General features: G+C 38.4%; 2 pseudogenes; both read left to right on the forward strand.

Moving 5' to 3' along the window:
* Window positions 1-27035: 27035 nt before the first annotated feature.
* LOC149215186 (E3 ubiquitin-protein ligase SINAT2 pseudogene) lies at window positions 27036-52720 on the forward strand (annotated as a pseudogene).
* Window positions 52721-57623: 4903 nt separating this feature from the next.
* Window positions 57624-58480, forward strand: LOC149215187 (E3 ubiquitin-protein ligase SINAT2 pseudogene; annotated as a pseudogene).
* The last annotated feature ends 13609 nt before the right edge of the window (window positions 58481-72089 follow it).

A 72089-nucleotide genomic window follows, 5' to 3' on the forward strand; every position in this document is an offset into this window, starting at 1 on the left:
AATCACATTTACTCATGAAATACCAAAGGAAAAGATCTCTTATTAACATATACAAATCCAACCAAGTCAGCGACTTCCACGTACCATCTGAACATAGATTGGTCTAAACCAAATCTCTATTTCAGCCTATCACCACCACTCCATATTCCAAGAATGAATGTGGGATCTCATGGAATAAACCAAGAAAACCAAACTAGGGCTTCTAAAGGCCAAACCACCTCAACCCTCAACCAGTGATTCCACCTCACGGTCGGACATCACTAACCATCACTAGATCGGTCTCTATCAAAGGTATCCATGGCTACAAAGCATTTGTTCCAACCAAGGATTCCATGACTAATAACACAACCCACAAATGTTGTCGGGCTCTAGAGAGTTTGTCCATTCAGGGCCTCCAAGACTAGTAACTCAAGCCACCAAGGGTTTCAGAGCGTTTGTCCAACCAAGTCTTCTTGAGATAATAACTCAACCACGACAATAAGGAACATGAGAACCAACCAGAAAACAAAAGGAAAAACCCACAAAACCATGGCTATCTAGGAAATGGAAAGGCTAGGAAAATTATATTGTTAATCCAGCAAATCCTTCATGCCAATGGCAGATCATAACCAAGAAACCACATGCATATTCCATGCATGCCAAAACTAGTAAGGAAATCATACATGCAACTTGGTACTTGCAAAAAAAACCCGTCGTAGCTACTAATCCCATTGTCCCCTGTGCTTTCTTTCTCTTCCTTTTCCTTCTTTCTCCAAATCCCAAGTATGCCACACTCCTCCAAGAATGCTCCAAGAAAAATATAAGTGTCCAAGAGTATGTGACGGAGAGAATAAAGAGAGAGCTCCAAGCTAAAACCGACAAAAGGTTTCACACACTGACAAAGTTTTGAACTAATCCTCATAATCCTTTTTAGAAAATGATGCCTCTATTTTATTTATTTACCTTCAATTTACTCCTCACATGCAACTGTGACCTTTCACCTTCCTTTTCTCTTATTTTTCCATTTTTCATAAATAAAATGCCAATAAATGCCACTTTTCCTTTGGCATCACCTTTGCCAATTTCCATAGCCATTTATTAATCACCAGTGATCACCATCGCTATGTTATTTCCCAACATTTATCTTGGGATATGTGTCCCATGGCCTTGGTTATTATTTTTGCTTTATTAAGTTTATTATATGATTTTTGACCAGGGATGTTATTTTCTATGTCATTTTTAATATCCATGATGCACTTACTAATGAAATTATATATATATTTTACTATTAATTATTGTATATCTCAATATATAAAGTTGATGTAATTTTGGTATTTACTATGGAGATTGAAGTGTTTTTATTTATGGTCTAACTTGAAATATATATGTATGTGCAATATTGAAATAATTTTTGTTATTTACATTTTTTAATTTTTTAATGTAGTTATTATTTTATTTCCTTTAATGTAACATTACATGACAACATTTTTCCCATATTGGATTGTATAGTAACTCTTGATACAATTAAACTAGCTTAGATCCATCTTAACTCTGGATCTACCAAGGGCCTAGAGGCATCAAATATCTTGAGGTGCAAACTTCTTTTAGAGTGAAAAGAGTTTTGATGTCTCTTGGCGCTTAGTAGATCTAGAGTTGAGATGGATCTAGGTTGATTTAATTATTATAATTATCAATTTATGAGTTTAATTTCTCCTTTAAATAAACTTTTATTTATATTATTTTAATTTAAAGTTATTTTTATTTTAAAGTGGCTTTTATTTTTACAAGGTATTGCAAAATCTCTATTACATCATCTCTACCATATTGTGTTGGAGAGCGTCTCTCTAGGTAATGACACAAATCAATTCCATCTCGGATAATGAAAGAATTACATATCTCTATCATATTAGTTTATCGAAAGTGTTTTTCATGACAATGAAAATCTCATCTTTTAAAGGAGGACAAATGTTATGAATCAATTTGTCCAAATTTTCAAAGTGTGGGATTGGTGCTATAATAATAATATTAATAAGATTACTATTAATCTAGATATCAAATTGGTGTATGAGACCCATTTGTTTTTAGGACAAAGGACCACATTTTGTGTAGTGATTTGATTATTAAAATATATAGAGATGTCTGCAAACTTGAATGGTTTACGATAGTCAGGGACATGTGCTTCCTTCTTGGAGGCCACAAGTTGATAACCAATGCAATAAGGTTTGCACACATTGATTGATTAACATTGGCCAATTGCGATGAGGTTGAGGGATAGTTGTCCCAAAATTATCATTAATGGGAGTGCCTTAAATGTCCTAGCCCTTGCCAAGTCACAAGTTCCTACTAGTATTGGCTTGGAGACTCTTGGTACACTCCACACAATTTTGTCTTGGGTTTTAGTTTGAGTGGTTGGAAGCACAGAATTTTTTTTCACTCTGTTGATGGGAGAGTTTGAAAGCTTCAGCTACAACATTTTTAAATCTTAGAGGGCTGGTGAGATAATGGTACTAAAGCCTCATTTCTTATAACCATACCTATTTACATCATGATATGTTCAAACTAAAATTATATACAATAAGAAAAATTAATGCTACAAAAAAAATCTATACAAAAACAACACTTTGTAAGATAAAAATTGAAAAGAGTTTTTGTATACACATTGAAATTAATAGAATTGATCAAAGCTTTAAAAATGTACACAATAGGCCATAATACTTCTCATCTAAAATGATGACATGGGATAGCCAACTAGCATACTGTAAGTGTCATAATCTGCTCTATATTGCAAGAAATTTTGCGTGAAAGATAAAGAGACATATGTTGAATTGTAAAGTGGCCAAAGAGACTGATTTTTATTAAAAATTGAGAGTGTATAACTGACTGTTTCTCAAATTTCTACTAAAATTTAGACCAAAAACAACTTTAGAAGTAAACATGTTATGTGTCCAGGAAAGGGAAACTGAATGCCATGAAAGAAGCAAACTAAAAATAAAGATGTGTAGCTTTTACCCCTATGTTAAGATTGTTGTAGCCAACACCCTCCAAAATATGCACTAATTAGCATTGGAAAACTAACCATAACTTCTAGTAGTACAACAATGTAACACTCTCCTCCTAAATTTACCCAAGATAATTGGCCAACTGGGGTGAACATGTGATGAAGAGTTACTATGATATGGTTCAACTCCCTATGTACAGTTAAGGCAGTGGAACTGACAAGACAAGACCAATCTGACCTTCCTCAGTTGCTATAAAACCTATAGGAGACAACCAACCCCTACAGGTGCCAACCCCCTGAGATAACTTGATGTTTTTGTAAACTAGACCCCTAGTAGATCCCATTAAAATCCCTCCAAGCTACTAAAACCCTCCAATCAATCCAACAGCAAGGCATTCATGCAACTGCAACCTTTTTGAAGCAGTTTTGTTTGAGAAACCCCAGATTATGAGCCATGTTTTAAGGGCTAGGACTCATGCCCCTGCCCAGAACTTCATGAGACTTCCTAAAATGATAAATAACATTGAAACAAGGCTACTAGTGTACAAAATTGAATAAGGACTTGACCAAACCCCTACCAGGCATGATAGGAATTCCATCAAACAGATCACAAACATGTAATCTACACGTCATAACAACATATATGAACATAGGGATCTTATACTTATATGAGAATCACCAATGTGGACTAATGTCTCCTCCCAATAGCTGAATTGTTATCTATTAGGTCATACATTCATTAAAATTTCATCTACTAACTTAAATATGATGAGAGACATACATCAAGACTGTCATAAAACATGCTTATAACCAACAAATAATCAAAGATACATCAATGATGAAACAATCATTAAGGCCACATAATGACAAGCACATTTACTCATGAAATACCAAAGGAAAAGAGCTCTTATTAACATATACAAATCCAACCAAGTCAGCGACCTCCACGTACCATCTAAAAATAGATTGGGCTGAACCAAATCTCTCTTTCAGCAAATCACCCTCGCGCCATTGTCTAAGAATGAATGTGGGATCTCATTGAATAATCCAAGAAAATAAAACTAGGGCTTCCAAAGGCCAAACCACTGCAACCCTCGACCAGTAATTCCAACTCACAGTCGGACATCACTAACCATCACCAGATTGGTCTCTACCCAAGCTATCCATGGCTTTAGAGCATTTGTTCTGGACAACCAAGGCTTTCGGGACTAATAGTTCAACCCACAAATGTTTTCAGGATCCAGAGAGTTTGTCCAACTAGGGCCTCCAGGACTAGTAACTCAGCCCACCAAGGGTTTCAAAGCGTTTTTCCAGCTAAGGCTTCCAGGGCTAGTAACTCAACCCAAGCTATTATTGGGCCTCGAGATCGTTTGTCCAACCAAGGCTTCATGAAATAATAACTCAACCACAACCAGAAGGAACATGAGAACCAACCATAAAAGAAAAGGAAAAACCCACAACACCATGGCTATCTAAGAAATGAAAAGTCTAGGAAAAAACCATTGTTAATTTAGGAAATCCTCCATGCCAATGACAAATCATAACCAAGAAACCACATGCATATGCCATGCATTCTAAAACTAGTAAGGAAATCATACATGCAACTCGGTAACTGTAAGAAAAAACCATTGTAGTTGTTGATTCCATTATCCCCTTGCGCTTTCTTTCTCTTCCTTTTCCTTATTTCTCCAAATCCAAAGTATGCCACACTCCTCCAAGAGATATCCAAGAAAACTCTGTCCAAAAGTATGATATAGAGAGAATAAAGAGAGAGCTCCAAGCTAAAACTGACAAAAGGTTTCATAGATTGACAAAAGTTTTGAATTGATCCTCATAAGCCTTTTTATCAAATGTTGCCTCTATTTTCTTCTTTTTCCATTATTTTCCTTCAATTTACTCCTCGCATGCAACCTATGACCTTTCACCTTACTTTTCTCTTATTTTCCATTTTTCATAAATAAAATGCCAATAAATGCCACTTTGCCTTTGTCATCACCTTTGGCAATTTCCATAACCATTTATTAATCATGAGTGATCGCCATCACTATGCCATTGTCAAACATTTAACTTGGGATATGTGTCCCATGACGTTGGTTACTATTTTTCCTTTATTAACTTTATTACATGTATTTTTGACTAGGGATGTTACAGAACCCTCCCCGTTGGGGGAACACCTTCCTCGACGTTCAATGACACCTACAACCAACAAGACTACTAAAAAAGCACAACATACTAACTATGGAGCTTTATAACATCACTCGCTATAGTATTTACAATGATCAACCTGCTAAAACAAAACCAACATAACAAACATGGTAACCATATCACTTATTAGAGATTTATAACATAGCGCATGGTGATATTTACATCCATATACATACATACATATACCAAAACACCACACCAAAACATATACCAAAAGTCATCCACTCAACCAGTGAATAAAGAAGGATACATAACTCGCATCTAATCAACCATCTCCCATGTAGCTGCATCGGGCCCAAAATGCTTCCATTGCACTTTAACTTGATCAATTTCTCGATTTTGGAACATAAGCATCTTTCGCTGCGAAATGCACTGAGGTTTTGGCTGGAATTATCCTTCTAGATCCACCTACAATACAGACCAGTCAATCAGATGATCAATATATTTAACATTCTTCTTAAGCAATGACACATGGAAACCATCATGGACTTTCACTATCGGAGGCAGTGCAAGTTGATAGGCTACTGGTCCAATCCCCTCAAGAATCATGAAAGGCCCACAAAACTGAGGTGTGATATTGGCACATGATCCAATACTTAAGGAGCTCATCTTGGGTTTGATGCACAAGTACATTTCTTCCCCAACCTGAAACTCCTTAAACACCCTATGTTGATCTGCATATCTCTTCTGCATGTCCTGTGCTACCTATAAATTCTTCTTGATTACGTACATTTCCTATTCCATCTCTGCCAACATGTCTGGTCCTATCCATACCCTGTTAAGTGGATCACTCCAACTGATGGGAGTATTAAAAATTCACCCATAAAGTGCCTCAAATGGACTCATCCTCAGAGACTCATGCTACCCATTGTTGTAAGCAAAATAAACCTTGGAAGATACTCTTCCCACTTTTGTTGCTTATGAATCACATACATCCTTAACATATCCTCCAGAATCGTATTGACCCTCTCTGTCTTTCGATCTATCTAAGGATGATAAGTTGTACTAAAGGCCAACTCTATACCCAAACCTACAAATAACTCTTTCCAGAACCTAGAAGTGAACTTAGCATCCCTGTTTGACACAATCTTCTTCGAAAAACCATGTAACCTCACTACATCTATGATGAAGACCTATGCGACATCATTATTTGAATAAGTAGAATTCACAGGAATGAAGTGAGCTAAATTTTTCAATCGGTAAACCACAACCATGATGGAATCATGTTGTCTAAATTTTCTTGGCAAACCTGTAATGAAATCCATTGAAAGAACCTCCCATCCCACTTTGGAATCGGAATCAATTGTAGTAATCCACCTGGATGCTTACACTTTGCTTTTACCTATTAATAGTCCAAGCATATAACCAAAAACTCTGCCAGTTATTTCTTCAGATTCAACCGGTAGTAAAACTTCTTCACTACTGTCAATGCCTTCTGATATTTCAAGATGAGATTTTTAATCTCACTGTTGTCTGACACATATATCAGGTCCCTAAATTTGACAAAATCATCCATTGTGAGATGGTGGTCCACATCTTGATCACTTGTACCTTTTTGTAACTTGTACCCTTTTTCTAAGAGTACTTGCAACCATATTCTCTTTACCTTTAATGTACTTGATCTCGAAGTCGAATTCACTGATCGTGTCCAACCATCTAGCTTGTCTAACATTCAGGTATAGTTGGTCAAATAGACACCTCAATCCACTTTGATTGCTCATCAATACAAACCTCCTGCCAAGAAGATAGTGTCTCCACATCTTCAATTCATGTATGATCACTACCAACTTAAGATCATGTGTCAAATAATTTTGCTCATGCTCAATCAGTTTCCTTGATTCATAGCACACCACCTGTCCTTCCTGCATAAGGACTCCATCAAGTCTTCTCTTGAAAGCATTTGTACATATCATAAACTCTTTGTCTGGATTTGCAATCTTTAAAATAGGAGCATTTATCAAAAATTGCTTTAAATGCTCAAAATTGACTACACTGATCCGTATTTAAATAGGAATGCAATAAAATATAGAGATAACCATAAAGATAGATATGCAACGGAAATAATACTTCATTTCATTAATGGAAAATACTGAAATATGCTTACAAATAGAAATAGAAATAACCCAGCTAGGGCGATGGTAGCTTATCTCTGAGAAGAGATGTGTCGGCTACATGCCTCTGAACTGTTCCAAACTGTGTTTACAATGAGGCTCGAAGGCCTATTTATTATTGAGAAACAATGGAAAACCCTTCACATTCCAAAACCTAACCCTAGAAGATGAAACGCCAAATTGTGGGCCCCGTTTTGGGGTGAGTTGGACAGCCAACTTCCTGGGGTCGCGAATTGGTCGTATTGTCTCCGTTTGACGCGCATGATAGCCCGTTGGAAAGATCTCTCCGAGGACTACAATGGAAAAGACGATTTTTATCAAAAAAATCGCTGGCGGTAGATTTCCCAAAAAACGCCGTTTAGGGCCTCAAAACAGCTCCGGAAGTTCAGGACCCGAAAAACTGCTAAAAATAGTAAGTTGTGCTACAATTAAGGAAACTGAAAATGCTGAGAGAAACAATGGTGGGGGTCTAGGTGGACTTGGTAGGTGGCCACCAAGATCCACCTGGATCATTCCTCCCCCCTTAGGAAGCAATGGTCCCCATTGCGTTGAGTTTCTCCATGAGATGAGGAAACTTTTGCTGACTTTGGTCCCTGGTGAACCACTTGCCCTGGTGAAGGAGTTGGCCTGCTTTGACAACTAGATACAGTTGGATATTCTGTTGGCAAGTGTTCTTGACTTGGGTGTCCATGATCCGATCAGTTGCAGCTTGTTCCATGCAATCTGCATTTAGTTTTGTGGGTGTGAGCTATTCTGCAATGTCGGATGTGTCTAGCAATGGTGGAAAGTATGGCTGAAGGCGGTCCACATTGAACACTGGGTGTAGGCCAAGGAATGGGGGAATGCTGAGCTCAAATGCATTGTCTCCCACAGCCTTAATAATGGTGTATGGACCATATCGGAGTGGTCTTAGTTTCCGATAGGCTCCATTAAGGCGTTCCTTTTGCACATGCAACCAGACTTTCTCGCCCACTTGAAACTTGTGTCGCACCCCATGTTGATCATGTCGCTGCTTGTACTTGGCATTTGATTTTTCCAGAATGTCATGGACCTACTGGCAAATATGTTGGATGTGCTCAATGAAGCTGGTTGCCTTATCTGTTTCGAACTGGACATGAGCTGAATCTGGGTGAGTAACTGCAAGTGGCATGGCCACATCAATGGGGCATAGTGGCTGGAATCCCAGGCCCACCTGAAAAGGGTTGTGGCCCGTCGAGCTATGAAGACCTCGGTTGTAACTGTGCTAAACATAGGGGAGGCTCTCGTCCCATGTGTGTGGATGCTTTGAGTTGTACATGCACAGAATGTGTACAATCTTCTGATTGACAACCTCTGTCTGGCCATCAGTTTGAGGATGGAAGGCTGTGGACTTAGTGAGTTTGGTGTCCAGCATTGACCAGAGACTGGACCAAAATGTACTGAGGAACCGACTGTCTCGATCTGAGATGATAGACTGTGGGATCCCAAAGTGCACCCAAACTCGTTCAAAGAAGAGTTTAGCAGTGGCTTCTACTGTGATATTCTTCTTGCAGGCTGCCATAATGGTCATCTTCGAGAACCTGTCGACGACCACAAAAACACAATCATTTCCATGCTCAGTGGAAGGAAGGCCTGACATGTAATCCATGGAGATGGATTCCCAAGGTCGACTAGGGGTAGGCAGCGGGGTATAGAGGCCTTGCTTCTTGATGGTTGGTTTGGCAATGGCACACACAGTACATGATCTAATGTATTTCTTGACATCTTGTCGAAGATTTGGCCAATAGAAATACTTTTGCAGTACTGCCACCGTTTTCTCGACCCCGAAATGCCCAGCAGCCCGACTGTAGTGTGCTTCCAAAATCATCTTGGCACGCTCGCTTGAAGGAACACAAAGGTGACCCAGGTGGCATAACAGGGCATCTTGGAGATGAAAATCTGGAACATGCCGACCCCCAAGAGTGTCTGGTATGTGTGGCCAAATTTTGGGTCGCTTTTGTAGAGAAGTGGCCAATTAGAAGTCTCGTGCCCACAAGAGTTGAGCATGGTGGTTAACGCCATGATTGGTGGTCGACTGAGGCAATCTGCAAAATTATTGGTGCTGCCCTTCTTATACTTGATATTCAAATGGAACTGTTGCAGATATGTAGACCACTTCTGATGGCGATCATTCTGCAATTTCCCTTGGGTCTGTATGAACTGCAGGGGTCGGTGGTCTGTGTGGATGACCGTTTCCTTCCCCAAAATGTAATGCTTCCATTGTCGGCAAGCCTGCACAATGGAATACATGTCTTTATCATAAGTGGGATACTTCCGGACTGTGTCTGAAAGTGTTTCACTGTGATATGCCACTAGATGCCTGTGTTGGGTAAGGACTGCCCCAATAGCATAGTCAGAGGCATCTGTCTCGACCTCAAATGGTTGTTGTAAATCTGGTAACGTGAGCACCGGTGCCGTGCAGAGGCGATCTTTCAACTCTCTGAATGCCTTCTGTTGAGATGCAGACCAGAAGAATTTCGCTTTCGCTCCTCCCTTGGTGACTTGACTCAAGGGCCAAGTGATATGAGAAAACCCCAACACGAACCTGCGGTAGAAGTTGGCAAGACCTAGAAAGCTGCGGAGCTCCGTCAGAGTGGTTGGAGATGGCCAATCCCGAATGACTTGGATCTTGGCTAGATCTACATGCACCCCCTGTTCATCAATAACGTATCCCAGATACTGAACCTGGGTCATGCCAAAAGTGCATTTCTCCAAATTGGCACATAGCTTGTGTTGCCGCAGTGTTTGAAGAACCTGTCGGATGTGGTGGAGGTCCTCTTCCCAACTATAGCTGAAGATCAGAATGTCATCCAAGTATAACACTACAAATGAGTTGGTGAATGGCCGCAAGATGTCATCCATTAGCCTCATGAAGGTTGCAGGAGCATTCGTCAATCTGAAAGGCATAACCAACCATTCGAAGAGGCCCTCCTTGGCTTTGAAGGCAGTCTTCCACACATCAGAGGGTTCGATTGGTACCTGGTGATATCCTGACTTTAGATCGATCTTGCTGAAATATTTTGCCCCCTTTAGTTGGTCCAAGAGGTCATCAATCCGCGGGATCGGGTACCTATTACGGACAATGATCTTGTTCAGCGCCCGATAGTCAATACAGAGTCTCCAAGTCCCATCCTTCTTCTGTACCAACACGATCGGGCTCCCACAAGGTGATGAACTCGGACGGATGTGACCTTTCTGCAACAGCTCCTGAATCTGCCTCTTGATTTCATCATTCTCCAGAACGGAGCACCGATAAATTGGTCCATTGGGTAGCGACTTACCTGGGGTTAGATCGATGGAGTGCTTGACTTGACAGTGCAAAGGAACCCCTGCGGGGGAGGTGAAGATGTCCTCGTACTCCTTCATGACCTTATCCATCTATAGTTGTCGTGCGGAGGGGTCTTGTCTGGAGGCCATGGCTACTGTCTTATTCTTTCCTTGCGGGCGTATCATCAGGAAAACAAATTTCCCAGTCTTGGAAATGAGCTTACTGCATTGTTTTGCAGTAATCAAAGAGATGGCGGTAGGTGGTGCTACCTCTGGTATCCTGTACAACTTATTTCCCAATGTAACAATAACAACACGGGGCCTTGATTCATACATAGCATGTCGCTTCCACAAGTATGGTTGTCCTAATAATACATCACAAACTTCAAGGGGAGCAATGTCACACAATACCTCATCTGTGAAGGGCTTGATGTTGTACGGAAGGCGACACTGCTGGCTCACGCGAAGATCCCGTCCTTGGTGAAGCCACCCGATGGTGTATGGTTGTGGATGTGCTGTGGTCGGCAAGCCCAACCGCTTCACGACCTCTGCCGAAATGAGGTTCTTTTGGCTCCCGCTATCGACAATGAACTGTAGCGGGGAGCCCTTTACCCACATCTGGGAGTGGAAGAGACGCTCCTCCTCTTCTGGATCTTCGGGTTCATTTTTCTGGATCTTTGCGGTAGCAACAGTGGCATTGGGATCCGCATCAATGATCTGCTTCCCTTTGTCATCCCCCTTGTCGGGTTCTGACTCAGAGTCAGAACATGCATCTGATTCTGGAACCTTTAGTTCAGCCACCAGTGACTGCTTGGCTCGACACTCACTGGTGTTGTGAGTGGAGCTCTTATGGAACTCACACCATTTTCCCGTGTCCTTTTTCATCTTCGCGGCGCTGTTCTTTGCCTGCAGCTTTGGCGGGTTGTCTTGGGCTGCCCCGCCTTGGCTTTGTCCTTTGTTCTGTGTTTTAGGGGCACCTTTCCCTTGCTTCATATTCGCAGATCCAAAGTCTCGCTTCTTTTGTTTAAACTTCTGCTCGACCTTGACGGCATATTGATACGCTGTGCCGAGCGAGGAGATGTTCAGGAATTGTATTTCTTCCTGGATGTACTTGTGCAGGCAGCTGCGGTATTTGAGTATCAAATGCTGCTCCGTATCCTTGATACCCAGCTTTGTGCGAAGGGTATGGAAAATATTGGTGAACTCCGGCACATCTTGGTCCCTTCCCTGCCGCAACGTGGTCCATTTTATGTATTCATCCTCATAGCTTCCGATAGGGTAGTACTGCTCCTTGATGGCCTCCCGAAATGAATTCCAGGTGGGTGCAGCTGAAAATAGTGAGCCATTATTTTCATCCTTCTGCTCGCAGTAGGTTTCCCACCAGTCCTTGACATGGGGGGCTGCTTTGAGAAGAGCGAAAACAATCTTTTCCCGAATTGAAAATTCATGAACAGAAAAATAACCCTCTAGCAGATTTAACCATTTATCTACAGCATCTGCGTCTATTTGACCCTCAAATATGGGGATTTCAAAATTAACTTGTACCTTAAAGGGCGTGGCATTTCCAGAGTAGCTGCTGGAAGCCGATGCGTCGCTTCTGGGTAGCCGCTGAAGGATTTGGGCAAAACTGTCCATCATCGCGTTCCGTCGTCGCTCGAGGGCTTCTTCGAGCAAGATTTTGATAGGATCTCCTACCCCCTCATCTTTCTTCTCATCCGCCATAGGAGGCCGTCGGGATCTGCGAGGTTGGTCTCACAAAGGTTCGACCAGTTCAAGCCCTAACTCCTTATATCCTGACCTCGTTGGGGACATGCAAAGAAAAACAGAGAAAAAGTAGAACGCTCTGATACCACTGATCCGGATTTAAATAGGAACGCAATAAAATATAGAGATAACCATAAAGACAGATATGCAACGGAAATAATACTTCATTTCATTAATGGAAAATACTGAAATATGCTTACAAATAGAAATAGAAATAACCCAGCTAGGGCGATGGTAGCTTATCTCTGAGAAGAGATGTGTCGGCTACATGCCTCTGAACTATTCCAAACTGTGTTTACAATGAGGCTCGAAGGCCTATTTATTATTGAGAAACAATGGAAAACCCTTCACATTCCAAAACCTAACCCTAGAAGATGAAACGCCAAATTGTGGGCCCTGTTTTGGGGTGAGTTGGACAACCAACTTCCCGGGGTCGCGAATTGGTCGTATTATCTCCGTTTGACGCGCATGATAGCCCGTTGGAAAGATCTCTCCAAGGAATACGACGGAAAAGACGATTTTTATCAGAAAAATTGCTGGCGGTAGATTTCCAAAAAAACGTCGTTTAGGGCCTTAAAACGGCTCCGGAAGTTCAGGACCCGAAAAACTGCTAAAAATAGTAAGTTGTGCTACAATTAAGGAAACTGAAAATGCTGAGAGAAACAGTGGTGGGGGTCCAGGTGGACTTGGTAGGTGGCCACCAAGATCCACCTGGATCACCACCTGTCCTTCCTACATAAGGACTCCATCAAGTCTTCTCTTGAAAGCATTTGTACATATCATAAACTCTTTGTTTGGATTTGCAATCTTTAAAATAGGAGCATTTATCAAAAACTGCTTTAAATGCTCAAAATTGACTACACATTCTCCTATCCATTCAAATTTCTTACGTTTCCTTTGAAATGATGTAATAGGATTATAAATCTTAGAGAAGTTCTTGATGAAACGCATATAATAACTTTCTAACCCCATGAATGATCTTACCTCATCTACATTTCTACGAATTACCCATTCCATGATATCTCTTATCTTTTACGTATCCACTACTATGCCTTCCTTGGCAACCACATGCCCTATGTAATGTACCTCTATTTGGAAGAAACTTCATTTATTGAGTTTAGCATACAACTTATGCTCTCTTAGCAATCTCAACATTGTTGCTAAATGTTCAGGATGTTCTTCCTCATTCTTGGAATATATCAATATAACATCAATAAATATAATATCAAACCTGTCCAGATAACTAGGCAATACACTATTCATCAAGCACATAAAAGTAGCTGGAACATTAGTCAAGCCAAATGGAACTACAACAAAATCATAATTCCCATACTTGGTCCGGAAAGCAGTCTTGTAGATGTCTTCTTCTTTAATGCATACCTGATGATATCTGACTCTCAATTCAATCTTTGAGAATATTGCTACTCCTTTTAGTTGATCAAACAATTCATCGATTCTTGGCAACATATACCTATTCTTGATAGTAACCTGGTTCAATTGCTTGTAATCGATACATAACCTGAGAGTACCATCCTTCTTCTTCTTCAAAAACAACACTGGTGCACCCCACGGTGATACACTTGGACTAATGTACCCCTTGTCTAACATTTCCTTCAACTACATATTCAATTCCACTAACTCTGGTGTGACCATCTTGTATGGTGCCTTCGATGATGGTGATTACCTTGGTACCAACTCAATAGAAAATTCTACTTCCCTATGAGGCGACAACTCTAAAATGGGAACACATCCTAAAACTTCTGCAAACCTGGGTACTTGTTTAATACCTCCACATCCTCAACATCCTTACTTTTGTCACTAGAAATATGCACTATGAATAACACACACTTTCCTACAGCTACGCTTTGCGTACATAGATGTAACCATTCTAACTGATGTAGCTTTCTCCTTACCATGTGTTATCTATGATAACCCTATATAATACAAAAAAATTAGTTTGATTTGGTCATTATATATAGGGTTTCTTTGTTTAGGTTCATGTGATACATGTTAGAGGGTCCACTATGTGTTTAAAAAGGTCATCATAACAAAAAAGGGTCACCACTCCTTCCAATTTTTGAAGTCATCATTTCATATTTTTGAGGTCTGACGTAGAAAACACAGCTACGCAAATCCATAATTTGCTATGAAAGTTCCTCACACTTCCGTAGAAAAACGGTCTTCTTTGACACTTGTCTCACTACGAGAGTTTGTGTCTTTGTAACAATTTTGTTGAAAATCATTATTCGTCATGCCAAAGGTACTGAGTTGTTATGATTTTTGATCCCCATGTCCTCCACTCCATTTTAAATCACTTTTACCTCTCCCTTTCCCTTTATACCATTTGCTCATATCAAAAAGTGAACAAGTGTTGTCAAATATTAGGGTTTGAGCTGTCCAAACAGGTTTAGTCATGGTCTAGATGAGGTCTAGGTTTTCTAAGCTTGGTTGCAGGTGAAAAGGAAGCAACATACAAGCAGCTCTCAATGTGTTAGCAAGAATGGCCACCAAGAAACACTACAAATGAGGGGGTTTGGTATTTTATGAACCCACAAACATGAAGCTACTTGAGGAAGACCCCTCTTTCATACAATCATTTGCCAGTGTTGGGTGCCTTCGATTCTGTCAAAATTTGTATGGTTTTCATGCGTAGATCACAAAGGATTTCTCCCTCAATGTCACAGGAGTTGGCACAAAGGTGGGCATTCTGAGCTTAAATGTATCTCCAGAAAACGTTGCTCATGTTACTCAAATCCCAAGGTTAGGGGAAACATGGTTCAAAGTTCAGAAGTTCTAGTTGCAGAATTGTGATGAATTCTTGAAGGATGAACATCAAGGGATTGATATAACAGTGGGAATTCCTAGAACCTGTCTCAAAGAACATTATTCCAAGATGTTGATGGTTATTCAGAATTATTTTACATGTGAGGGAAGGTTTCGTATGTTCTACCAATATCACTTCAGGTTGCTGCTTCACTTCACAGGTAAACAACCCTTAGACGTTCCTTTTTACTTCTTCAGAAGTTAAGGGAAGATGGATGATAAGGTACAAGCTAAACCAGAGGCAAGTAGTACCTATGTTTTCCATCATGGTCTTATAAAATTGTTAGTAGTTGAAGAGCTGAATAAATTGAATAGGGATTGGCTTACATTTTTAGTCCTAAGTGGATATGAACTAGATGCTGCTACCCCCTCTAGAAAAACTCCAAAATCAAAATATGCAACACCTAGAGTAGAGAAACAGTCAGTGGCAGAGAAACAACCTATAATTGAGGCTTCTACAAGTGATAGGAGGAGAATGACCAGAAGATAGAAGAAAGATCAGGAACATAGTGCAAAGAAGGGTAGATTTGCTGATATTCTAGAAGCCATAGACATTGAAGAAAGTCGAGATGATCAACCTGTAGAAGTTATCCCAACTGGAGCAAAGAAGAAAAGAAAGAGAGCAAATAATTTGGATTTTACTGAAGAAGAGTAGGGTTTCATTTTCAGACGAAGGAAACCTGTCAAAAGATTAATGCAACAAGTGGAGAAGGTACCTCAAACACCATTGAGAAAAATAGAGTTATCCAAGAAACCATCAAAGTAAAAGAAGGGCAAGGAGACTGTTTAAGAAAAGAGTGAAATAGAAATCCTACAAGAATAGTTAAGGGAGGCAAAACAAGAAGTAATCAAGACCAAGTTGGAGTTTGATGCATACCAAGATGAAGTGTTGAAGCAAATAAACTTTTATGATTAAAATGCAGACAAGTCTAAGAAGATGATTAAAAGAACTCTGCCTCTACATAGAATGCTAGAACACATGTATAGGAGAAACAATTGGTTGCAAGCAGATAGAAAAATCCAACAAGGACAAGTTACAACACTAGAAACTCGGATTGAGATGATTCAAGTTGAACTCAAGAAGAAAAAGCTCAAGATTGTTTTTGAAGTAGATGGTACTCTATGATATGGAAAACTCTCCAATTTTTGTCTTTACTATACTTATTTCAGTTAACTCAACTATATGTACAATCAACATGGTGTTAGAAGTCATAAGGAGGCATTAAAATCATGGAGACATGAAAAAATCAAATTTTTGCAACTTTCGTAGCAACTGCCCATAGTGAAGCCTAGTTTTTGCTACGAAACTCCTGTAGCATTCCAAAAGGGTTAATAATGGTCTAGAGTTTAGCAAAGAAAGTTATGAAGGCTTATGTTTAGCTCATGAACATCAAAAAAGACCTCAGAACTAGAAGATGGAAGAAATTTGTAGCCTAAGTGTGTTTTTCAAAGTTGCTACGAAAGTTCTGAAAACGTTGTTTTGCTACGAAATAATGAAAAAAATCTATTTTCTACCTTTTTGAAAATTTTTGATATCAAACATTCGAGCTCCAATTGGATTCCAGATGTTGAAGGGTGTCCATGCCATTATGATAAGGTCCCTTTTTTTATCTTGCCATGTCAGCAAATAGCCACATCTATCATCTAGCTAATCAAGATAGTTATCATAAAGGAAATTAAATTGATATCTATCAACAGTTTAAAGATTTAATGGAACTTCAGTAAAGCTACCATGCAGTTGGCTTCAATTATATACATCAACAAGAAGTGGTTATGATTTTAAAGCTAGTAGAGTCCTAGTTGAGTCCAACTATTGTAAAATAGAAAATCCCTAAAAGGACTCTGTTAGTTAGAAGAAAAGTAGGATTAGGTCTCTAGATTGATGAATCGAATTTGGACCAAGTGGTAAGATATGTAAAGAGACCTTTCACTATAAATAGGTAGGTTTTCGACTTTGAGAAGGGTTGATGAAGAATGTGAAGAACTGACCTTTTGTAATATTTTGATCCTTTAATATAAATTTGCAGCTACTCTGTTTATGTACCTGAGATTCATTTCATGGCTTTTATGGTTTTTATCAGGATTGTTTCCAGTTTCATATAGTGTCTTGATTACTTGGAACTCTCATTAAACTGCTCCAATTTCCTTCATATACTATGTATGAATGTAGATGTTCATTTGTGTCAGTTTAAAAGCTATATATGCCTCAACTTCCATAAAACTTTGTTTTTTTCTATATCTGTAGTTTGACTCCATGCCCAATGGTAGTAGTAATCATGTTTTTCTTCACCTACAAAAACACAAAAAGAAATCAAAGTTAGTCATCTGACTGTTTCAATTGTTTCAAGAAGATTTGATAATATTTGAGAGAGCCCTCTCGGATTGGAGGGACTAACTTCCAATTCAAGTGGTTTGAAATAGTTACATTAAGTTAAAGATTGAAGCAACCCAATTCTTTCTAGCTTAGTGATAACATTTTGGTGCGTCTGCTGGGAGTTCGAAAGTTATATCATCCTGGATGTTTTCATTTCAAAAGTTAAGCTCTTGAAGGTAGCAGGAGATCAGATTGTTCGAGGTTGTATTTCTACCTTGGTGACTCCATTGATACTCTCAACTTAAAGGTGGATTCCAAGAAGATTCATACGAGGAGAAATCAAGACCCTAATCCACCTGAAATAGTTGATGATCCAAAAAAAATTCTCATAAAAGATGCTAGCTCATCAAAATTAGGTACTTCTTTTCTCTTAAGATTTGTATCGTTACCCTCTAGAGATATTCAAGATAGTGAAGGTTTTAAATTTGATGAATAGTATAAGCCTATATTGCTCAGATCTAAATCATATAATGATTTGGCAAAACTAGGGTTAGATTCTACTTTTGAGACTCCTAAAGAAGTTAAATATAGGTTTTGGGAAATTGCTGCATAAGAATTGTCACTTGGGCAAGAGTCTTTAGAAAAACTGAAAGAATTTGATCCTTTTGAACTTCTATCAAGACAAGAAATTGGTTTCCCTTTACCCGAAAGAAGTACCTTTACTTCTAAGACAAAAGTCTTTGTCACTCAAGTCCATACAAGCACATCAACTTTCATCACTACCCCAACTAGTCTCATTTTTACCCCTCCTATTTGAATTTCTGCTAGTACTTCTGCTATGGCAGGCCCCGCTAGATTGTTGGAAATAATACTGAGAGGGGGGGTGAATCAGTATTATCAAATTCTTTTCAATATATCTTCCTTATTTATACTTTGAATAATTCTTCAAATATTGATCATTACTTTGTATGTTAGTATCATAAAATAATGAGCAGGAACAAGAAAAGCAAATAGTCACACAAAAGAACACCATATATAAGGTGGAAACCCAATGTGGGTGAAAACCACCTGCTGCAATATGTCTCTATCTTCTTTTAATAAGAAACTCCTTTTACAATGATTTTTTACTGGTGCAGTCCTTTACCAGTATGTAGGCTACAACATGCAAAGAGCTACAACTCTCTCTCTCATTTTCCAGTCTCTCCTGGAAGGGAGCTACAACCCCCTACTTTTCTTTCAAGGACCACTTTTCATTAATTTTCAGACTGGATCCAAGAACATCAAAAACCCATCAACTACACTTGCATCATCAATCTCTGATTTATCCAATACTGAATCAATGCTTTCACCAAAGCCAACCCGCATACAGATCTGGAAATATTTCCTTATAACTTTACAGTTGTTCCATACATCAGACATACCCAGATCATAACATGTGTACAATAAACATGCATCAATAATTCAGATCTATAAATTCATTAGTTAACCCAGATTATTAGATTTATAGATCAAGCGTGTGCCACATATCACATATCAAAATCATATAGAGATACCACTATTCCAGCCTAAAGATTTTGACCCATCAATAGAACTTATCCTTCTCCTTACGCTCAGGTTCCTTCTTCATTCAGATCCAGATCTGCACCATAACCCAATCACCATATTCCAGGTCTAGCACTTTATTAGACATTCAATCATTCAGAAGATGCTTTGCCAAATGATCTCCTTCCTCTTTTATAGCCTTAGTCCTTTCTCAATACAATGGTCCAAAACCATAGGATCAAAAAACTGTTGGACTAATACCATGAACCAACCATGAAAGTGCCTGAGATCAACACTTTTGGATGCAATACCACAGACCAAAACGATAGGATCAAAAACTGTCGGACTAATACCATGAACGAACCATGAAAGTGCGTGAGATCAACACTTTTGGATGCAATACCACGGACCAAAACCATAGGATCAAAAATTATCGGACTAATACCATGAACCAACCATGAAAGTGCGTGAGATCAACACTTTTGGATGCAATACCACGGACCAAAACCATAGGATCAAAAACTGTCAGACTAATACCATGAACCAACCATGAAAGTGTGTGAACTTTTCTCTTGCATGAAGGGAACTTTTTTCTGCATGAAAGTGCGTAAACTTTACTCTACATGAAATAAATGTTTCTCTGCATAAAAGTGCGTGAGCTTTTCTCTACATGAAGGAAACTTTGTTGCACTATAATTTATCATTTGTGTGATTTGCCATCAAGGACAACACTTGTCTCATAATGCCAACAATCTCCCCCTTTGGACTTGTCATACTGAGAATTTACATCTGATATCTCTTCCGTAGATTCATCTAGATATATATAAGTGAGTTGATCTTCTATGAGTTGTTTGCCATCAAGTACAACACATGCATCATAATGCCAACATAGATATGCTCCCCTTGTCTTACCGGCCATACTTCAAGATTTGCCTCAAGGGTACTCCACTAGAATAAAAAAATCTGGAAGTGAAGAGGGGATAACTACAGAACAACATGTTGACCAATTCAATGATTTTATATACCTAGAAGAGGTAGACTATGAAGATGTTAAAATGACACTTTTTGTACATAGTTTCATAGGTGAGGTGAAAAAATGGTTCAAAGCTTTAGTCCCTGGAATTTTACATGATTGGAATGAATTAGAAGATACTTTCCTAAGGAATTGGGGAAGTAAATTTAATCATGTACAAGCCTTGACTGAATATAGTAATATGAAGAAGGCCAACCATGAACCAATACAAGATTTTTCAAAAAGATTCAATAAGTTTTATAATTCCATTCCTGCTTACATCAAACCTCCTCTAGGAGTTGCCTAATTAATCTATGCTAAGGCCTTTGATTATGAGTTTTCCATCCTATTAAGAGAGAGAGAGTATGCTACCTTAGTTGACATGCAGAATGATGCTGTGAAAGTGGAAGTTAATATGGCTATAGAAAAGAGATCTAAAGGGGCTAATGGAAAGTTAAAGGAGGAAGAACAACCTTCCACAGCCTCTGATGTTAAATTTGATACCATGATGAAAACAATGGAAAGGCTCATGGATAGACTAACCCTTAGAAATAATCCTCCTATTGCACAACCTGAGACACAAGTTAGAAATCCAAACTTTAGAAGGGTTCAAATTTAGAAAAGGCAAAGAGGACAAAGAAATAACCATGACCAACAAGTTAGGCCTCCTTTCCATCAAAACCTAGTAGATGATGAGGAAATGCAACCAGAAGTCCGAAAAGGTACCATTCATTGTCTGGATGAAGATGAAAAAGGAATGTTTTTGAAAAAATAAGAACATGATGACTCTTATAATGACCTAGGTGGTGATGAAACTGAACCACAATCAAAATACCTAGAAGGCTATCAACATGCTATTCTAGAGATGCAAAAACAGTATAATATAAGAAACATAAATGTTCCTATAGTTGCAAATAAAAATTGGCCTAAGAAAGATTCTCCAAAGGTTGCAGAATAAAAGAAAGAAACCCCTGCAAAGGAAGTTGAGAAGACACAACTAGTTTTTAACTTAGAAAATAAAATCTCAAAGATAAATATTGATGTACCCTTTGTAGAAATAATAAGGGTTACAGAATACAGAAAGAAAATTGTTAGAATGCTTAACACTGAAGTTGGATCATTTGATATTCTAAATGTGCAAGAAGATCATCCTACTGTGTTCCTTGGACCAAGAGCAGAAGATGAGAAGAATGAAGAGGTAACACCTTTCTATGTGAGTTTAAACATCCATGCCATGACAGTACATAATGCTAGGTTAGATTCAGGGGCATCACACAATTTAATGCTTAAGGTCATCATGGAAAGATTGGGTTTAAACATGATCAGACCATACAAAGACTTGTTTTGATTTGATTCAAAAAGGGTGAAATGTATAGGTCTAATCAAAGATGTGGTTGTTGCTTTAAGTCAAATTCCTACTAAGACTATATTGATGGATATTATTATGGTTGATATTCCACCAAAGTTTGGCATGTTGCTATCATGATCATGGGCTTCCAAAGTCAAAGGAACCATTTGGATGGATATGTCCTATGCTACTATCCTAGTTTTTGGTGAACAAAGGAGATTGTACAGAGAGTCTAAGATGGCATATATGGTTAGCAACAAATACAAACCTCAAAAATTACCACTATATGCAATGGAGACTGAATTTAGCTCATCTACACTCTTCAATGAAATCACCAACAACACAGAAAATCAGCATGCAAAAAAGGGGCAGCAAGTTGAAGAAATTGATTGGAAAGGTTGATGGCACATGAACTTTTATGGTGCCACAGGAAGAGATGGAGATGTTGCAAGCATATGGATAATTATCTCGGGAGATGAAAGTAATTTTTTCTCTTATAAAATCAGTTTTGATTGCACAAATAATATGCCAGAGTATGAAGCATTGGTTTTGGGTTTAGAAGTCTTGAATAGTTTAGGTGCTAAGAAAATCTTTGTTTTTGGTGATTCTGAATTGGTCATCAAACAAGTTAACAACACCTATCAAACCAAGGATGTTAGAATGAGAGCATACAGAAATCTGATTATTGAATTACTAGAAAATTTTGAGGAGTATAATTTCACCATTAAACCAAGAGAACAGAACAATGTTGCAAATTATTTGGTTGTTTCAACAATTTTATTTACAATTCCACTTCATTCCAACAATAAATATGAAGTTGAAATTAGGCATAGACCTACTTTACCTGATAACATAATAAACTAGCAAATGTTTTATAATGATCAACAAGTCAGAAATTTCTTGGAATTGAAAGAAGAAATTGAATCTATTCAAGTTGACCAGCAAAATATTCTTGCTGAAACAAAAGCCAATAATGAAGTTGTCCAGCTCAAAAATAATTGCATTCCAAAGGGACTGATTCCTCTTGAGAAGTTATTTGACCATAATGATGTGGCCAAAAACCATAAGATGAAATCTGATGATGAGGAGGTGGAGACTTATAATCATGGTACTGTAGAAAATCCAAAGAATGTCAAGTTATCCAAATTTCTTTCTCTTGATGAATATATATATATATATATATATATATATATATATATATATCTATATATATATATATATATATATATATATATATATATATATATATATATATATATATATATATATATATATATATATATATTTGATGAAGAAATACATAGATATTTTTGCATGGAGTTATGCTGATTTGAAAAGCTATGATCCAAATGTTATTCAACATACCATACCAATAAAATGAAATGAAAAACCTTTCAAGCAAGAACTGAGAAGGATGAATCCATTGCTTTTTCCATTGATTGAAAAAGAGATCAAAAAGTTGTTTGAAGCAAAGATCATAGTGCCATTAATGTTTTCCAAGTCGCTGGCTAACCTAGTGCCCATGAGAAAGAATAATGGGGAAATTAGGATATGCATTAATTTAAGGAACTTGAATAAGGACTCATTAAAAGATAATTATCCACTTCCCAAAATGGATCATGTATTGTAGAACATTGTAGGATCACAAAGGATGTCAATGCTAGATGGTTTCTCTGGCTATAATTAGATATTGGTACATCATGATGACAAAAAGAAGACAACTTTTACCACACCCTAGGGAACCTTTATATATGCAAAAATGCCTTTTGGACTTATGAATGCAAGGGAAAATTTTCAGAGAGGTGTGGACATTGCATTTGATGATGAGATAAACAAGTTTGTAGTAGTATATTTTGATGTTTTCTAAAAAAGAAGAATAAGATCTCAAACACTTGGAGAGAGTCTTTCAAAAATGCAAAAAATTTGGTATCTCTCTAAATCCTACTAAGAGTAATTTTTCTTTGTTGTTGGGTCATATTATATCAAAGGAGAGAATTAAAATTGATCCAAGTAGGGTTTGTGCCATTCAGAAAATTGGCCTACCCAGAAATAGAAAATGAATCCAATCTTTTTTAGGAAAAGTGAATTTTGTGAGTAGATGTGTTCCTAACTTTGCAGAAATTGTGAAACACGTCACAAATATGCTTAGTAAAGACTGTGATATTAAGTGGATAGTAGAGGCTAAATATTCATTTTAATAAATAAAAAAGGCTCTTACTCAGGCTCCAGTCCTCATAAATCCTGATTTTTCAAAGCAATTTTTGGTTTTTACTTTTGCTTGAGAACACACAGTTGTTGGAGTATTGTTGCAGAAAGGACAACAAGGTAATGAGAAACCTATTTAATTTTTCAGTAGAACACTTGGAAACTATGAATTGAAATATAATGTCATGGAGAAGCAAGCTTATGCTTTGGTGAAATCCCTTAAAGATTTCAGGGTGTATTTCATTCATTCACACATTGTTGCTTATGTACCTAATGTTGTAGTAAAGTACATATTAATTCAAGCTGATCCAGATGGTAAAAGGAGTAAATGGATTGCTACTCTGTTGGAGTATGATTCGGAAATCGGGCCTAAAAAATTCGTAAAGGGACAAGGTTTGGAAAATTTGATGACTCAATCAAATTTTGAATGTCTAGATACCAATTTTGTAGCAGAAATTTCAGATATAATTGAAGATGAAGAGCTGATCCCTATTGAAGAAAGGCTTACAAAGTTAGATTGGTATAAAGATGTTATTTTTGTACTGCAAAATCATAGAGCTCCTCATGAACTAACAAAGTCAAAATCCAGATTTGTCAAGATGAAATCATTAAGATATTTTATCTTGAATAAATGTTTGTAATGGAAAGATTCAAATGGAATGATCCTTAATTGTCTATTGGAAGATGAAGATGAAAAGGTATAAAGGTGATTGTGGAGGACATAATTACAGGAGAGCAACAATGAATAAGATTCTTAGAGCAGGATTTTATTGGCCTTCAATGTTCAGAGATGTATACAAAAAGGTTGCTGCTTGTCATGAATGTCAAATATTTGAAGAAAAAAGGAAGTTACTCTCATTGCCTTTGAAGCCCATTTTTGTAGAAGCCCCTTTCCAGCAGTGGGGGTTAGATATTATTGGCTAAATACATCCTAAATCTTTAGGCCAACATCAGTGGATCCTAACCGCCACTGATTAATTTACAAAGTGGATTCAACTTATTCCCACAAGGCAAGATACACATGCAGTAATTATTCAATTTCTATAAAATAACATCATGTAAAGATTTGGTTGCCCCATGAAGATCATCACTGGTAATGCCCAAGCTTTAAAATAAAAAAGGCTGGTAAGTTTTTGTAACCAGTATAATATCACTCTTGGCCATTCTATAGCTTATTACCCCCAAGGTAATGGCTTAGCTGAATCATCAAATAAAAGCCTAGTTAGAATCATCAAGAAGATTTTGCAGGAAAATAAAAGGTCATGGAATTTAAAGCTTAAATTTTCTCTATGGGCTGACAGAATTTGTACTAAAAGATCTATAGGAGTTTCTCCTTATGAGTTAGTTTATGGAACTGAAGTTGTTTTTCCTAGTTCTCTTGGAGTTCTAGTCATGAAACTGTTGCAGGGACTAGAAGAAGAACCAAATGTTATCCAAAGGAGGATCAACCAACTAATTGCTCTACAGGAAAAAAGAGAAGAAGTTTACAACAATCATCAGCAATCTCAGAGAAAAATTAAAAAGACTTTTGACAAAAAGACCAAAGAAGAAAATTTCAGTCCTCAAGATGTAGTTTTGAAGTGGGAGGCTAAGATTGAAGATAAAGGGAAACATGACAAGTTTGAGAATCTCTAGAAGGGGCCATATAATATTTCAACCTATCATGGAAATAATGCATTTATATTGCAAGAGATGGATGGTCAACTATATGTAGAGGACTTGTCAATGGCAGGTTTCTCAAGCATTCTATCTCCTGATCCAGTTAGAAGAAACACCATTGTATATAATCCATTTTTACTTTCTTATTTCCAAGTGTGGATGATTTATTTAACAGGTTTGAGCCTGAAGTGAAGGCCATAAAAACTTGGATATTGTGTCATCATTTTCAATTTTCAATAAGGCTACTGGTCTACTAGTTCTTTGTTGCACCGCTGGGGTGCAACATCCCCATTGGAGCCAATGTTGTCTATGATAACCCTAAATATCTTTTTTTACTTTTATTTGGTCATTATAGATAGGGGTTGTTTGTTTAGGTTCATGCGATACCTATTAGAGGGTCCATTCAATATTTAAAAAGTTCATCATAACAAAAAAGGGTCACCACTCCTTCCATTTTCGAAGTCATCATTTCATATTTTTGAGGTCTAACACTTTTACAGACTTTCATAGAAAACAGAGTTACACAAACACATAATTTGCTATGAAAGAACCTGACACTTTCATTGCAAAACGGTCTTCTCTAACACTTATCTCACTACGAGAGTTTGTGGTTGTGTAATGATTTTGTTGAAAATCATTATTTGTCATGCCGAAGGTACTGAGTTGTTATGCATTTTGATCCCCGTGTCCTCCACTCCCTTTTAAATCACTTTTACCTCTCCCTTTCACTTTATACCATCTTCTCTCATCAAAATGTGCACAAGTGTTGTCATAGATTAGGGTTTGAGCTGTCAAAATAGGCATAGTCGTGGTCTAGGTGAGGTCTAGGTGTTCTAAGCTTAGTTGCAGGTGAAAAGGAAGAAGCTCTTAATCTAGGTTGTCATTGATGTCAATATGGCACTAGCTAAGATGGAAAATATTGTTGAGATTCCTAGTTCCAAATGGTGATGTCATAACTCTTGTTTCATAAGAATGTCATCAATTAATATTTCAAGTCACTAATGAAGAAGTCTTAAGAAGTGCCAAGTGCCAAGTATTTAGAAGCCCTTGATGACATATGGAGGAATACATTTGATGATGTCATATTCTTGATGAATGACCACAATTGATGATGGCACTTGATGAGGTCTTGATAAAATGGTTGGAAGATTATTTTGGAGTTATCCTAATGATGCTGCACTATGACTGCACTAGTATATCATGACATTGTTCATGCCTCATGCTACATGGATGTTGCACTCCTACATAATGACTCTATGATCCTTTAATAACATTGATAACAATGAAGAAACCAAAGAATGAAGAAGCCACACTGTCCCAAACATTCCTCATGCTGTCCCAAAATTTTTATGCATAAAATTTAAGGACAGTCACAAAGAAAAATTATTTTGGACACCTTGGAGGCATCCTTTGAAAATGGATCCTAGACCATCTTAAAGAGGATTTTTTCCTCTTTCTAACGAGCCTTTATTTGCCCTGAAACTCCCAATAGTTTGTGAGATATTAAATTTTTACGTTAATGAAATTATGCCTAACAGTGAGCCGCCCCACACTCAGTCATATAAGTCAGCCTCACTTCAAATAGATGTGTCCCTTCAATTATAAATGAAATATCCATAAATAGACGTCTAAACACTTCATTTTGATTGGCAATTTAGGCAAGAATTCATAGATACGAAGTACAAGAGAAGACAAAAGGTCGATGAGAACAAGGAGACTATTGTTTAGGACGAAAAAAAGGAATAATTATGTTTGGGCATTAAATCTTGGTCGAAGCTATCATACTTTCCATGGTTGAAGCTTTTGTAGTTGCCGTGGTTGAAGTTGTCGTAGTTGTCGTGTTTGAAAGTGCCGTAATTGCCATGGTCGAAGATGCTGTAGTTGAAGCTGTCGTAATTGCCATGGTCGAAGCTGTCGTAGTTGCCATGGTTGAAGCTTCCATAGTTTTCGTGGTCAAAGCTACCATAGTTGTCATGGTTGAAGCTGCCATAGTTGTCATGGTCAAAGTGTTGATTTATTGGGATTGGACAAATAGAGCTTGTTGAAGACTTCTCTTGAGAATAGAATAGGGAAGAGTTGGAGAACTTTGTGAAGCAACATATTGAAGATTTGTGGAGATCATTGAAGACCATGATGCATTGAAGCTATTATGAGGTGAACTTGAAGAAGTTTTGTTTGGGTAACATGAAGAGAAGTGGTGACGCCTTCATGTGAAGAACGAGGTTTTCATTAATGATGTGACGTGGAGACTAAGTGAAGGCATAGCTAAAGATTAATAGGGTTTGTTGAATAAAATATTAGGAGTTGTGAAGTATAACCAAACATACCTTGACAAAGTGAAGCTATAGGGTTGGAGTGCTTGGGGTTGGTGCCTTGGAAAGTCCAAGTTGGTGCTTGGCAAATATAGGATTGGTGTCCTTGGAGTTGGTGATCCTAAACTCAAGGTTGGTGCCTTGGATAATATAGGGTTGGATCCTTAGAGGATTGGAGTCCTCAAGAAACCAGGTCAGAGTCTGAACCAGATATAGGATTGGAGCCCTTGAGGTTGGTGCCTCAGAATTGACAAGGTTGGAGCCTTGGAAATCCAAGTTGGTGCTTGGAAAATACAAGTTGGAGCTTGGGAGATTGAAGATCGGTTTCTTCACCTAGTGTTGGAGCCCTACATATATTGTACTTGAATTATTGAAGAAATTAATAAAAGAATTTATTCTTATTGTTCATTTTGTGTTATAAATATAAGTGATCAAACTGGTAAAAGTCACAATTGAAAAGAAATACGGATTCACTCCCCTCTCAGTATTTCCAACAATTAGTATTAGAGCCAGTACCTTCACTCAAAGCCTAACAGCTTGAAGGTTGTGTTGTGGCCAGCAACAACCCCCCCCTTTTTTCATTTAAGTGTTGTCCAAAATACTAAATGAATGGGGACCCTTAGTTAAAACTTTAGGAAAAGCTAGAGTTTCCTTTCTTATAAATAAGGTTACCATCGTAAGCATAGGAAGATCTTTTGAAAACTTTAAAACCTAAGTTTGTGATAAGAAAAATCTTTAAAGTCGCATCATAAAATGACAGAAAAACTCCTCCATTTGGGTATAATCCTGGTATGTGCAAGATTCCCGTATTAAGAGATATATCGCATCGCAATAAAGTAGTGCCAATGGGAAAGCCTTCAAGATTTCCGATTTGCGATAACCCCGATCGCAAGATCGCATATCACAGGAATGGGCTAAGAGAAATATGGCAAGCATAAAACTTCTGCGATCTGCGATGTGTGCGATAATGCGATAACGCGATGGTACGATAATGCGAGAGTGCAATGGTGCGATAATGCGATGTCGCGATCTGCGACGATTGCGAACCAAATCAAAAAATCACACCATCGCGAAACTTTTGGGCGCGTTATTCAAGAAAAGCCACTTACCATAATCTGACTTAAGATCATGCGCTTTTAATGATAATAAAGGAATTAGTTGTCATCTATTAAATGTAGATGCGTGCTTTTACAAAGAATTACTTCACGTAAGGTGGCATATTTGATATATCTGCTGCATTTAAGACTCTCCCATCACCTTTCTTGATCAATCATTTTCATTTGTGAGCTGCAGGAAATAAGAACGAAAGACGATACAAAGCCATACGCAGGAAGAAATGGGAAAGAAAAGTAAGGCTCAGGGCTCTGAGGTGAAGGAGATGGCACCTTTATATACAGACACTGCTTGTAACAGAGACGCGGGGATATCAACGTGGGAAAGCATGTACAGACTGCTTGAAGAAGAAAACCCCAGAATAATGAAGGTCACCGCTGTTGCAGATTCACATGGCTCTTCCGAAGCATCCTTAGAAGAACTGGCGTGCTCATTCCTTCATTGGATAGCAGCAAGGCCTAAAATTCTCCCATATATGGATATGATCAAGTGGATACTTGACAATGAAGAAATGAACGACAAACAGTTCAAAATTCAAGGACATGGGCTCATCGGGTCATTCGCTGCACAAGACTTAAAGCTCATGTATCATCTTCCTGAACCGCAGGCGACTTACAATACACAATTCATTAAAAAATTTGTGGCAGAGAACCCGAACCTATCAGAGACCACTAAAGATTGGTCCAGAAAAGATGAACCGCTCAAAAAGGATAAGAACGGTATGTACAACATTGGTTCCCTCACCTCTCCATATTGTTTTGCTGCGGCCATGCTTTGTAGATTATTTGGGATGCCAGATATCAATAATTTTTTGTCTGAATGGTTACCATTGATTGATGCTGCCACAAATGCCGTTATTATAGAATGGGCCAAGATCTTTTCTGATAACCTGTTCACAGCTATTATCAAATACCGGTCTAAGAGATCCATGTCTCAAAGGATCTGTCCTCCCTTTTACCTATCCGCATATGTTATGGATTCTATTTGTTATGTGTCTAAATTTCCCTCAATGGGTTGGAAATGGACAACTCAGGACCCATTACCCATACATGTCTATCATAAGATATTATGGGATTCTCAGTTCATTTCGCATTTCTACCAAATTTTTCATGGGCTTATTTTACCCATGTATAGAATGATGTATGATAAAGAACCCCCGAGGTGCTCACCTGAGGCATAGATAGATATCATCCCCATCGCAAGATGGTTCGGGGAAGAATGGTTCACCTATATTAGAGTATTTGGAAGCACCGTCCCTCCTCATGTCCTACCTTTGTATATTCCTGACAAACTGCTGGCTCGAGAAATTGCATATCAAACCTGTTCAGAAGGCGGCCTAACCAAAGACCTAAAAGACAAAAAGAAGGCCATATGGCCCCAGTTTCCTGTAGCTTGTGGGGCCTTTTCATTGTTCGATGTGGGTCACGCGTTCATCGAAGTGGAGAATATGACGTGTCTACAATTATTTAAATTCCCGGCAAGGCCATTTGACCCAAATAAAGTTGCCCAAGATTTCACAACGAACGTCAAGATAAAGATATTCATTGGAAAGAAGAATCTATTTGATGATTTATTTCAGAATAAAAGCTCACTCCAGGAAATTTTGCGGGAAGCTCAATCGCAACTATCTCCAGATGACCTCCAAAAATTCATGGTATACAGGGAAAGAAGACTCGCCACTGTTCCTCTAGAAAAGCTGCAACTACCTGCCAGAGAACCTACTCCAAGCATTAGCCTTAGTGAGAATTCAAGTTCTGTTGGATCTAAATCTAGGAGTGGACAAGAGATGCCTGAGCATTCTAAGAAATCCGTAAACGACCAAGATAAAGGTGAAGAGTCAGCTAAGGACACCGTTGAGTCAATGGAATTTCCACGGCAACAAGTTATCGCCTCCTCGTCAAGGGATGTTCCCCCTCTCATCGCTGAAGCACCACCCGTCACAACAGAATTAGACAAAGAATGGGAAACCTTCAATGAACTAATCAATCTTGAAGGACAGGCCCCAAAAACACCTGTGAGCAATACACAGGTAACACAAGAAGTGTGCTCAACCATAGTCAGCAATGTCACAGAAACGGAGCATATTCCTATCGCTCTATCTTCTGAACTTCTACTGAATGTAGAAGAAATTCCCCCACTGGACATATTTTACAGTCCCCAACATAAAGCAGTTGTAAGAAGGCAAAGAAAAAAGAGAAAGTTAGAAAACACACTTTCTCAGGATATTGAACACTTAGACGTCCTGTGGAAAGATCCTGTCAATAATCCAACTGAAAATCTCACCAAACTGTCTCAGATCGCAGGGGCGTATGCCTCTACGACAATTGACAAAGCGTCAGAAGTACAACAATTGCTGAAAGAGCAAGAAAATTAGATACAGGTACTGCAACTACAATTGCAACAAGCCAATGCCAATAATGAGGCACGCAAACAGCTTGAAAAGTTGCAGGAAGACTTCCAGCAAATGCAAATAAGCTATCAAAGAAGTTTGGATGAAAAGGGAAAACAATTGCAGGATGTACAGGAGATGCACAGAGACGACCCCAAAATTACAGAGTTCATTTCAGAGTCTATTGCCTTGAACCAACAACTACTGCAGCAACAGGAAGAGTTGGGACAGAAGATATCACAGTGGAGTTATTATTGCGAACTAAGTGATAAAATCACCAATCAAGTGGTAGACTTGCGAAGTGACTATGATCAGATTGACAAACGAGTGATAGAGTACTTGGCTTGGCAGGAAGAAGACGAGGGAAAAAGAGCAGGCGCACCCAAGATAAATGAAAATCATAAAGACTTGCTCTTCAACAAATGGGACGATCAAATCAGGGAAGCAGAACAAGCAGCAGAAGCAACGACTACAACAGTGAGCATTCTTGTCGACTGTGTAAATGAAAATTTGCACAGAGAAAACTTGATCGAAGAGACCACCGCAGGGTATTTGCCAAATAAACTGCGACTAGAATCAGAATGGAAACAGAAGGCACAGGAAAAGGAAAAAGTGGTCCAAGCACTAGACAGGTTAAATTGGGAGTGTTACTGGGCGTACTTAGTGAAGCCGCATAGTCAGCAGATGACTGTGAGATGTATCATAAATGCGGCCGAGAAAGTAGTGCCAACTCTCATAGATTCTGTTTTCTCAGCCCAGCTCAAAGCAGAAGTCAGCCAGCCGACTCTCCTCAAGCCCATGATGAATGCATGCAGTTTTAAGGATCCGATTCAGAAGTAACCTTGTTTAGAATGTTGTTTTTTCTTTAAAATTAGATTAAAAAAAGGGCGGTCGTTTGAAAACCGCATCCTAAATTTTGTAAATTGACTATTATTAGAATTAGGAAGGTGTATTTTAACCCTTCTCATGCATTTGGAGAAGGGTCCAGAAATTTGTCAAAAACTTGTCCTCAGAACATGCACTTCTGCACCCTCAGAGGAGGTTTTGATGAATGGATGGATCGAGGTCTATTAATGTTTGCATTTGATGTCTGCTACTGATGTTGCACTTTTGTACTCTTAGTAGATGTTAGAACAAGTAGAGATAAATCATTTTTGCTTGAAGCTTATGAGTAGGACTAGTCATAAATGGTACTTTTATCTCTTGGCCATTTCTACTTATATTCTTGAAGTGATATACAGTTTTTAGTTGTTTATATGTTATTGCATGAATGTGTGAGTTACCATTTGGCACTTTTGTACGGTGGAGTCATTTATTTATGTTTGATATATGAATAACTTATTATGCTATATGTTTTTCGCAACTGTTTTGCCTAACGTTTTATGCAAAGCGGTTCATCTTAATTGATTTCCATTCTTATGATAACTGAATGATTTTTATTACTAGTTATTGTTTGAAATCTCTTTAGATCGCATAATAGAAGAAATACACCCCGGGTTAGCATAGATTAGATGTGATGTTTTCATTAGATTACAATAGCATAGAATTAGATTAAAGTAGCTTAGATCAGAACTCTTAGATCAACATAATCCAACTCTGCACACACACAACCTTAGATTGGGAAACTGGTCCCATTATCCCCAGTCGGACCCACTATACCAAATAGATAAGGAGCTGCCAACCAAGGTCCGGACCGAGTGGGTATCCCCCTTGTTGTCGACCCGATTTTCGGGGCTTCAACATATTTGGCGCTAGAAGGAGGGCCTGAACATAGTGTCTGTTGGAATGGTTTGAAATCGTAATCATTTGAATTAGGATGGCTGCTCACAAACTTCCCATTTGGAGTTGCATCCATGTTCGTGCCTATTCCAACACTCCACCTGAAGTGGTAAGACTCTTGTCTCAGGTAAAATTCAATGGTAAGAATAATTCTTCTGCTTTTAATCATGCTCTTCAATTTATTCAAAGAGTTTCAAGTTCGAATGTTCAAAGAATTGATGAAGCCGTTTTATGCAGAATTTTTACTCTTAAATTCACGGCGGAAGCTAGAAAATGGTGTAGAACCCTCCCAGTTTCCTCAATTCACAGCTGGGACCAATTTGTCAAAGCTTTCATCTGTAAATTTGATTGCTATGATTATGATCAGGTATATGATGAGATTGAGTATCTACGAAAAGAAGATGAATCTGTTAGGGATTTTAATATGCAATTTCATCTTGATTGTCTAAAATATGATCTTGAAAATGAACTCATGAATGAAGAATCTTCAGATTATTCTGAGCATTACCTACCTCCTATGTCTGATCCATCAGAAATTAGTTCGAGTCTTGTTTTATTTTCTTCTAATAGGAATGAAAATTCCAATTTAAATGTGGGAATCACTCATGATGAAGAAAATTCCCAAAGCTTAAGAAACATGCCTGCTCTAACGCAAGAAGATAAAAGCGAAGATGTTGAAAGAGAGCCTACCTTGGAACCAGAAGACAACTTGGGGACAAGGTTCGATAATATCATTGCAAGTCAAACGCCCAGGTTAGAACATCAAATTAATTCTCTTTCGGAAAATACGAACACGCAAAGGTATGATCTAAAGCCCGATGTCTACGGTGAATGTGATGAACAAGAATTTTTTCACGATGATATTTTCAAATGCATTGTTCCATAATCACATTTTTCTCTTTATCCTGATGTATTTAGTGATGATATTTTTTTTCCCCTCAGTATTAATGATATCTCAAAAAGTACAGAGGATTATTCAAATAAATCACCATTAGGTTTTCAAAATAAAGAGGCAGCTATAGAACATCCTTTGGTCATTAATAAACAAGAACGACTTGACCTTCCTTTTCTGAAAATATTGGATAAAAAGAAAAATCTAGAGAGACCAGTAAAATCATTTATGATATCTATTATGATGATGTTGCTGATGTTGATTTATCTCAAGTAACTCAACAAAGCTCAGATAATGAGAGATATTCTAATTCAAGAATCATATCAGTCGACCCTCATTCCAGAATAACATATCATTTGCATGATTTTACTATTCAAAACAATGTCCCGATCTATGATTTGTATCATGAGCAAACCCCTGTGCCTGTTCCCAATCATAACTTGTTTTCTGATTCACAAGACATAATTCAAAGTTACTCAGTTCCCATAATTCTGGCCAGTTCTTGTGAGGAAGAAGATATTTCATGTTAGTCCCAGTTGTGCTGTAACATTAGTTGTACAGATAATCATTGCATTCTTTTTCGCTTGCACTCATTTTGTACAAAATCGGATTGTGTTTTATATTTTCAGACTTTCGATAGATTACTATGGAATATTGAGCACCTTATCAAAGAACATTCGAAAGATGTATTACCATTTTGGAAAACTAAATTGTGTGAAGGAAATACAGAACTTTTTCAATTCCACGATCAATAAATATCAGCCTTTCAGAAGAAACTTCTGTGTCATCCAAAACATCATCGACAAAAAAAATTATTTTTGGAAACTTGCCAGCAATTCGCGTTAATTGATAAATCTCTTTCCAAAAATTTCCATCTATTTTTCATTAATTTATTTAGTGATTTATATGTGGAAACTTTCCTTTTACAAGAAATTGCTAAAATCTTGACTTTTACGCATAGTAGATTACAGGCCATCAAAACTAAAAAATCATATTCGCAATCTGGCTTTTCATCTTTCCTATTACGTGATCACCAATCCATAACAGAAATTCACCCCGATTTTTATGATCCAATAGGTATCCAATTGGACAAAAGATTTCATAAGAAAGAAATTTCAGGCGGAATTCCAACTGAAGTTACACTTTCTAATCCTACATCCAATATTCACAGTCCAAGAAAAGTTTTATTCTTAACACTAATGCTTAAAAGGTACATACGTGTAGGAATAAAAATGAAAAGATGGTTCCACTGGAAATATCATTTTACCTAGTTAATTTTTCTGTTTATAGTTAGAATAGGAGTAGGGGTAGTTTAGCTAGGTCGTTAAGTGGATAATTTAGTTTTTAAATATTGCTAGGCAAAATAAGAGAAGAACTTATCCCTATCATGTACATAATCCAAGGGAATAGTTACCTCTCATTTCTTTAAATTTTCCCCTCCCTAATAAAATTTGCCTGTGGTTAACAACATTTGACATTTACTAAAGACACCATTTCTCTATCAAATTTTGGACTTCTGCTCGTATAAATAGCAAATCTTTTGGAAACTTAATCTTTATTATTAATAGATACAGTTAAAAAAAACATTAAACTAGATATGATACTAGTTTCAACTTCCAAAAATTTAATGAAAGCAATCTTAGTGACGAAATTGTTTTATATCAGTATAATGAAAGGTATCAATAATGAAATAAGAATTCCCTGTAGATCAGCCATGTCCAAAAAAATCTATTATTGTCGTCCATAGCTTTCTTAAGGAAAGCGATGATATCCTTCCTGTTAAAGAAAATTGCAGCATTCAGAGAGACAATCCAAGAAACACTATATGTCAAAGAATAAGAGGTCTCATCACGAGCCAGCTTATCATGATCACAGATATTATAAACTTTGCTGACTTTGCCAAACACTGTCCATCAAAACAGGGCAATGACTCAAGATTATTGAAATCAAAAGACAAGGGGTCTCATCACGAGCCAGCTTGTTCAGCAAAAGTGTAAATCAAGTGAATGACTGTGTCATAATTTGGCTACCAAACCAAGACATTGTTCTTTAAGAATAAAAAAGGAAAAAGTGTCAAAATGGATTTTTCTTTGAGGGTTGTAGATAACCTTAAACAGGATAAAGGATCATTGTTGGGTAACAGGTAACCTTGTCGAGGCTATGGACGCCTGCTGGCAGCAGAGGATCTACCTACGGCAAACGAGCATATTTTAAGGCTGGTACACAGGGAAGACCTTATTTTTTTTCTTTACATGACCAAGTAATGGCTGATATGGATACAAGGACAAGACTGAGGAAGCAAATAATTAAAGTAGAAAGAGGTTGGAACGAAATGTCGATGACAGTTTAGGGTATAATGCACTTTATCTTTTAATAATAAAGTTTAATTTTCCAAAAAAAATTTGTTTTGGAAATTTGAAAAGTTCAATAGAAAATCAGAGATAACTGGTTCTCTCAAGTGAATCGCCAATTGTTGTGGCCAGCAACAACCCCCCCCCCCCCTTTTTCATTTAAGTGTTGTCCAAAATACTAAATGAATGGGGACCCTTAGTTAAAACTTTAGGAAAAGCTAGAGTTTCCTTTCTTCTAAATAAGGTTACCATCGTAAGCTTAGGAAGATCTTTTGAAAACTTTAAAACCTAAGTTTGTGATAAGAAAAATCTTTAAAGTCGCATCATAAAATGACAGAAAAACTCCTCCATTTGGGTATAATCCTGGTATGTGCAAGATTCCCGTACTAAGAGATATATCGCATCACAATAAAGTAGTGCCAATGGGAAAGCCTTCAAGATTTTCCGATTTGCGATAACCCCGATCGCAAGATCGCATATCGCAGGAATGGGCTAAGAAAAATATGGAAAGCATATTACTTCTGCGATCTGCAATGTGTGCGATATTGTGATAACACGATGGTACGATAATGCGAGATCGCGATGTTGCGATAATGCGATGTCGCGATCTGCGACGATTGCGAACCAAATCGCAAAATCACACCATCGCGAAACTTTCGGGCGCGTTATTCAAGAAAAGCCACATACAATAATCTGACTTAAGATCATGCGCTTTTAATGATAATAAAGGAATTGGTTGTCATGTATTAAATGTAGACGCGTGATTTTACAAAGAATTACTTCACGTAAGGTGGCATATTTGATATATCTGCTGCATTTGAGACTCTCCCATCACCTTTCTTGATCAATCATTTCCATTTGTGAGTTGCAGGAAAGAAGAACGAAAGGCGATACAAAGCCATACGCAGGAAGAAATGGGAAAGAAAAGTAAGGCTCAGGGCTCTGAGGTGAAGGATATGGCACCTTTATATACAGACACAGCTTGTAACAGAGACGCGAGGATATCAACGTGGGAAAGCATGTACAGACTGCTTGAAGAAGAAAACCCCAGAATAATGAAGGTCACCGCTGTTGCAGATTCACAGGGATCTTCCGAAGCATCCTTAGAAGAACTGGCGTGCTCATTCCTTCATCGGATAGCAGCAAGACCTAAAATTCTCCCATATACGGATATGATCAAGTGGATACTTGACAATGCAGAAATGAATGACAGACAGTTCAAAATTCAAGGACATGGGCTCATCGGGTCATTCGCTGCACAAGAGTTAAAGCTCATGTATCATCTTCCTGAACCGTAGGCGACTTACAATGCACAATTCATTAAAAAATTTGTGGCAGAGAACCCGAACCTATCAGAGACCACTAAAGATTGATCCAGAAAAGATGAACCGCTCAAAAAGGATAAGGACGGTATGTACAGCACTGGTTCCCTCACCTCTCCGTATTGTTTTGCTGAGGCCATGCTTTGTAGATTATTTGGGATGCCAGATATCAATAAGTTTTCGTCTGAATGGTTACCATTGATTGATGCTACCACAAATGCCGTTATTATAGATTGGGCCAAGATCTTTTCTGATAACCTGTTCACACCTATTATCAAATACCGGTCTAAGAGATCCATGTCTCAAAGGATCTATCCTCCTTTTTACCTATCCGCATATGTTATGGATTCTATTTGTTATGTGTCTAAATTTACCTCAATGGGTTGGAAATGGACAACTCATGACCCATTACCCATACATGTCTATCATAAGATATTATGGGATTCTCAGTCCATTTCGCATTTCTACCAAATTTGTCATGGGCTTATTTTACCCATGTATAGAATGATGTATGATAAAGAACCCCCGAGGTGCTCACCTGAGGCACAGATAGATATCATCCCCATCGCAAGATGGTTCGGGGAAGAATGGTTCACCTATATTAGAGTATTTGGAAGCACCATCCCTCCTCATGTCCTACCTTTGTATATTCCTGACAAACTGCTGGCTCGAGAAATTGCATATCAAACCTGTTCAGAAGGCGGCCTAACCAAAGACCTAAAAGACAAAAAGAAGGCCATATGGCCCCAATTTCCTGTACCTTGTGGGGCGTTTTCATTGTTCGATGTGGGTCACGCGTTCATCGAAGTGGAGAATATGACGTGTCTACAATTATTTAAATTCCTGGCAAGGCCATTTGACCCAAATAAAGTTGCCCAAGATTTCACAACGAATGTCAAGATAAAGGTATTCGTTGGAAAGAAGGATCTATTTGATGATTTATTTCAGAATAAAAGCTCACTCCAGGAAATTTTACGGGAAGCTCAATCGCAACTATCTCCAGATGACCTCCAAAAATTCATGGTATACAGGGAAAGAAGACTCGCCACTGTTCCTCTAGAAAAGCTGCAACTACCTGCCAGAGAACCTACTCCAAGCATTAGCCTTAGTGAGAATTCAAGTGCTGCTGGATCTAAATCTAGGAGTGGACAAGAGATGCCTGAGCATTCTAAGAAATCCGTAAACGACCAAGATAAAGGTGAAGAGTCAGCTAAGGACACCGCTCAGTCAATGGAATTTCCATGGCAGCAAGTTATCGCCTCCCCGTCAAGGGATGTTCCCCCTCTCATCGTTGAAGCACCACCCGTCACAACAGAATTAGACAAAGAATGGGAAACCTTCAATGAACTGATCAATCTTGAAGGACAGGCCCCAAAAACACCTGTGAGCAATACACAGGTAACACAAGAAGTGTGCTCAACCATAGTCAGCAATGTCACAGAAACGGAGCATATTCCTATCGCTCCATCTTCTGAACTTCTACTGAATTTAGAAGAAATTCCCCCACTGGACATATTTTATAGTCCCCAACATAAAGCAGTTGTAAGAAGGCAAAGAAAAAAGAGAAAGTTAGAAAACACACTTTCTCAGGATACTGAACACTTAGACGTCCTGTGGAAAGATCCTGTCAATAATCCAACTGAAAACCTCACCAAACTGTCTCAGATCCCAGGGGCGAATGCCTCTGCGACAATTGAAAAAGCGTCAGAAGTACAACAATTGCTGAAAGAGCAAGAAAATCAGATACAGGTATTGCAACTACAATTGCAACAAGCCAATGCCAATAATGAGGCACGCAAACAACTTGAAAAGTTGTAGGAAGACTTCCAACAAATGCAAATAAGCTATCAAAGAAGTTTGGATGAAAAGGGAAAACAATTGCAGGATGTACAGGAGATGCACAGAGACAACCCCAAATTTACAGAGTTCATTTCAGAGTCTATTGCCTTGAACCAACAACTACTGCAGCAACAGGAAGAGTTGGGACAGAAGATATCACAGTGGAGTTATTATTGCAAACTGAGTGATAAAATCACCAATCAAGTGGTAGACTTGCGAAGTGACTATGATCAGATTGACAAACGAGTGACGAAGTACTTGGCTTGGCAGGAAGAATACGAGGGAAAAAGAGCAGGCACACCCAAGATAAATGAAAATCATAAAGACTTGCTCTTCAACAAATGGGACAATCAAATTAGGGAAGCGGAACAAGCAGCAGAAGCAACGGCTACAACAACGAGCATTCTTGTCCACTGTGTAAATGAAATCTTGCACAGAGAAAACTTGATCAAAGAGACCACCCCAGGGTATTTTCCAAACAAACTGCGACTAGAAGCAGAATGGAAATAGAAGGCACAGGAAAAGGAAAAAGCGGTCCAAGCACTAGACAAGTTAAATTGGGAGTGTTATTGGGCGTACTTAGTGAAGCCGCATAGTCAGCAGATGACTGTGAAATGTATCATAAATGTGGCCGAGAAAGTAGTGCCAACTCTCATAGATTCTGTTTTCTCAGCCCAACTCAAAGCAGAAGTCAGCCAGCCGACTCTCCTCAAGCCCATGATGAATGCATGCAGTTTTAAGGATTAGATTCAGAAGTAACCTTGTTTAGAATGTTGTTTTTTCTTTAAAATTAGATTAGAAAAAGGGCGGTCGTTTGAAAACCGCATCCTAAATTTTGTAAATTGACTATTATTAGAATTAGGAAGTAGTATTTTAACCCTTCATGCATTTGGAGAAGGGTCCAGAAATTTGTCAAAAACTTGTCCTCAGAACATGCACTTCTGCACCCTCAGAGGAGGTTTTGATGAATGGATGGATCGAGGTTAATTAATGTTTGCATTTGATGTTTGCTACTGATGTTGCACTTTTGTACTCTTAGTAGATGTTAGAACAAGTAGAGATAAATCATTTTTTCTTGAAGCTTATGAGTAGGACTAGTCATAAATGGTACTTTTATCTCTTGGCCATTTCTGCTTATATTCTTGAAGTGATATACAGTTTTTAGTTGTTTATATGTTATTGCATGAATGTGTGAGTTACCATTTGGCACTTTTGTACGGTGGAGTCATTTATTTATGTTTGATATATGAATAACTTATTATGCGATATGTTGTTCACAACTGTTTTGCCTAACTTTTTATGCAAAGCGGTTCATCTTAATTGATTTCCATTCTTATGATAGCTGAATGATCTTTATTACCAGTTATTGTTTGAAATCTCTTTCGATCGCATAATAGAAGAAATACACCCCGGGTTAGCATAGGTCAGATGTGTTGTTTTCATTAGATTACAATAGATAGAATTAGATTAAAGTAGCTTAGATCAGAACTCTTAGATCAGCATAATCCAACTCTGCACACACACACACCCTTAGATTGGGAAAATGGTCCCATTATCCCCAGTCGGACCCGCTATACCAAACGGATAAGGAGCTGCCAACCAAGGTCCGGACCAGGTGGGTATCCCCCTTGTTGTTGACTCGATTTTCGGGGCTTCAACAGGTTGATAATTAGAACACAAATGGCGAAGCCAAGGAAGAAAGTCTCCAATCCTCCTAAAGGTGTGTCTCCCTCAACCACCGAAATTTATGTCAATCAACTTGTGAAGGCTCCATTGTTCAATGGAAACTTTGATATATGGGAAGCAAGAACGAGGAATTTCTTAAAGACACAAGGCATTGAAGTCTGGAAATCGATGATTGCTGATAGCATGATGGATGGAGAATCCAAGGAACATAATACAAGAGAAATGAAGGAAATCTTGAATGGGCTACTGTTGGGTCCCCATAATACTAGTGATTACCCCATTACTATTGTAGTTATACCCCTTATTTATATTGTTGTGCCCCTATTACCCCCATATTGTTATTTCTGTGCCCCATAGAATCCCTCTATTTTTATTTTTGTGGCTTTATATTATTATTGTTAGGTCGGCTGGATTATATTGTGACTCCTTAGACTCCTATATATAGAAAGGAGGTTTTGTCATTTGTATCATCCAAGAATTGTTCATTTATGTAATGTAAAGGAGGTTGCCCCCTCGAAGAGGCTGAATTCTAAGGCGTTGATCTATCTTTTCTATCTTTTCTTGAGCTGGTTTCATAACATTTGGTATCAGAGCTTTGGATTCTAGGGTTTCGCTGCTCCAAACAGGTCATCGTGGAATTTTCGCTATAACTTCTTTTCTGTGATGTTTCAGAAGTTGCAAAAAAAACCCATTTGAGAAGAAATCGCGTTGAACCTTGGGTCCAAATTTCAGAGCTTTTTGCGCGATATTTGCGGAGATATGATCTGAGGAAGTTGGTCTTTTTGCAGACTCCTGAATTACATTCAAAACAGGTGACCTGGGGAAAATCGTCATAACTTTCTCTCTGGTAATCGGATTGAAATTTTGTAAGAAGGTACAGAAAGAGGACAGACTGTAGTTTCTTGTATATCTTTTTCAGAACCAAAGGTCGAAAAGTGTACACGTGGCACTTCATACAAGTTCGCTCTACTGAACGGTCTATAATCAGGTCACTTGGGAGATTGTGCATAACTCTTTCTTGGAGAATCCAATTTGGATCAGACTTGTGGCATTGGAAAGAGGACACAGAGAGCTACTACAGGTCACAAATTCAGAACTAGATGATTGGAAAGTACAGAGATACATCAGAGGCAATATCAAGCTCCTACAAAGTGAAAAAAGGTGTGTAGATTTTTTTAAATTTTTGCTTAAGCTTGGTTTGAAAATTTATTTTGAAGGAATTCAAAGGGCATAGTAGAGCATTATTATCGGTAACTGATGCCCCGAGGAAAGAAAATGCAAACACCTAGTAAGGAACCTGAAAGCTCTAGCATGACTCATGAAGAAGAGGAAGAAATGCTACATGATATATCAAAATTACAAGAACAAGTGCAACAAATGTCACGCTCACAAAAGTTAACAGAAGCTAAGATAAATGGCGTGGAAGCTAAGATGAATGGCATGGAAGCTAAGATGGACAATTTGAAGATAGATTTGAACAAAAATTTGAAGACAGCCATGGCAGATTTGAAGACAGATTTGACAAATTTTCTACAAGAAATACTTACTAATGGTGAAAAGGTAGTAAAGGAAACTCATGATGAGAACAAAAGAAATGTTAATCATGATTCCATAGACGCTAATGTTGGATCGAAGAATCACCATATTCCAAAAATCGATATGAGGAAGTTTGATGGCAAGGATCCCGCCACATGGATATTACAGATGGAGCAATTCTTCGATCTCAATAATGTGCAAAACACACAAAAGGTACGTATGGAAATTGTATATTTGGAACCAAATCAGTTTGTATGGTATCAATGGCTTTGTTCTCGTAAACAATTTATCACTTGGGCAATTTTTACGGAAGAATTGATAGCACATTATGAGGATACAAAAAGCAACACTTTTTTTAGCCAATTGATAAGTCTCAAACAAAAGGGTTCAATAATGGAGCACATTGAGGAGTTCCAAAAATTGAACATAAGGGTAAAAGATATTCCAGAGGAGCATAGGATTGATGTGTTCATAGGGTCTTTAAAGGATAATATCCAACATGATGTTCGCCTTTGGGAACCTGATTCATTAGAGAAGGCATTCAGGTTAGCAAGAAAAATGGAAAGCAAAATTATGGCAACTAGGAAGCATACCACTCACAACTATAAAGACGGAAGTGTTGTTGCCCCTAGTCTTCCACAACCTACAAGGTTGACACCACAACAATTGGAAGAAAAAAGAGCAAAAGGGCTTTGTTACAATTGTGATAGCAAATACACAAAAGGTCATAAGTGTGCTGAGAAGAAATTATTCTACATAGATTGTGAAGAGGAAGAAGAAAAGGAGCAAGAAAGGTCAAAAGAAGAGGATATACTCCAGGAACAAAGCCTAGATGAAGAACAAATAAATCCGACCATATCTTGTAATGCATTGGCGGGAATTACCACTCCTCAAACCATCAAGATAGAAGGACAAATCAAGAAGAAAAAGGTAATAGTGTTGATTGATTCAGGAAGCACCCACAATTTTATTCATTGTAGGGTAGCAAAAGAATTGAATTGCTTCCTATATCCAGCACCAGAGTGTCAAGTGATGATTGCAAATGGAGGAACAATAAATTGCTCTGGAAAGTGCCATAATATCAAGCTATCCATGGGAGAATATGTATTGACTAGCCCAATGCTTTCCATTCCAATGGGAGGTGCTGATGTTGTACTAGGAGTCCAATGGCTACAATCCTTGGGTACAATAGCTTTTAATTTTCAAGAACTTTTCATCAAATTTTCTACGGAAGGAAAGGAAGTTGAATTAAGGGGTATTGCAGGGAAACCAGGAAAGATAATCAGCTCTAATGGCATGACAAAGCTTCTAAAAAAGGAGCAAAGAGGTGTAATTGCACAATTATGTTCGCTAGATGTTTCCACATTGGAATCATCTATTTCTCCAGATCTCCAAAAAGTCCTGGACAATCATTCCAAGGTATTTGAGACTCCCAAAGGTCTCCCACCTATGCGTGATCATGATCATGCTATTCATCTGATTCCAGGAAGTGTTCCTCCAAACATCAGGCCGTACAGATATCCCTATGTCCAAAAAAGTGAAATTGAACGTATGGTTGCAGAAATGCTAGAGGCTGGTATAATTCAACCGAGTCAAAGTTCTTTCTCAGCTCCAGTAGTATTGGTGCACAAGAAGGATGGATCATGGCGCATGTGTCCGGATTATAGGGAGCTCAACAAGCTCACTATTAAAGATAAGTTCCCCATTCCTGTCATTGATGAATTACTGGATGAATTGCATGGATCAATTTACTTCACCAAGTTGGATCTTCGTTCGGGATATCATCAAATCAGAATGAAGATTGAAGACATTCCGAAAACGGCATTTAGAACTCATGAGGGTCATTATGAATTTTTGGTCATGCCTTTTGGCCTTACCAATGCACCTTCAACATTTCAAGGTTTGATGAATTCAATTTTCAAACCATTCCTTAGAAAATTTGTGTTAGTATTTTTTGATGATATACTAATCTACAGCAAGTCTTGGAAGGATCATGTTGAACATGTTGACAGGGTGCTACAACTATTGGAGGAGAAACAATTATATGCAAAAAGATCCAAATGTTTCTTTGGAGTCCAGGAGGTGGAATATTTGGGTCATATTGTATCTCATGAAGGAGTTAAGGTAGACCCTAGCAAAATTAAAGCCATTAAGGAATGGAAAATCCCCACATCCATAAAGCATCTGCGAGGATTTCTTGGGTTGACAGGGTATTATCGCAAGTTTGTTAAGAATTATGGGAGAATAGCAGCACCTCTAACAACATTATTGAAGAAAGATTCATTTTCATGGACTCCGGAAGCAACAAAGGCCTTTGAACATCTTAAAGAGGCAATGTGCCAAGCACCGGTCTTAGCTACACCGGACTTCACAAAAACCTTTATTGTGGAATGTGATGCTTCAGGAAATGGAATTGGTGCTGTTCTAATGCAAGATGAAAGACCCATTGCTTTTGAAAGTCGTCCAATCAAGGGAAAGTTTTTAAGCAAAGCTATTTATGAGAAGGAAATGTTGGCAATACTCCATGCACTTAAGAAATGGCGACCCTACCTAATGGGAAGACACTTCAAGGTAAAAACGGATCATGATAGCCTTAAATACTTTTTAGAACAAAGATTATCCTCTGAAGAGCAACAAAAGTGGGTCACAAAGATGTTGGGTTATGACTTTGAAATCATCTACAAAAAAGGGAAGCAAAATGTGGTGGCAGATGCACTCTCAAGAAAGGATGAGGATGTGGAAGCATTGTTGTGTGCCATTTCTATTATCCAACCAGATTGGATAAACGAAGCAAGGGAGGAATGGAAGAATGACGAAGAAGTGTGGGCACTTATTCGAAAGCTACAACAAGATTCCAGTACTTCTGATACATTTAGCTGGCAAAATGATTCGTTATGGTACAAAGATCGCTTATACCTCTGTAAGAATTCCCAGCTAAAACAAAAGATTCTTATGGAATTGCACACTTCTCCCTTAGGAGGGCACTCAGGATTTTTAAAAACTTACCACAGGGTTAAGAAGGAATTTTTTTGGGATGGCCTTAAATCAGATATTCAAAAGTTTGTGGCGAAATGTTTGGTTTGCCAACAAAATAAAGTTGAAACAATTAAGACACCGGGTCTATTACAACCTTTATCCATTCCAAGCCAACGTTGGGAGGAGGTTTCAATGGATTTTATCACAGGTTTACCCAAGTCTGAGGGAAAGAGTGTCATCATGGTGGTAGTTGACAGACTTACCAAGTATGCACACTTTTGTGCATTATCACATCCATTTAAAGCCAGTACAGTTTCTACTGCATTTATGGAAACAGTTCAAAAGCTACATGGAAACCCAAAGATTATTGTAAGTGACAGAGATCCCATTTTCACTGGAAATTTTTGGACAGAATTATTTTCTTGTCTTGGTACTCAGTTAGCTCATAGCTCATCTTATCATCCTCAATCTGATGGGCAAACTGAGATAGTAAACAAATGTTTGGAAGGATATCTTTGTTGCTTTGTATCTGATAAACAGACACAATGGGTCAAATGGTTGCCTTTGGCTGAATGGTGGTATAACACTTCCTTCCATACAGCAACAAAAATGACCCCATTTATGGCACTTTATGGGTATCAACCACCATCCATCACATCATATTTAAGAGAAAATTCTAAGGTTCAGGCAGTGGAACATCACATCGAACATCAACAACAAGTCCTCCAACTCTTAAAGGATGTTAGGCCCCTATACTACTAGTGAAACCCCTTATTGTTATTAGTATAACCCACTTATTATATTGATGTACCTATGTAGTGCCCATATTGTTACTATTGTGCCCCATAGAAGCCTACTATTATTATTATTGTGCCCTTACATTATTATTGTTATGTCGACTCTAATTATGTTATGACCCCTTAGACTCCTATATATAGAAAGGATGTCTTTTCATTTGTATCATCCAAGAATTGTTCATTTATGTAATGTAAAGGAGGTTTCCCCCTCGAAGAGGCTGAATTCTAAGGCGTTGATCTATCTTTTCTATATTTTCTTGAGCTGGTTTCATAACATTTGGTATCAGAGCTTTGGATTCTAGGGTTTCGCTGCTCCAAACAGGTCATCGTGGAATTTTCGCTATAACTTTGTTTCTGTGACGTTTCAGAAGTCACAAAAAAAACCCATTTGATAAGAAATCGCGCTGAACCTTGGGTCCAAATTTCAGAGCTTTTCACGCAATATTTGCGGAGATATGATCCGAGGAAGTTGGTCTTTTTGCAGACTCTTGAATTACATTCAAAAGAGGTGACCTGGGGAAAATCATCATAACTTTCTCTCTGGGGATCAGATTGAAATTTCATAAGAAGGTACAGAAAAAATATGGATTTTAGTTTCTTGTATGCATGTTTCAGATCCAAAGGTCAAAACAGTGACTCGTGGCACGTCGTACGAGTTCGCTCTATTGAACTAGTCTATAACCAAGTCACTGTGGGAGATTTCACATAACTCTTTCTTGGAGAATCCAATTTGGCTTAGACTTGTGGCAATAGAAAGAGGACACATAGGGCTACTATAGGTTGCAATTTCAGAAATTAAAGATCTGAAAGTACAGAGTTATAGTCGTTTCAAGGTCGAGCTCCTAAAATCAAGAAAAAGCAAGATGAGGAAGTTTGATGGCAAGGATCCGGTAAATTGGATACTTCAGATGGAGCAATATTTTGATCTACATGGTGTACAACTGTTACAAAAGGTATGTATTGCATCTTCATATTTAGAACCAGATCAATTTTTATGGTACGAAGGGCTTTGTTCTCGTAAAAAACTTGTTACATGGTCAATTTTCATGGAGGAAATGATAGCACATTATGAGGATACAAAGAGCAACACCACAACAATTGGAAAGAGAAAAAGGGCTTTGTGACATAGTGGAAAGAAAAATTATGGAAACCGGGAAGTGTACCCCTCACAACTATAAAGATGGAAGTGTTGTTTCTCCTAGCCTTCCACAACCTACAAGGGTTACACCACAAAAATTGGAAGAAAAAAGAGAAAAAGGGCTTTGTTACAATTGTGATAGCAAATGCACTAAAGGTCATAAGTGTGCTAAGAAGAAATTATTTTACATATAATATGGAGAGGAGGAAGAAAAGGATCTAGAAACATAAAAAGAAGAAGATATACACCAGGACCCCACCCCAGAGAAAGAAGAAATGAATCAGACCATATCTTGTAAAGCATTGGCAAGAATTACCACTCCTCAAACTCTCAAGATAGAAGGACATATCAAGAAGAAAAATATGCAAGAAGTGAAAGATCACATCGAGAAAGAAGAAATTAATCCAACCATATCTTGTAATTCATTGTTCGAAATTACCACTCCTCAAACTATCAAGATAGAAGGACATATCAAGAAGAAAAATGTTCAAGAAGTGAAAGATCACATTGAGCATCAAGAAATGAATCCGACCATATATTGTAAAGGATTGGAAGAAATTACCACTCCTCAAACTCTAGAGATAGAAGGACATATCAAGAAGAAAAAGGTTCAAGCAGTGAAAGCTCACATCGAGCATCAACAACAAGTTCTCCAACCACTTCGGTGCAAAATCAAACGAAACAACAGGTAGATAAACATTGTAGTGAAAAATGTTTTGATGTAGGTGATTGGGTATTTTTACTGCTACATCTCAACCAAGATATTTATGAGAAGGAAATGTTGGCAATACTACATGCACTTAAAAAATGGCGACCTTACCGAATGGGAAGACTCTTCAAGGATGAGGATGTGGAAGCATTGTTTTGTGCTATTTATATTATCCAACTAGATTGGATAAACGAATCAAGGGATGAATGGAAGAAGACGAAGAAGTATGGCCACTTATTCAAAAGTTGCAAAAGATCCCAATTCAAACAATATTGCCAGAAATTGAAGAGGAAGGAAAAATCATATTGGAACCTAGAGTAGTCACAGAAACAAGAACCCGACAGCTACAAAATCAATCAATTTCAGAGTATCTCATCAAGTGGAAGAACTTACCCGCTGAAGATTCCACATGGGAGGACAAGAATTTTATACAGAAGCATCAAGAACTACTCAAGTGTTGAGGACAACGCTTTTTGAAGGAGAGGGGCATGTTAGGCCCCTATACTACTAGTGTAACCCCTTATTGTTATTAGTATAACCCACTTGTTATATTGATGTACCCATGTAGTGCCCATATTGTTACTATTGTGCCCCACAGAAGCCCACTATTATTATTATTGTGCCCTTACATTATTATTGTTATGTCGACTCTGATTATGTTATGACCCCTTAGACTCCTATATATAGAAAGGAGGTCTTTTCATTTGTATCATCCAAGAATTGTTCATTTATGTAATGTAAAGGAGGTTTCCCCCTCGAAGAGGCTGAATTCTAAGGCGTTGATCTATCTTTTCTATCTTTTCTTGAGCTGGTTTCATAACAAAGGATAACCTCGTGTTGGCACAAAATAGAATGAAACAACAGGCAGATCAACATCGCAGTGAAAGAAATTTTGATGTAGGTGATTGGGTATTCCTATGGCTACAACCATATAAGAAAATGTCCCTAAAGAAAGCTAAGAAGGATAATAAATTATCACCAAAGTATTATGGTCTGTACAAGGTGTTGCAAAATATTGGTACTATGGCATACAAATTGGAGCTTCCTACAGCTTCTCGATTGCACCCAGTTTTCCATGTTTCATGTTTAAAGAAGGTTATAGGCGACAAGCTCCCAATTCAAACAATATTGCCAGAACTTGATGAGGAAGGAAAAATTATATTGGAACCGGAAGCAGTCATAGAAACAAGAACTCGACAGCTACGAAATCGATCAATTTCAGAGTATCTTATCAAGTGGAAGAACTTATCCGCTGAAGATTCCACATGGGAGGATGAGAATTTTATGCAGAAGTATCCATAACTACTCAAGTGTTGAGGACAACAGATTTTTTAAGGAGAGGGGCATGTTGGGTCCCTATAATACTAGTGATTACCCCATTATTATTGTAGTTATACCCCTTATTTATATTGTTGTGCCCCTATTACCCCCATATTGTTATTTCTGTGCCCCATAGAAGGCCAATTTTGAAAAATATTCGTTAGCAAAAGGCATATGGGATAAACTTCATGATCTTCACTCAAAAGGAGCATTGATAATGATCTCTAGTCAAGAAAATGATGGAAAACAAGAAGGAAATCCAGGGCCCATCAAGGAAGTTGAAGATAACAGTGATAGTATAAAGGCTAAAGAAGATCTAGAAGACGAAGAAAATGAAGAAGAATTTGAAGAAGATCTCCTCACTAAATTTATGGCTGCCATGGAAGAGATTAACAATTTGAAAGAGGAAAATGAGGAACTTAAGAAGAAAGCACAAATTGGTGACTAGGACAAGACAAGGAAGGAAGTTGACCTTGTGAAGCTTCAAGTACAAGAAAGAGATGATGAGCTCACCAAGATTAAGAAATAATTTCATCAAAACAAGAGAAAGCACCATGAAGAAGTCATATCCATGACAAATCAATTGGATAAGGCAAAGAAATAAGAAGATACCTTGTCAAGCCACCTTGAACAAAGGCACAAGAGCTTAAACAATCTTGAAGCAGAGATTGATAAATACAAGGAAGAGGTCTCCTCCCTTAGATCTCAACTAGAAGAAGCAAGGAAACAAGCACAAGGAGATGAGAAGGTGATGGAAGCTTTGACATTCATAGAAAGACAAGTTGATGAAGAAGAAAAGGAGAGAAACACCATGATATGCCAACTAGAAGGAAAGGGTGATGACATCACCAAGTTAAAATCAGAAATCACTTCTCTTAAGGCCCAATCATGTGAAGCAACCAAGATGAAGGAAGAAATGGAGATCATTATATCAAAGAAGGATGAAGAATGCAAGAAAATGAAGGAAGAAATTGTCTTTCTTTGAAAGGAAGTTGACTTGCTGAATAAGAACTTGAAAAGTTCTCAAACCCTAGATGAAATTCTAAGTCATCAAAGGTCTCCCCTTGATAAATCAGGTCTTGGCTATGCAGGTGAATCCTCAAGCAAGAACGATGCAAACCCTAATGCTTCAAAAAATAAGGATGCGAGGAAGCCTGGAAGAAAGGCAAGCAGAAGAGTCAAGACAACTATGGAAGAAATCTTCTTCCAAGAAGAAATGCGGATGGTGTCAAGGATGCAAGAAGAAATGGTTATCATCAAAGGATCCCAAGGAAAAAATACTTTAGAAGTACATCAAGGAAACCTTCTTCTCCCAAGTACCAAAGTATATTTCTTGGTTATTGCTATTCTTGTACAAACTTTGGGCACATGGCAAAAGACTGCAGCGCATATCACAAAGATAATTATAATGTTCCCCGTCAATATCCGAGAAGAAATTTTGCGAGAAGTAATGAATTCTTATTCATGAACAACATAGAGTGCTTCAAGTGTCATAATATTGGACATATGGCATGTAATTGTAACTTGACTTAGGCACCTACTCAAGATAGAACTATGCCAGAAATGAAATTTACATAAGTATGGAGAAGGAAGCAAATACAATCTGAAAATCTCTTGAACTCTCTAGCCAACAACACATGTTGTTGACTTGATCTTCGACAATCTAAACATTTGATGGGGAAACTCTGCCAAAAGGAAGACCATGCATACAGTTAGGGGGAGCTTATGATTATTAGGCATTCTTACAGAAGCCATCCGTGAATGAGTCTTATGAAATCCTTGATGAGCTATATGGACAATCATTCTTTGATAAATCATCTCTTAGGAACACTCCTTGAAGAATATAATCCTTATTCATCCGATGGATTATTATTGAAGATCTCTTCCACTTGATCATTAGCAGGTAATCTTTCATGAGGGGGAGTTGGTTCATCACATGAAGGAATTTAAGCATATCCATCATGGACCACATTTCCAGAAAGAAGAGCACCATGACAGGGGGAGTAACTTACCTATGAAGAACTATTATTCGTAAAGAAAAGAAGCGGCTTGATAGGGGGAGTACTTGGGCACCTTGTTTTCCATTGATGTCAAAGGGGGAGAGAATGTTGAAAGGGCAAGAATATTGCCATCAATGACAAAGGGGGAGATTGTTAATCTAGGTTGTCATTGATGTCAATATGGCAGTAGCCGAGATGGAAAATATTGTTGAGATGCCTAGTGTTATCACTGAAAATTCTGTTGCTAAAAGAATTTTTAGCCTAGCTTAAAGACAGGGTGGTTTCGCAGCGCATGAATTCTTTTTAGCAGTTTCGCAGCGCTACCTGTTTAGGTGATTTCGTAGCGTGCTACGAAATTGGGGATTTGTTCGAGTTTTCAGTGGAGGCCCAAATCCTATCATGCCTATTGTACACGGGTTACAACTGCTGTAGATGAGGCAGATCTGCTTAAAAGGTCTAATGTCAGATTTTTCAGATGAGATTGAAGATATCAAGGTTTACAAGGTTGTTCGTGTATTAGTTCTTCCATGTGATTGTATCTGCCAGAGGCAAAGCAACGGATACGTAAGCAGATTTTATTCTTATATGTTATACCCCATGCCATCCTCAACTAATTCAGAACTCCGAGCCTCTGTTCTGCCATATACATTTCCCGAAAGTGGCTCTGAACAAAACAATTCAATGGGTTCAAATGAATGTCATTTTGATTCTTCTTGTTACTATGTCCCTTACTGACCTGAGCATTCTGTTTCATCTTCTCATGTAAAAACTTCTGCAAGTTGAGGGTGCATAACCGTTGCCCCACTAGCAGACATGAACTGGGGAATATAAGATGTTTGGCTCTTGAAAAGGTTGCAGAATCTCTGGAACTTCCTTGCAGACATCAAAAGCTTAGTTATCACGACATATTCCCATATTATAGCAAGCTCAAGCATGAACAAAAATGCAGGTTCAGGCCTTACAGTTGCCCTTACACAGATTCTGAATGCTCAGTTACTGGGGACATTCCAGCGCTTGTGACTCACTTGAGAAATGATCACAAGGTGGACATGCACAATGGCTGCACCTTCAATCATCGATATGTAAAACCTAATCCTCAGGAGGTGGAAAATGCAACATGGATGCTGACGGTATTCAACTGTTTTGGTCAACAATTCTGTCTTCACTTTGTAACATTCCAGCTTAGAATAGCCCCTGTGTATATGGCCTTTTTGCGCTTTATGGGTGATGATAATGAAGAAAAAATTTGGCGTGCGGGCAAATGGACAAAAGCTGTGTTGGCAGCTCGTTGGGAGCAAAATATTAGCCTGCTCTAACTCTGCATTTGCTTTACAGATGACTGATATAGATGAAAATGTCGTGAATCTTATCAAGCACGTTGGTTCATTATTAATGCACATATTGAAGACATGAAAGTGCTCTTATGGAATGCAGTGATTAAATGCCAAGTGTCAAGTAGTTTTTATAAGGATTTGATTGCCACAAGGCCGCCATTATTAGTGACACCGGGATAGAGATGTGGCACAAGAGCTGGAATTATGTTAACTGGTGTCGTTAAAAGATGAGTGCGCATGGAATAAAAACAAAAGAAGGATGGCGCAATTCCTACGAAAGATACTATCAATTCAGGGTTTCTTGATCTGAACACTCCAAATAATCTTTGTTTGGCATTAATTTTTCAAATCATCTTCATAATCAAATGTCGATGACAGAGAGGAAAAATCGCTGTCGTAGAGACAAGGAAGCAAATGGTAGAGCTCAAAATAGACAAGTTTCCTCAGTCAAGGTGGACTGTATTATTTTGATGTTGTCTTCTACAAACGTGGTAACCGTGCCGGTTACATGCTCCAGCTGTTGGCTTAGAGAAGGAGGATTGTCATATAATTTATGGCGCTCACTTAAAAGCCACGGTTCAAGAAAATAGCATTAGCAGAAGATGTGACATTGGGAAGCTCGAGATCCATCAGGTGGTGTTTTGTCACCTTACCAATTTAACAGAAGAGTCCCAGGCCTTGATGATATCTCATTAAAGATAACTCATTGTTGAGAGCTACCAGATGGCTTTGTCGATCAAACCTGGTTTTTCACAGTCTCTTAATAATCTTGGTGTGGTCTACACTGTCTAGGGTAAAATGGATGCTGTTGCAAGCATGATTGAAAAGGCTATATGAAAAAGCTAAACAGAATCTAAGGTGCTTCTTTGTAGAGTTCCCAACAGGTATGCATATGGATACTTGGTATGTTGGCAGGAATCGATATTGGCAAACAATACATCATTTCCTAGTGAAAGTAATGGAAATAAAGACGACAGTGAAGTTGACTCAGAAAGTGCAGGTGAGGGTGGCTTTATAGCAGCTGGAACTGATAAAGAGAGACTTATTTCAGGCGAAGATGCGATTTGTTCCATTTGCTTGGGCAAATACCAGGACAATGATGAGCTAAGGGAGTTATCATGCACACACTGCTTCCATGTAGAATGTGTTGATAAATGGTTGAAAATAAATGCATCTTGTCTTCTTTGCAAACATGAAACTGGGGAATCCAGTGAAGTAGCACCAGAATCTTCTGCACAAGCAGGACAACGAAGAGATGGACAATTGGTGTTATGAGCCAATATGAGTCAGGCATGAGTTGGTGATGCACTGCATAGATGAACCATAGTGAGGAAAGGAGCAGCATAACCCTCAATATTGCTGTTTCCTAGTTGTAGACAATGCATCTTTTGCCATAAAAGAGAGCAACCTGATGGTGCATGATTGTTATAGCTAGGGAAGACTTTAAAAGTTTGTAAAACTAAGCATAGCTCTTAAACACTGAAGTTAAAAGACATGGTTGGAATGTGCAAGGGGTTCAATATCCAAATATTGAAGGTTGCAGAATATGGAGCTACTGTGCAAACGAGTAACTTTATCTATATTTTCACAAGATCATACAATGGGAAATGTTGAGATAACAACTGCATCGGTGAACCAGAATAGTTACAAAAGTTATTGCAACTAAAGGGATGAATAATTGCATGGTGTGAATTAAGAATGACCATGTAGAGCTGCTATACAGACTTCTCCAAGGTTTTATATTTGAGGAGTGCGTGCTATTGATGTTGTGCAAAAATTTCAGAAATTAAGTTTTGCGGCATTTATCAAGGTTGTTTGAGCCATTTAAATAGCAAGTTTTTGTTTTTCTTGGGTCACAAGTACTTTCAGGAAAGCAGATAGCTCTAGTTATAATGCTGCAGTGACAAACACATCTAGTTGGGGCAGAGTGAAGACCAGAAGTGTGAACGTAAGGTCAATATGAATAATTTAGTGCTTCGTTCAGGTGTCAAGATTATCACATATCCTTTTAATAACGCTGTGGACAAGACAGGACATGAAAATGGAAAAGCGTTAGCATGTTGAGATATTTTGCTATGCTTTGAGCCAGAATGATGGCACTGAATGGAGGCAGCCATTGAAGCTCCAAGGATTCTGAATCTCTCAAACAGTGAACACTTTAGTGAACCTTATGGGGAGGATTTTATCTTCATTACCAATAATTGGCATACATCTCTTCTTCCTTGTTAATCGAAGACAGTCAAATTTATTGATGAAGACTGTGTTTTCTTTAAATCACACAGCAGTTTCGTAGCGCGCTACGAAACTGCTGTAGGTGATGATTTTAAGCGCAGAGCAGCTATTGTGATACTGTGAGCGGGAGTTGAGGAAGAGAAACACCTGTCTATCAATACCACCTACAGCACATCAGAAACATGGCAGCATTCCATACCTGGGGTTATTAAAAGATTTGGGAACATGCTGCTACACTTTCGGAGAATGTTGGGAGACAGAGACCGTTAAAATAGAGCACATCTTTTGGTCAATTAATGAGCCATCAGCGCTTTCAAGCATCCAAAGTCAGCGTTCCTTGCATCTTTAGCTCAGCCATCTCAGCCTAACTGAAGGAGGACAGCTGTCAAGGATCCAAGAAGAATCAAGCATACGAGGAGAATGGAGTTAGTGTTTTAGTTGGATTAGGATTTTGTGTAATTACAGCTCAGCATGTTTGTAATTAATGAATTAGTTAAATAGCATGTAGGAGTAGTTAATAGGGCCTTCGAAGCCCATTCTAGAGAGAGGAATAGATTCCTATAAAGGGATCAGATTAGGATGTAATAGGGGTTGGAGATTTATAAAAAAACAGAGTTTTATCAGCTTGTGTAAGAAGACTTTGACAGTAATACAAGAGTTACTTTTTCTTCCCAAGATTCATTATATGTTTATGGCTCAGAACATGTGTGGTTTTGTCATTATCTTTTATGTATTTTACAGCTCACTAAATATGCAATCACTCTGAATTCACCTAGTGCTCAGACTTCCTGTGCTTATTTATGAGTTGAGTTTTTGGAGAGATGTTTTGAGTGTTAAACGTTATATGCCTTGGCTTCTATGATTACGTGATCAATAGTTTACTGCAGAAGTGTATGACTCCATGAGCCCAATGGAAGAAGTGTTGTTTTGTATTTCCAACCAGCTTTATTTTCATAAAGGTGTGAAGAGTTAGCCATCTGTTGTTGTGAATGATTTTTATCAAAAGTTTGTGAGAGAGCCCTCTCTGACTAAGGAGGCTAATCCTTAGTCTAAAGTTTGGTTGAAAGAGTTACATGAAATCTTGCTTGGTTGCAGCCCTTAGTACTGATTTTGTGATAACATTTTGGTGCGTCTGCCGGGAGCCTGATGATTACTCATTCCCGTAATTTTAAGATTGAATTTCTGAAGGTAGCAGGAGTTCAAAGTGATTTTCGAGGCTGCAAAACTACCTTGGCGACTCCATTGTTGAAGAATTCAAGGTTTATACATTCATGGTGATTCCACTGGAGTTATGAAGGACCCAGAAGCTGCCATTCTTTGTTCAAGGTATGCATGCATAGATTTCTCAGGAATTTATGGTTTCCCAAATCATTTTCCCAAGGATGCATATTTTCTAAGGAATGGTCCAAAATTCAACGGAGAAGATTTGAGTTTAACCTTGAATCATATATCAGATTTTTGTGAATTTACACAGCTTCTTAGAGTTAAACATGAGGATGTTTGCATTATGTTATTCTATGATTCACTTCAAGGGAAATGCAAACAGTGGGTTGAATGCTTTCCTGCCAAATCCATTAAGTCATTTCAAGACCTTTGGCTCATGTTTTTGGAGGAATGGATAGATAGGTCAGAATTGGTGGTAGACTCTCCCTCAGTTGAAGGTTTCAAACAATGGAATGATGATCATAGTAAAGAAGAAACAAATGAATCTTTTTCTTTGTCATTATCCTCATATCTAAAATCTTTTGACTGCAAGGCAGAGGATAGGATGATATTTTTGGATGAATTTGCTGAGGACCTTGAAAAAGAAATTGAAGGTTTAGAAGGACAAATTCAGGCATACAGTTTCCATGATCATGATCATTATTCTCAGAAATTTTCTATGGCAGAACGCAAGGAGACAATGCTGGTTCCTTTCTCTTTCACAATTGAGGAACTGAACACTGTGGTTGAAGATCAGTTTGCACAGCTGGAAAGTTACAAGGAAAATCAAGCTGATCATATATTCTGGGATCCTATAGCTGATTACATGGAAGAGTTTTACTCTCCAGTGTTTCAGTTTTCCTATAAAGATCAGAGGCAGTTTCAGTGGCAGCGGTCATCACACTATCAGATTGGCTCTGAATTCCAATGCGGTCAAAGAAATCAAATATCAGATAAAGCAGAGGATTGGCTACATTGGAAATTTCATATTGATTGAACAGAAAGAAGTTGAAATGGTTAGGGTAGGTAGGTAGAGGTAAATGCAAATAAGCTCAAGGTTAACTGAGCATTTCTTTTTTCAGTAGATGTAGCTTTCTTTCTCCTACAGTGATGCTGGTCAAGCAAATTTCCGTTTGTCAAATAAGTTTTACAAGGCACTGGAACTGCAGGTTCTTAGTGCACCACAAGGGCACACTATCCCAAGTGGAGCCACTGTTATCACTGAAAATTCTGTTGCTAAAAAATTTTTAGCCTAGCTTAAAGACAGGGTGTTTTCGCAGCGCATGAATTCTTTTTAGCAGTTTCGCAGCGCTACCTGTTTAGGTGATTTCGTAGCGTGCTACGAAATTGGGGATTTGTTCGAGTTTTCAGTGGAGGCCCAAATCCTATCATGCCTATTGTACACGGGTTACAACTGCTGTAGATGAGGCAGATCTGCTTAAAAGGTCTAATGTCAGATTTTTCAGATGAGATTGAAGATATCAAGGTTTACAAGGTTGTTCGTGTATTAGTTCTTCCATGTGATTGTATCTGCCAGAGGCAAAGCAACGGATACGTAAGCAGATTTTATTCTTGTATGTTATACCCCATGCCATCCTCAACTAATTCAGAACTCCGAGCCTCTGTCCTGCCATATACATTTCCCGAAAGTGGCTCTGAACAAAACAATTCAATGGGTCCAAATGAATGTCACTTTGATTCTTCTTGTTACTATGTCCCTTACTGACCTGAGCATTCTGTTTCATCTTCTCATGTAAAAACTTCTGCAAGTTGAGGGTGCATAACCGTTGCCCCACTAGCAGACATGAACTGGGGAATATAAGATGTTTGGCTCTTGAAAAGGTTGCAGAATCTCTGGAACTTCCTTGCAGACATCAAAAGCTTGGTTGTCACGACATATTCCCATATTATAGCAAGCTCAAGCATGAACAACAATGCATGTTCAGGCCTTACAGTTGCCCTTACGCAGATTCTGAATGCTCAGTTACTGGGGACATTCCAGCGCTTGTGACTCACTTGAGAAATGATCACAAGGTGGACATGCACAATGGCTGCACCTTCAATCATCGATATGTAAAACCTAATCCTCAGGAGGTGGAAAATGCAACATGGATGCTGATGGTATTCAGCTGTTTTGGTCAACAATTCTGTCTTCACTTTGTAACATTCCAGCTTAGAATAGCCCCTGTGTATATGGCCTTTTTGCGCTTTATGGGTGATGATAATGAAGAAAAAATTTGGCGTGCGGGCAAATGGACAAAAGCTGTGTTGGCAGCTCGTTGGGAGCAAAATATTAGCCTGCTCTAACTCTGCATTTGCTTTACAGATGACTGATATAGATGAAAATGTCGTGAATCTTATCAAGCACATTGGTTCATTATTAATGCACATATTGAAGACATGAAAGTGCTCTTATGGAATGTAGTGATTAAATGCCAAGTGTCAAGTAGTTTTTATAAGGATTTGATTGCCACAAGGCCACCATTATTAGTGACACCGGGATAGAGATGTGGCACAAGAGCTGGAATTATGTTAACTGGTGTCGTTAAAAGATGAGTGCGCATGGAATAAAAACAAAAGAAGGATGGCGCAATTCCTACGAAAGATACTATCAATTCAGGGTTTCTTGATCTGAACACTCCAAATAATCTTTGTTTGGCATTAATTTTTCAAATCATCTTCATAATCAAATGTCGATGACAGAGAGGAAAAATCGCTGTTGTAGATACAAGGAAGCAAATGGTAGAGCTCGAAATAGACAAGTTTCCTCAGTCAAGGTGGACTGTATTATTTTGATGTTGTCTTCTACAAACGTGGTAACCGTGCCGGTTACATGCTCCAGCTGTTGGCTTAGAGAAGGAGGATTGTCATATAATTTATGGTGCTCACTTAAAAGCCACGGTTCAAGAAAATAACATTAGCAGAAGATGTGACATTGGGAAGCTCGAGATCCATCAGGTGGTGTTTTGTCACCTTACCAATTTAACAGAAGAGTCCCAGGCCTTGATGATATCTCATTAAAGATAACTCATTGTTGAGAGCTACCAGATGACTTTGTCGATCAAACCTGGTTTTTCACAGTCTCTTAATAATCTTGGTGTGGTCTACACTGTCTAGGGTAAAATGGATGCTGTTGCAAGCATGATTGAAAAGGCTATATGAAAAAGCTAAACAGAATCTAAGGTGCTTCTTTGTAGAGTTCCCAACAGGTATGCATATGGATACTTGGTATGTTGGCAGGAATCGATATTGGCAAACAATACATCATTTCCTAGTGAAAGTAATGGAAATAAAGACGACAGTGAAGTTGACTCAGAAAGCGCAGGTGAGGGTGGCTTTATAGCAGCTGGAACTGATAAAGAGAGACTTATTTCAGGCGAAGATGCGATTTGTTCCATTTGCTTGGGCAAATACCAGGACAATGATGAGCTAAGGGAGTTATCATGCACACACTGCTTCCATGTAGAATGTGTTGATAAATGGTTGAAAATAAATGCATCTTGTCTTCTTTGCAAACATGAAATTGGGGAATCCAGTGAAGTAGCACCAGAATCTTCTGCACAAGCAGGACAACGAAGAGATGGACAATTGGTGTTATGAGCCAATATGAGTCAGGCATGAGTTGGTGATGCACTGCATAGATGAACCATAGTGAGGAAAGGAGCAGCATAACCCTCAATATTGTTGTTTCCTAGTTGTAGACAATGCATCTTTTGCCATAAAAGAGAGCAACCTGATGGTGCATGATCGTTATAGCTAGGGAAGACTTTAAAAGTTTGTAAAACTAAGCATAGCTCTTAAACACTGAAGTTAAAAGACATGGTTGGAATGTGCAAGGGGTTCAGTATCCAAATATTGAAGGTTGCAGAATATGGAGCTACTGTGCAAACAAGTAACTTTATCTATATTTTCACAAGATCATACAATGGGAAATGTTGAGATAACAACTGCATCAATGAACCGGAATAGTTACAAAAGTTATTGCAACTAAAGGGATGAATAATTGCATGGTGTGAATTAAGAATGACCATGTAGAGCTGCTATACAGACTTCTCCAAGGTTTTATATTTGAGGAGTGCGTGCTATTGATGTTGTGCAAAAATTTCAGAAATTAAGTTTTGTGGCATTTATCAAGGTTGTTTGAGCCATTTAAATAGCAAGTTTTTGTTTTTCTTGGGTCACAAGTACTTTGGGAGTCGTGAAGTATAACCAAGCATACCTTGACAAAGTTAAGCTATAGGGTTGGAGCCCTTGGGGTTGGTGCCTCAAAATTGACAAGGTTGGTGCCTTGGAAAGTCCAAGTTGATGCTTGGAAAATATAGGATTGGTGTCCTTGGAGTTGGTGTTACTAAACTCAAGGTTGGTGCCTTGGATAAGATAGTGTTGGAGCCCTAGAGGATCAGAGTCCTTAAGAAACCAGGCAAAACCTGAACCAAATATAGGGTTGGAGCCGTTGAGGTTGGTGCCTCAAAATTGACAAGGTTGGAGCCTTGGAAATCCAAGTCAGTGCTTGGAAAATACAGGTTGGAGCCTGGGAGATTAAAGATCGATTTCTTCATGGTTGGAGCTCTGCATATATTGTATTTTGATTTATTGAAGAAATTAATAAGAGAATTTATTCTTATTGTTCATTTTGTGATCTAAATATAAGTGATCTAACTGGTAAAAGTAACAATTGAAAAGAAATACAGATTCACCCCCTCTTAGTATTTCCAACAGAGGCTTACAGGAAGTTCTCAACGTGTTAGCAAGCATGACCACCAGGAAACACTACAAAGGAGGGGATGTGGTACGTTATGAACCCATAGACATGAAGTTTCTTGAGGAAGACCCCACTTTCATACAGTCATTTTCCAGTGTGGGGTGCCTTCGATTCTATCAAAAGTTGCAGGGTTTTGATGCACAATTCACTAAGGGTTTTGCTCTCAATTTCACAGGAATTGGCACAAAGGTGGGAATTTTGAGCTTGAATTTATCTCCAAACAATGTTTCTCATGCTATTGAAATCCCAAGGTCAGGGGAAACATGGTTCAAAGTTCAAAAGTTCGAGTTGCAGAATTGTGATTAATTCTTGAAGGATGAACATAATGGGATTGATATAACAGTGGACATTTCTGGAACCTGTCTCAAAGAACATTATTCCCAGGTGTTGATGGTTATTCAAAACTATTTCGCATGTGAGGGAAGGTTTCATATGGTCTACCAATATCACTTCAGGTTTGTGCTTCACTTCACAGGTAAACAACCCTTAGACATTCCTTTCTACCTCTTCAGAAGTTTAGGGAAGATGGCTGATAAGGTACAAGCTAAACCAGAGGCTAGTAGTACCTCTATTTTCCATCATGGTCTTATAAATTTGTTAGTAGTTGAAGAGTTGAATAAATTGAATAGGGATTGGCTTACAGTTTCATTCCTAAGTGGATATGAACTAGATTCTACTACCCCCTCTATAAAAACTCCAAAATCTAAATCTGCAACACCTAGAGTAGAACAACAGTCAGTGGAAGAGAAACAAACTATAATTGAGGCTTATAAAAGTGATAAGAGGAGAATGACCAGAAGAAAGAAGAAAAAGCATGAATAGAGTGCAAAAAAGGGAAAATTCATTGGTATTCCAGAAGCCATAGACATTGAAGAATGCCCAGATGAGCAACTTGTAGAAGTGATCCCAACTGGAGCAAAGAAGAAAAGAAAGAGAGAAAAGAAATTGGATTTTAATCAAGAAGAGTAGGGTTTCATTTTTAGACGAAGGAAACCTGTCACAAGATCAATGCAACAAGTGGAGAAGGTACTTGAAACACCATTCACGGAAACAGAGTTATCCAAGAAACCATCAAAGAAAAAGAAGGGCAAGGAGACTTTTCAAGAAAAGAGTGAAATAGAAATCCTACAAGAACAATTAAGGGAGGCCAGAAGAGAAGTAATCAAGACCAAGCTGGATTTTGATGCATACCAAGATGAAGTGTTGAAGCAAATAGACTTTTATGATGAAATTGTAGACAAGTCTAAGAAGATGATTAAAATAACTTTGCCTCTACACAGAATGTTGGAACTCATGTATAGGATAAATAGTTGGTTGAAAGAAGATAGAAAAAGGCTACAATGACAAGTTACAACACTAGAAACTTAGATTGAGATGATCCTGGTTGAACTCAAGAAGAAAAACGTCAAGATTGTTGATGAAGTAGATTGTACTCCATGATTTGGAAAACTCTCCAATTTTTGTCTTTACTATGCTTATTTCAGTTAGCTCAGCTATATGTATAGTCAACATACTGTTAGAAGTCATAAGGAGGCATTAAAATCATGGAGACTTGAAAAAATCAATTTTTGCAACTTTTGTAGCAACTGCCCATAGTGAAGGCGAGCTTTTGCTACAAAACTGTAGTAGCATTCCATAAGGGTAAAGAATTGTCTAGAGTTCAACAAAGAAAGTTTTGAAGGCTTATGTTTAGCTCATGAACATCAACAAAGACCTCAGAACCAGAAGATGGAATAAAAGTGTAGCCTAAGTGTGTTTTCCAAAGTCGCTATGAATGTTTACTACGAAAGTTATAAAAACACTGTTTTGCTACGAAATCATGATAAAACTCTGTTTTTCTGCCTTTTTGAAGATTTTTTATATCAGACATCTAAGCTCCAGGTGGATTCCAAATGATGAAGGGTGTCCATGCCATTATGATAAGGTCCTATTTTTCAGCCTACCAGGTCAACAAATAGCCACATCTACAAATCAACCATCTAATCAAGACAATTAGCACAAAGGAAATTAAATTGATGTCTATAAGTAGTTTAAAGATTTAATGGCAATTAAGCAAAGCTAGCATGAAGTTGGCTTAAGTTATATACATCAACAAGAAGTGGTTATGATTTTAAAGCTAGTAGAGTCCTAGTTGAGTCCAACCATTGTAAAATAGAAAATCCCTAAAAGGACTTTGTTAGTTAGAAGAAAAGTAGGACTAGGTCTCTAGATTGAGGAATCAAATTTGGCCCAAGTGGCAGGATATGTAAAGAGATCTTTCTCTATAATTAGGGAGGTTTTCAAATTTGAGAAGGGTTGATGAAGAATGTGAAGAACTGGCCTTTTGTAATATTTTTATCATTTAATATAAATTTTCACCTACTCTGTTTATGTACTTGAGATTCATTTCATGGCTTTTATGGTTTTTATCAGGATTGTTTCCAGTTTCACATGGTGTCTTTATTACTTGGAAATCTCATTAAACTACTCCAATTTCCTTCATATACTATGTATCACTTTAGAAGTTCAATTGTGTGAGTTTAAAAGCTATAAATTATTCAGCTTCCATTAAACTTTGTTTTTTTCTATCTCTGTAGTTTGACTCCATGCCCAATGGTAGTAGTAATCATGTTTTTCTTCACCTAAAAAAACACAAAAAGAAATCAGAGTTAGTCATCTGACTGTTTCAATTGTTTCAAGAAGATTTGATAATATTTGAGAGAGCCCTCTCAGATTGGAAGTACTAACTTCCAATTCAAGTGGTTTGAAATAGTTACATTAAGTTAAAAGTTGAAGCAGGCCAATTCTTTCTAGCTTAGTGATAACACCGTGCAAGATTATTTGTTCTCCATTGTCATCCAAACACTTAATGGCCTTGTCATAATGATCCACTTTGGTCATGTGAAGAGACAACAAATCCATACCCCATGGCATACTATATGATGTAGGTTTTAACCCTGTACAGAAATTACCTGCATACGAATTCTTAAACAAAGAAAATAAACAATGCGAGAGCATAACCCATAAAACACATATGCACAGAGATTTTTCCCTGGATCCCAAAACCGGGACTACCGGCTTGATTTTTCATTATGTTCCTTTCAATGTTACAATACATATTTATACATGCCGAAGCATCCAATACCATGGACCGAAAACCATCGCGTCCAAAAAACATGTGCGAAAATCATGCACAAAACCATAGGTGGGTCTGCCCAACCTAACATATGGTCCAAAACCAAAATTTTCCGGGGCGCTACCCCGGACCCCTTAAAGTGGGGTTACGGGTGCCCTTCAAACCCCCTATTAACTACGTGGAAAGAATATAACACAACCCAACAATCTCCCACTTGTTGTTTTCTTTCCACAGGGGACCACAGGAGAGCTTAGTTATTTTTTCAGCCCTGAGATTCCCAATTGCTTCTCTACACCAAGAGAACTTCTTAGAGCTCACAGATTTTGTCAATGCATCTACAGTATTCTTCAAAGTGTCCACCTTTACCAGAAACACCTTTCTGTCTTCTATCATATCCCTCACAAAGTGATACTGAACATCAATGTGCTTTGTCTTTGAATGATAAGCAGGGTTCTTTGCCAAGAAAATTGCACTTTGGCTGTCACAGTCTATTCTTATAGCTCCCTGTACTAACCCCATACTTGAACACAATCTCTACAACCAAACTGCTTCCTTGCTTGCATGAGTGGTTGCCATGTATTCTGCCTTTGTAGTTGATAGTGCCACTACAAATTGTTTCTTACTCATCCAACTGACTGCACCTCCAAATAGGTTAAACACATACCCACTTGTAGATCTTCTCTGATCCAGATCTCCAGCCCAGTCTGCATCAACAAAGCCATGAATATCCAACACTCCGTCCAATCCTGGTCTTCCTTGGTAGCACAAACCATAATCACTAGTGCCACGCAAATACCTAAAAACCCGCTTCACTGCTGTCCAGTGATCCTTCCCAGGTTTTGACATAAACCTGCTCAATACTCCCACTGCATGTGCAATGTCTGGTCTAGTACAGACCATTGCATACATCAGGCTACCCACTACACTTGCATATGGAACACAGGACATGTCCTCTTCCTCTTCTTGTGTCTTGGGACACTGTTCAGCAGATAACCTCACACCTACAGGAATAGGAACCTTCATCGGTTTACTATCCTGCATATTAAACCTTTGGAGTATTGTCTCAAAATACTTCCTCTGGTTTAACCAGAGCTTCCTCTTTGACCGATCTCTTTTAATTTCCATGCCCAAAATATAGTTTGCAGCACCAAGATATTTCATGTCGAATTTGGAGGACAATTGGGTCTTCAAATCCTGGATAATTTCTTTGTCATTTCCAACCAGCAACATATCATCCACATACAAGGCCAGATAAATAATACGGTCACCAATTAATTTAAAATACACACAATGATCTGCTTTGCTTCTGGTGAAGCCAAGTCCCCGTATAAATGTATCAAATTTCTGATACCACATCCTTGGTCACTGTTTTAACCCATACAGAGACTTCTTTAACTTGCATACCAGTTCTTTCTTACCCTTCACCGCAAAGCCTTCAGGTTGCTTCATGTATATTTCCTCTTCCAAATCCCCGTGAAGAAATGTTGTCTTCACATCCATCTGTTCTACCTCAAAATCAAAAGCAGCAACAACAGATAAAAGTAATCTAATAGAAGTTACCTTGGCAACAGGAGAAAAAATATCACCAAAATCAATTCCCGGCACCTGGGAATAACCTTTTGCTACCAACCGAGCTTTGTATTTCTCCACCTTTCCTTCTGCATTTGTCTTATTCTTGAACACCCATTTGCTGCCAATGGGTTTCCTTCCAGCCGACAACTCCACCAGATCCCAAGCCTCATTTTTGTGCAAAGATGCCATTTCATCGACCATGGCCTCTTTCTAGAGTTTTCCATCCTCTGAATCCACTGCTTCCTTCACAGTTCTGGGATCATTATCAGTAATAGACAAAGCAAAATTTGAACTGAAAGCAGATGGACTATACCTTTCTGGCTGCCTTCTTTCTCAAACTGATCTTCTCACAGCCGGAGTTTGTGGCTCTTCATCTTCTGATTCCTCCTCTGCTGCAGAGTCTGATTCTTCCTCCTTTGGCTCAAACTCTATCTTCTCAGGTTCCTTTGGTTGGACTTCATGTTGAATAACATCTTTTACCTCTCTGAAAAACACATCTCGGTTGTACACAATCTTCCGTGTGACTGGGTTCCAAAGCTTATAACCCTTTAAACCATCCTTATACCCAATAAAGATGCACTTTTCAGATTTACTATCCAACTTGGTTCGTTTCTCCTTTGGAACATGTACATATGCATCACATCCAAATACCCTTAGATGTGAAAGAGAGGGTTTCTTACCAGTCCATACTTCTTGTGGAGTCTTATCCTCCAACGCTGATGAAGGTGATCTGTTGATCAGGTAACATGCAGTATCCACCGCCTCTGCCCAGAATTCATGTCCTAACCTGGCACCACTGCGCATGCTTCTTGCCCTTTCCATCAACGTCTTGTTAATTCTTTCCGCGACTCCATTTTGCTGAGGTGTATATGGAGTAGTCTTCTGCCGTGCTATACCACACTTCTTACAGAATTCTTCAAATTCCTTGCTGCAAAATTCTCCACCATTATCTGTCCTCAACACCTTTATCTTCTTCTCTGTCTGATTTTCCACCAGAGCCTTAAATTCTTTAAACCTGTCAAAGACTTCATATTTCTTCTTAAGGAAATATATCCATGTATTCCTTGAGAAGTCATCTATGAATGATACATAGTACACAGACTTACCCAGTGATGGAACCTTCACAGGTCCAAACACATCACTGTGCACAAGCTCTAATATCTGTTTCGTCCTCTTACCACCAGAGGGGAAACTCACCCGATTCTACTTCCCATACACACAATTTTCATAGAAATCAAAATCCAGAGAGCTATCATTCATACCTTCTACCATACCTTTACCATGAAGTATTCGAAGGCCCTTCTCTCCAATATATCCAAGCCTTTGATGCCACAACATGGTCTTCTCTCCATAGACCACTAGATTTTCTACTCCATTTTCAGGAAGCATAGAACTATTGCACCCATCAACAACAGTGCTACCTTGCAGCTTGTACAGAGTTCCAATCCGAACTCCTCGCATCAATATCAGTGCTCCTCGAACCATCTTGCATGTATCTTTCTCGAACACTGTCTTTACACCTGCTTCATCCAACTTGCTTATAGAAATCAGATTTCTGGCCAATGCAGGAATATGCAGAACACCCGGAAGTGTTCTAACCCTTCCACCTTGCAACTTCAACTTTACTTTTCCCCGACAAATGATTCTAGCCTTCCTATCATCTCCTAAGAAGACATCACCACCATCGTATTTCTCATACTCACAGAACCACTCTCTATGGGGAGTGAAGTGAAAGGATGCACCTAAGTCAATAAACCATGCCTCATGATCTACATGTGTACTTGAAGAAGCCAAGTACACATCCGCACCTTCATCTGAGGTGGTTTTCGCCTCTGCAGAAGGAGCATCATCAAATCCCTTTCCTTTATCAGGAGCTTTAGATTTACAACCCCTTCTGAAGTGCCCTTCCTTTCCGCATTTCCAGCACACCACCTTTGTATGTTTTCCTGGAGATTTAGATCTCCCTCTAGATTTAGATCTCCCACTCGATGACTTATTTTTGTTTCTGTTCTGGGACCGTCCTCGTACAGACAAGGCATCACCATTCTAGTTGTCCATATTTTTCCGTCTCATCTCCTCAGTCAGCAAGGCTGAGACTATTTCATCAAACTGCAAAGCAGTTGCATTGCTACCTATTGCAATAACCAGACTATCCCACGAATCTGGTAGAGAACACAACAGACTGATGCATTTATCTTCATATGAGATTTTAATATCAACAGATAATAACTGACTTACCACAGTATTAAACGCATTCAGATGCTCTGTCACCGAGTCTCCATCTTTCATCCTTAGGTTATATAGCTTTTTCCGCAGGAACAGTTTATTCACCAGAGACTTAGATTGGTACAAAGTCCCTAACTTGGTCCACAAAGCCTTCGCCGTAGCTTCCCCTAATACATTCAGCAATACTGAATCTGAGACACACAATCGTATTGTTCTCTTTGCCTTTCGATCTAACTTCTTCTATTCTTCATCAGTCGCTCCCGATGGTTTAGTACCTGGATCTACCGTGATCCACTGATCTTTATCCACCAACAGATCCTCCATCTTGAGTTTCCACAACTCAAAACTCTAACCATTGAACTTCTCAATCTCTATCTTTCCACCGCTCGCCATCTTCTTTCACCACCAGAATCGATCTCGCAGATCTCCCACTGAACAGGGTCTACCACAGGCCTGAGCGAAACCCCTCAGCAATAAAGGCGTCCCCTTGAAGCCAAAATAGCTCTGATACCAAATGTAGGTTTTAACCCTGTACAGAAATTACCTGCATACGAATTCTTAAACAAAGAAAATAAACAATGCGAGAGCATAACCCGTAAAACACATATGCACAGAGATTTTTCCTTGGATCCCAAAACCGGGACTACTAGCTTGATTTTTCATTATGTTCCTTTCAATGTTACAATACATATTTATACATGCCGAAGCATCCAATACCATGGACCGAAAGCCATCGCGTCCAATGCCATGGAACGAAAACCATCGCGTCAAAAAAACATGTGCGAAAATCATGCACAAAACCCCCTATTAACTACGTGGAAAGAATATAACACAACCCAACATATGATACCAATGGAAGTACATTCATATTCACCAATGTAGACATACCATTCAGCTCAAATGCACAAGATCTTACCCAATGATGAACTCTCTTCTTAGTACTTATATCCAACTGAACTAACCAAGATTCTGCATGCACTTATTTATTCAAACCATACTTATCCACTAGCTCAGGATTAACACAACTATAATTAGATCTAGGGTCAATTAAAATAGAAACAACTTTATCACAAAGCTTATTGTCCATCTCAGGAATAGATGAATGGTTATCTTCCTGCCTTTTATCGAACGCTGCATAAATCCAAGGAATACTTTTCCCAACATCCATCATTATCTTCGCTTCCTATGCATTGTAGATCTGTGGCATATGACCATGATGTTGTGGACAGTCTCTCCTACAATGATCCTTGCCACAAGTCAAACATTGTAAAGGTTTCCTACCATCACCATTGTTCTATTTCTCAGATTGAAATCCCTACCCTCTGTCAGATGCATTGAACTTATTAGGAATTGTTGCATTCTCTTTGTTACATGTGCCTTGAGGTCTTGTTTTCCTCTTATCCCACTTTCCCTTATTCTTATTATTACCTTTCTAATCTTGCTTAGCCTTATATTTGTGCTTCGATTTTTCATAACAATGCTTTATCTTTTTTATGGCTTCCTCCAATGATTTAGGCTCATCAAACTCAATATTGTCTTTGAATGCTATTAGGAACCCACTAATGAATCTCTAAATCTTCACTTATCCTCCTTCATATAAGGCACATACCTACACAACTCCAAGAATCTACTAGTGCACTCCTCATCGATCATAGATCCCATCTTGAAGTCATAGAATTATTTCTCCCTATCATCATAGTATCTCTCTGATAGATACTTCTTCCTAAAAAGTCTCTTGAACTCACTCCAAGTCAATTCCTCTTCATGAATACCTCTGACGTTATTTAAATCTTCTCACCAAATGTCTTCTTTACCTTTAAGACTGAACGTAAATATTTTGGCCTTCATGTTCACTGAGTAATCATGTAATCTAAAGAACTTATTCATCCCAAGTAGCCATCCTTCAAAATCCTATGACTTTTTCATTTCTCCATCAAATGTAGGTACCTTTTCTTTCTTGAACTCATCCGAAAAATATCCCCTATCACTCCTCCTATAAGGATGATAGTCATGATGACCATATTACCTATCTGAACTAGAACTAGATTAAATCCCATGTCCATTGCCTCATCTATCAGGTGTACACAAGAATCTTCCATCTCTGACTGTGTCATCTCTATCCAAGCGATTCCCACCATGTGACCTACTATCATATGCTCCATTAGTCCTATCCTCCTCCATGACGGATTTTAAGTGTTCCTTATCTCTGCAATTCTAACAAGCTATGAAGGATAACTGCATTAACCTCTGCTTCCTTCTCTTGTGCCTAAATGATTTTGTCATTATATGCTTTGAAACTTCTTTTTTCTTCCTTCAAACTTCTCAATGTGTCTTCTATGTCAGGAGAGCACCCATTACCATGTTTTCGATTTGATATATAGCGAGAATCTCGTGAACTGTAGTCTACCATCTTGTTATTCATCAATGATCTTCTCCCTGCAAGCATACTATGTAAGATATGTTGAGTTGTGTTATATTCTTTCCATGACTAGCCCACGTAGTTAACCGGGGGGTTAGAGGTGGGGCGGAGCCCCCCACCCCCCTTTGTTGTGCTGATTGCGTAGCGGGGGGGTCACAGGGTGTTTGAGGGGTGCAAGTAACCCCACTCTATGGGGTCCAAGGCAGCACCCCGAAAAATTTTGTTTTTGGACCCTATATTAGGTTGGGTGGACCTACCTATGGTTTTGTGCATGGTTTTCGCACATGGTTTTGGATGCGATGGTTTTCGGTCCATGGTTTTTCAGTCCATGGTATTGGATGCTTCGACATGTATAAATATGTGTTGTAACATTGAAAGAAAAATAATGAAAAATCAAGCTGGTAGTCCCAGTTTTGGGATCCAGGGGAAAATCTATGTGTATGTGTGTTTTATGTGTTATGCTCTTGCATTGTTTATTTTCTATGTTTTAGAATTTGTATGCAGGTAATTTATGTATAGGGTTAAAACCTACATTTGGTATCAGAGTTGTTTTGGCTTCAAGGGAACGCCTTTGTTGCTGAGGGGTTTCGATCGAGCCTGTGGTAGACCCTGTTCAGTGGGAGATTTGCGAGATCGATTCTGGTGGTGAAAGAAGATGGCGAGCAGTGGAAAGATAGAGATCGAGAAATTTAATGGTCAAAGTTTTGAGTTGTGGAAACTCAAGATGGAGGATCTGTTGGTGGATAAAGAACAGTGGATCATGGTAGATCCAGGTACTAAACCAATGAGAGTGTTCGATGAAGAATGGAAGAAGTTGGATCAGAAGGCAAAGAGCTCAATACGATTGTGTGTCTCAGATTTAGTATTGCTGAATGTATTAGGGGAAGATATGGCGAAGGCTTTGTGGGACAAGTTAGGGACTTTGTACCAATCTAAGTCTCTGGTGAATAAACTGTTCCTGTGGAAAAAGTTGTATAACCTGAGGATGAAAGATGGAGACTCGGTGATAGAGCATCTGAATGCATTTAATACTGTGGTAAGTTAGTTATTATCTGCTGATATTAAAATTTCAGACGAAGATAAGTGCATCAGTTTCTTGTGTTCTCTACCAGATTCCTGGGATAGTCTGGTTATTACAATAGGTCGCAATATAACTGCCTTGCAGTTTGATGAAATAGTCTCATCCTTGCCAACGAAGGAGATGAGATGGAAAAATATGGAGAGCCAAAATGGTGATGCCTTGTCTATACGAGGACGGTCCCAGAATAGAAACAAAAATAAGTCATCGAGTGGGAGATCTAAATCTCCAGGGAAACCTGTAAAGGTGGTGTGCTGGAAATGAAGAAAGGAAGGGCACTACAAAAGGGACTGTAAATCTAAAGCTCTTGATAAACGAAAGGGATTTGATGACGCTCCTTCTACAAAGGCGAAAACCACCTCAGATGAAGGTGGGGATGTGTACTTGGCTTCTTCAAGTACACATGTAGATCATGAGGCATGGTTAATTGACTCAGGTGCATCCTTTCACTTCACTCCCCATAGAGAGTGGTTCTACGAGTATGAGAAATATGATGGTGGTGATGTCTTCTTGGGGGATGACAGGAAGGCTAGAATCATTGGTCACAGAAAAATAAAGTTGAATTTGCAAGGTGGAAGGGTTAGAACATTTCCGGGTGTTCTGCATATCCCTGCATTAAATAGAAATCTGATTTATGTAAGCAAGCTGGATGATGCAGGTGTAAAAACAGTGTTCGAGAAGGATACCTGCAAAATGGTTCAGGGGGCACTGGTATTGATGCGGGGAGTTCAAATTGGAACTCTG

Source organism: Pinus tabuliformis, chromosome 1_1, assembly GCF_031772625.1.
Source record: "Pinus tabuliformis cultivar Carrire ecotype Pingquan chromosome 1_1, CPIR1, whole genome shotgun sequence".
NCBI classification, from domain to species: domain Eukaryota; kingdom Viridiplantae; phylum Streptophyta; class Pinopsida; order Pinales; family Pinaceae; genus Pinus; species Pinus tabuliformis.